The sequence below is a fragment of the Chroicocephalus ridibundus genome, unplaced genomic scaffold (genome assembly GCF_963924245.1).
Source record: "Chroicocephalus ridibundus unplaced genomic scaffold, bChrRid1.1 SCAFFOLD_85, whole genome shotgun sequence".
In the NCBI taxonomy this organism is placed as follows: domain Eukaryota; kingdom Metazoa; phylum Chordata; class Aves; order Charadriiformes; family Laridae; genus Chroicocephalus; species Chroicocephalus ridibundus.
The window spans coordinates 119,202-190,747 of record NW_026961476.1 but is presented as its reverse complement, the minus strand read 5'-3'; positions in this window follow the sequence as shown (position 1 = coordinate 190,747).

Below are 71,546 nucleotides of genomic sequence, written 5' to 3'. Positions count from 1 at the left end.
AAGAGGTCAGTGATAATCAGAGCAATTCTCAGAGACACTGAGGACAAGCTCGACAATTCCCTCCTGGCACTTTCCCTGTAGGAGATACCGCAAGACGTTTCTGTAGATTGGGCACAGCGCTCTGCAGGGTGTTAGCAGAGACTTTCCCGGGACAGTGAAACCCTATGTCAGAGACACTGAGAAGAAGCCCCAATGTTCCCTCCAGGCACTTTCAGTGTGGGTGCCTTCTCCACGTGGTTCCTGGTTTCCCTGCAGCGCTGAAGAGAATGTTAGCAAAGAGGTAACCGGGACAGTGAAAACAGTACTCAAAGACAGGGAGAGCAAGCTCTCTCTTGGCACTTTGGATGTGGGACATACAGCGAGATGTTTGCTGCTTTTGCGTTTGGCTGTTGGGAGATTTACAGCACAAAGATATCTAGTTGATTTGAAGCAGTTCCGAGAAAGTCTAAACATAATCCCCACTTCTCCCTCCTGGCACTTTCCATGTGGGAGATATAGCAGGATGTATATTGGTTTTGAGGACAACTCAATGGACAGTGTAGGGAGAAAAGTTCCTGGCTCCTTGAATGCCGTTCCTGGAGACACTGCGATCAATGAGGGAGATATGTCAAGATGTGTGTTTGTTTTGAGGACGGCTCTCTGGAGAGTCTTAGCAAAGAGGTCACAGGGATAATCAGAGCAATTCTCAGAGACACTGAGGACAAGCTCGACAATTCCCTCCTGGCACTTTCCCTGTAGGAGATACCGCAAGACGTTTCTGTAGATTGGGCACAGCGCTCTGCAGGGTGTTAGCAGAGACTTTCCCGGGACAGTGAAACCCTATGTCAGAGACACTGAGAAGAAGCCCCAATGTTCCCTCCAGGCACTTTCAGTGTGGGTGCCTTCTCCACGTGGTTCCTGGTTTCCCTGCAGCGCTGAAGAGAATGTTAGCAGAGGTAACCGGGACAGTGAAAACAGTACTCAAAGACAGGGAGAGCAAGCTCTCTCTTGGCTCTTTGGATGTGGAACATACAGCGAGATGTTTGCTGCTTTTGCGTTTGGCTGTTGGGAGATTTACAGCACAAAGATATCTAGTTGATTTGAAGCAGTTCCGAGAAAGTCTAAACATAATCGCCACTTCTCCCTCCTGGCACTTTCCATGTGGGAGATATAGCAGGATGTATCTTGGTTTTGAGGACAACTCAATGGACAGTGTAGGGAGAAAAGTTCCTGGCTCCTTGAATGCCGTTCCTGGAGACACTGCGATCAATGAGGGAGATATGTCAAGATGTGTGTTTGTTTTGAGGACGGCTCTCTGGAGAGTCTTAGCAAAGAGGTCACACGGATAATCAGAGCAATTCTCAGAGACACTGAGGACAAGCTCGACAATTCCCTCCTGGCACTTTCCCTGTAGGAGATACCGCAAGACGTTTCTGTAGATTGGGCACAGCGCTCTGCAGGGTGTTAGCAGAGACTTTCCCGGGACAGTGAAACCCTATGTCAGAGACACTGAGAAGAAGCCCCAATGTTCCCTCCAGGCACTTTCAGTGTGGGTGCCTTCTCCACGTGGTTCCTGGTTTCCCTGCAGCGCTGAAGAGAATGTTAGCAAAGAGGTAACCGGGACAGTGAAAACAGTACTCAAAGACAGGGAGAGCAAGCTCTCTCTTGGCACTTTGGATGTGGGACATACAGCGAGATGTTTGCTGCTTTTGCGTTTGGCTGTTGGGAGATTTACAGCACAAAGATATCTAGTTGATTTGAAGCAGTTTCGAGAAAGTCTAAACATAATCGCCACTTCTCCCTCCTGGCACTTTCCATGTGGGAGATATAGCAGGATGTATATCGGTTTTGAGGACAACTCAATGGACAGTGTAGGGAGAAAAGTTCCTGGCTCCTTGAATGCCGTTCCTGGAGACACTGCGATCAATGAGGGAGATATGTCAAGATGTGTGTTTGTTTTGAGGACGGCTCTCTGGAGAGTCTTAGCAAAGAGGTCACAGGGATAATCAGAGCAATTCTCAGAGACACTGAGAACAAGCTCGACAATTCCCTCCTGGCACTTTCCCTGTAGGAGATACCGCAAGACGTTTCTGTAGATTGGGCACAGCGCTCTGCAGGGTGTTAGCAGAGACTTTCCCGGGACAGTGAAACCCTATGTCAGAGACACTGAGAAGAAGCCCCAATGTTCCCTCCAGGCACTTTCAGTGTGGGTGCCTTCTCCACGTGGTTCCTGGTTTCCCTGCAGCGCTGAAGAGAATGTTAGCAAAGAGGTAACCGGGACAGTGAAAACAGTACTCAAAGACAGGGAGAGCAAGCTCTCTCTTGGCACTTTGGATGTGGGACATACAGCGAGATGTTTGCTGCTTTTGCGTTTGGCTGTTGGGAGATTTACAGCACAAAGATACCTAGTTGATTTGAAGCAGTTCTGAGAAAGTCTAAACATAATCGCCACTTCTCCCTCCTGGCACTTTCCATGTGGGAGATATAGCAGGATGTATATCGGTTTTGAGGACAACTCAATGGACAGTGTAGGGAGAAAAGTTCCTGGCTCCTTGAATGCCGTTCCTGGAGACACTGCGATCAATGAGGGAGATATGTCAAGATGTGTGTTTGTTTTGAGGACGGCTCTCTGGAGAGTCTTAGCAAAGAGGTCACAGGGATAATCAGAGCAATTCTCAGAGACACTGAGAACAAGCTCGACAATTCCCTCCTGGCACTTTCCCTGTAGGAGATACCGCAAGATGTTTCTGTAGATTGGGCACAGCTCTCTGCGGGGTGTTAGCAGAGACTTTCCCGGGACAGTGAAACCCTATGTCAGAGACACTGAGAAGAAGCCCCAATGTTCCCTCCAGGCACTTTCAGTGTGGGTGCCTTCTCCACGTGGTTCCTGGTTTCCCTGCAGCGCTGAAGAGAATGTTAGCAGAGGTAACTGGGACAGTGAAAACAGTACTCAAAGAGAGGGAGAGCAAGCTCTCTCTTGGCACTTTGGATGTGGGACATACAGCGAGATGTTTGCTGCTTTTGCGTTTGGCTGATGGGAGATTTACAGCACAAAGATACCTAGTTGATTTGAAGCAGTTCCGAGAAAGTCTAAACATAATCGCCACTTCTCCCTCCTGGCACTTTCCATGTGGGAGATATAGCAGGATGTATATCGGTTTTGAGGACAACTCAATGGACAGTGTAGGGAGAAAAGTTCCTGGCTCCTTGAATGCCGTTCCTGGAGACACTGCGATCAATGTGGGAGATATGTCAAGATGTGTGTTTGTTTTGAGGACGGCTCTCTGGAGAGTCTTAGCAAAGAGGTCACAGGGATAATCAGAGCAATTCTCAGAGACACTGAGAACAAGATGGACAATTCCCTCCTGGCACTTTCCCTGTAGGAGATACCGCAAGACGTTTCTGTAGATTGGGCACAGCGCTCTGCAGGGTGTTAGCAGAGACTTTCCCGGGACAGTGAAACCCTATGTCAGAGACACTGAGAAGAAGCCCCAATGTTCCCTCCAGGCACTTTCAGTGTGGGTGCCTTCTCCACGTGGTTCCTGGTTTCCCTGCAGCGCTGAAGAGAATGTTAGCAAAGAGGTAACCGGGACAGTGAAAACAGTACTCAAAGACAGGGAGAGCAAGCTCTCTCTTGGCACTTTGGATGTGGGACATACAGCGAGATGTTTGCTGCTTTTGCGTTTGGCTGTTGGGAGATTTACAGCACAAAGATATCTAGTTGATTTGAAGCAGTTCCGAGAAAGTCTAAGCATAATCGCCACTTCTCCCTCCTGGCACTTTCCATGTGAGAGATATAGCAGGATGTATCTTGGTTTTGAGGACAACTCAATGGACAGTGTAGGGAGAAAAGTTCCTGGCTCCTTGAATGCCGTTCCTGGAGACACTGCGATCAATGTGGGAGATATGTCAAGATGTGTGTTTGTTTTGAGGACGGCTCTCTGGAGAGTCTTAGCAAAGAGGTCACAGGGATAATCAGAGCAATTCTCAGAGACACTGAGAACAAGCTCGACAATTCCCTCCTGGCACTTTCCCTGTAGGAGATACCGCAAGACGTTTCTGTAGATTGGGCACAGCGCTCTGCAGGGTGTTAGCAGAGACTTTCCCGGGACAGTGAAACCCTATGTCAGAGACACTGAGAAGAAGCCCCAATGTTCCCTGCAGGCACTTTCAGTGTGGGTGCCTTCTCCACGTGGTTCCTGGTTTCCCTGCAGCGCTGAAGAGAATGTTAGCAGAGGTAACCGGGACAGTGAAAACAGTACTCAAAGACAGGGAGAGCAAGCTCTCTCTTGGCTCTTTGGATGTGGGACATACAGCGAGATGTTTGCTGCTTTTGCGTTTGGCTGTTGGGAGATTTACAGCACAAAGATATCTAGTTGATTTGAAGCAGTTCCGAGAAAGTCTAAACATAATCGCCACTTCTCCCTCCTGGCACTTTCCATGTGGGAGATATAGCAGGATGTATCTTGGTTTTGAGGACAACTCAATGGACAGTGTAGGGAGAAAAGTTCCTGGCTCCTTGAATGCCGTTCCTGGAGTCACTGCGATCAATGTGGGAGATATGTCAAGATGTGTGTTTGTTTTGAGGACGGCTCTCTGGAGAGTCTTAGCAAAGAGGTCACAGGGATAATCAGAGCAATTCTCAGAGACACTGAGAACAAGCTCGACAATTCCCTCCTGGCACTTTCCCTGTAGGAGATACCGCAAGACGTTTCTGTAGATTGGGCACAGCGCTCTGCAGGGTGTTAGCAGAGACTTTCCCGGGACAGTGAAACCCTATGTCAGAGACACTGAGAAGAAGCCCCAATGTTCCCTCCAGGCACTTTCAGTGTGGGTGCCTTCTCCACGTGGTTCCTGGTTTCCCTGCAGCGCTGAAGAGAATGTTAGCAAAGAGGTAACCGGGACAGTGAAAACAGTACTCAAAGACAGGGAGAGCAAGCTCTCTCTTGGCACTTTGGATGTGGGACATACAGCGAGATGTTTGCTGCTTTTGCGTTTGGCTGTTGGGAGATTTACAGCACAAAGATATCTAGTTGATTTGAAGCAGTTCCGAGAAAGTCTAAACATAATCGCCACTTCTCCCTCCTGGCACTTTCCATGTGGGAGATATAGCAGGATGTATCTTGGTTTTGAGGACAACTCAATGGACAGTGTAGGGAGAAAAGTTCCTGGCTCCTTGAATGCCGTTCCTGGAGACACTGCGATCAATGAGGGAGATATGTCAAGATGTGTGTTTGTTTTGAGGACGGCTCTCTGGAGAGTCTTAGCAAAGAGGTCACAGGGATAATCAGAGCAATTCTCAGAGACACTGAGAACAAGCTCGACAATTCCCTCCTGGCACTTTCCCTGTAGGAGATACCGCAAGACGTTTCTGTAGATTGGGCACAGCGCTCTGCAGGGTGTTAGCAGAGACTTTCCCGGGACAGTGAAACCCTATGTCAGAGACACTGAGAAGAAGCCCCAATGTTCCCTCCAGGCACTTTCAGTGTGGGTGCCTTCTCCACGTGGTTCCTGGTTTCCCTGCAGCGCTGAAGAGAATGTTAGCAAAGAGGTAACCGGGACAGTGAAAACAGTACTCAAAGACAGGGAGAGCAAGCTCTCTCTTGGCTCTTTGGATGTGGAACATACAGCGAGATGTTTGCTGCTTTTGCGTTTGGCTGTTGGGAGATTTACAGCACAAAGATATCTAGTTGATTTGAAGCAGTTCCGAGAAAGTCTAAACATAATCGCCACTTCTCCCTCCTGGCACTTTCCATGTGGGAGATATAGCAGGATGTATATCGGTTTTGAGGACAACTCAATGGACAGTGTAGGGAGAAAAGTTCCTGGCTCCTTGAATGCCGTTCCTGGAGACACTGCGATCAATGAGGGAGATATGTCAAGATGTGTGTTTGTTTTGAGGACAGCTCTCTGGAGAGTCTTAGCAAAGAGGTCACAGGGATAATCAGAGCAATTCTCAGAGACACTGAGAACAAGCTCGACAATTCCCTCCTGGCACTTTCCCTGTAGGAGATACCGCAAGACGTTTCTGTAGATTGGGCACAGCGCTCTGCAGGGTGTTAGCAGAGACTTTCCCGGGACAGTGAAACCCTATGTCAGAGACACTGAGAAGAAGCCCCAATGTTCCCTCCAGGCACTTTCAGTGTGGGTGCCTTCTCCACGTGGTTCCTGGTTTCCCTGCAGCGCTGAAGAGAATGTTAGCAAAGAGGTAACCGGGACAGTGAAAACAGTACTCAAAGACAGGGAGAGCAAGCTCTCTCTTGGCACTTTGGATGTGGGACATACAGCGAGATGTTTGCTGCTTTTGCGTTTGGCTGTTGGGAGATTTACAGCACAAAGATATCTAGTTGATTTGAAGCAGTTCCGAGAAAGTCTAAACATAATCGCCACTTCTCCCTCCTGGCACTTTCCATGTGGGAGATATAGCAGGATGTATCTTGGTTTTGAGGACAACTCAATGGACAGTGTAGGGAGAAAAGTTCCTGGCTCCTTGAATGCCGTTCCTGGAGTCACTGCGATCAATGTGGGAGATATGTCAAGATGTGTGTTTGTTTTGAGGACGGCTCTCTGGAGAGTCTTAGCAAAGAGGTCACAGGGATAATCAGAGCAATTCTCAGAGACACTGAGGACAAGCTCGACAATTCCCTCCTGGCACTTTCCCTGTAGGAGATACCGCAAGACGTTTCTGTAGATTGGGCACAGCGCTCTGCAGGGTGTTAGCAGAGACTTTCCCGGGACAGTGAAACCCTATGTCAGAGACACTGAGAAGAAGCCCCAATGTTCCCTCCAGGCACTTTCAGTGTGGGTGCCTTCTCCACGTGGTTCCTGGTTTCCCTGCAGCGCTGAAGAGAATGTTAGCAAAGAGGTAACCGGGACAGTGAAAACAGTACTCAAAGACAGGGAGAGCAAGCTCTCTCTTGGCACTTTGGATGTGGGACATACAGCGAGATGTTTGCTGCTTTTGCGTTTGGCTGTTGGGAGATTTACAGCACAAAGATATCTAGTTGATTTGAAGCAGTTCCGAGAAAGTCTAAACATAATCGCCACTTCTCCCTCCTGGCACTTTCCATGTGGGAGATATAGCAGGATGTATTTTGGTTTTGAGGACAACTCAATGGACAGTGTAGGGAGAAAAGTTCCTGGCTCCTTGAATGCCGTTCCTGGAGACACTGCGATCAATGTGGGAGATATGTCAAGATGTGTGTTTGTTTTGAGGACAGCTCTCTGGAGAGTCTTAGCAAAGAGGTCACAGGGATAATCAGAGCAATTCTCAGAGACACTGAGAACAAGCTCGACAATTCCCTCCTGGCACTTTCCCTGTAGGAGATACCGCAAGACGTTTCTGTACATTGGGCACAGCGCTCTGCAGGGTGTTAGCAGAGACTTTCCCGGGACAGTGAAACCCTATGTCAGAGACACTGAGAAGAAGCCCCAATGTTCCCTCCAGGCACTTTCAGTGTGGGTGCCTTCTCCACGTGGTTCCTGGTTTCCCTGCAGCGCTGAAGAGAATGTTAGCAAAGAGGTAACCGGGACAGTGAAAACAGTACTCAAAGAGAGGGAGAGCAAGCTCTCTCTTGGCACTTTGGATGTGGGACATACAGCGAGATGTTTGCTGCTTTTGCGTTTGGCTGTTGGGAGATTTACAGCACAAAGATATCTAGTTGATTTGAAGCAGTTCCGAGAAAGTCTAAACATAATCGCCACTTCTCCCTCCTGGCACTTTCCATGTGGGAGATATAGCAGGATGTATCTTGGTTTTGAGGACAACTCAATGGACAGTGTAGGGAGAAAAGTTCCTGGCTCCTTGAATGCCGTTCCTGGAGTCACTGCGATCAATGTGGGAGATATGTCAAGATGTGTGTTTGTTTTGAGGACGGCTCTCTGGAGAGTCTTAGCAAAGAGGTCACAGGGATAATCAGAGCAATTCTCAGAGACACTGAGGACAAGCTCGACAATTCCCTCCTGGCACTTTCCCTGTAGGAGATACCGCAAGACGTTTCTGTAGATTGGGCACAGCGCTCTGCAGGGTGTTAGCAGAGACTTTCCCGGGACAGTGAAACCCTATGTCAGAGACACTGAGAAGAAGCCCCAATGTTCCCTCCAGGCACTTTCAGTGTGGGTGCCTTCTCCACGTGGTTCCTGGTTTCCCTGCAGCGCTGAAGAGAATGTTAGCAAAGAGGTAACCGGGACAGTGAAAACAGTACTCAAAGACAGGGAGAGCAAGCTCTCTCTTGGCTCTTTGGATGTGGAACATACAGCGAGATGTTTGCTGCTTTTGCGTTTGGCTGTTGGGAGATTTACAGCACAAAGATATCTAGTTGATTTGAAGCAGTTCCGAGAAAGTCTAAACATAATCGCCACTTCTCCCTCCTGGCACTTTCCATGTGGGAGATATAGCAGGATGTATCTTGGTTTTGAGGACAACTCAATGGACAGTGTAGGGAGAAAAGTTCCTGGCTCCTTGAATGCCGTTCCTGGAGACACTGCGATCAATGAGGGAGATATGTCAAGATGTGTGTTTGTTTTGAGGACGGCTCTCTGGAGAGTCTTAGCAAAGAGGTCACACGGATAATCAGAGCAATTCTCAGAGACACTGAGGACAAGCTCGACAATTCCCTCCTGGCACTTTCCCTGTAGGAGATACCGCAAGACGTTTCTGTAGATTGGGCACAGCGCTCTGCAGGGTGTTAGCAGAGACTTTCCCGGGACAGTGAAACCCTATGTCAGAGACACTGAGAAGAAGCCCCAATGTTCCCTCCAGGCACTTTCAGTGTGGGTGCCTTCTCCACGTGGTTCCTGGTTTCCCTGCAGCGCTGAAGAGAATGTTAGCAAAGAGGTAACCGGGACAGTGAAAACAGTACTCAAAGACAGGGAGAGCAAGCTCTCTCTTGGCACTTTGGATGTGGGACATACAGCGAGATGTTTGCTGCTTTTGCGTTTGGCTGTTGGGAGATTTACAGCACAAAGATACCTAGTTGATTTGAAGCAGTTCCGAGAAAGTCTAAACATAATCGCCACTTCTCCCTCCTGGCACTTTCCATGTGGGAGATATAGCAGGATGTATCTTGGTTTTGAGGACAACTCAATGGACAGTGTAGGGAGAAAAGGTCCTGGCTCCTTGAATGCCGTTCCTGGAGACACTGCGATCAATGTGGGAGATATGTCAAGATGTGTGTTTGTTTTGAGGACGGCTCTCTGGAGAGTCTTAGCAAAGAGGTCAGTGATAATCAGAGCAATTCTCAGAGACACTGAGGACAAGCTCGACAATTCCCTCCTGGCACTTTCCCTGTAGGAGATACCGCAAGACGTTTCTGTAGATTGGGCACAGCGCTCTGCAGGGTGTTAGCAGAGACTTTCCCGGGACAGTGAAACCCTATGTCAGAGACACTGAGAAGAAGCCCCAATGTTCCCTCCAGGCACTTTCAGTGTGGGTGCCTTCTCCACGTGGTTCCTGGTTTCCCTGCAGCGCTGAAGAGAATGTTAGCAAAGAGGTAACCGGGACAGTGAAAACAGTACTCAAAGACAGGGAGAGCAAGCTCTCTCTTGGCACTTTGGATGTGGGACATACAGCGAGATGTTTGCTGCTTTTGCGTTTGGCTGTTGGGAGATTTACAGCACAAAGATATCTAGTTGATTTGAAGCAGTTCCGAGAAAGTCTAAACATAATCCCCACTTCTCCCTCCTGGCACTTTCCATGTGGGAGATATAGCAGGATGTATATTGGTTTTGAGGACAACTCAATGGACAGTGTAGGGAGAAAAGTTCCTGGCTCCTTGAATGCCGTTCCTGGAGACACTGCGATCAATGAGGGAGATATGTCAAGATGTGTGTTTGTTTTGAGGACGGCTCTCTGGAGAGTCTTAGCAAAGAGGTCACAGGGATAATCAGAGCAATTCTCAGAGACACTGAGGACAAGCTCGACAATTCCCTCCTGGCACTTTCCCTGTAGGAGATACCGCAAGACGTTTCTGTAGATTGGGCACAGCGCTCTGCAGGGTGTTAGCAGAGACTTTCCCGGGACAGTGAAACCCTATGTCAGAGACACTGAGAAGAAGCCCCAATGTTCCCTCCAGGCACTTTCAGTGTGGGTGCCTTCTCCACGTGGTTCCTGGTTTCCCTGCAGCGCTGAAGAGAATGTTAGCAGAGGTAACCGGGACAGTGAAAACAGTACTCAAAGACAGGGAGAGCAAGCTCTCTCTTGGCTCTTTGGATGTGGAACATACAGCGAGATGTTTGCTGCTTTTGCGTTTGGCTGTTGGGAGATTTACAGCACAAAGATATCTAGTTGATTTGAAGCAGTTCCGAGAAAGTCTAAACATAATCCCCACTTCTCCCTCCTGGCACTTTCCATGTGGGAGATATAGCAGGATGTATATTGGTTTTGAGGACAACTCAATGGACAGTGTAGGGAGAAAAGTTCCTGGCTCCTTGAATGCCGTTCCTGGAGACACTGCGATCAATGAGGGAGATATGTCAAGATGTGTGTTTGTTTTGAGGACGGCTCTCTGGAGAGTCTTAGCAAAGAGGTCACAGGGATAATCAGAGCAATTCTCAGAGACACTGAGGACAAGCTCGACAATTCCCTCCTGGCACTTTCCCTGTAGGAGATACCGCAAGACGTTTCTGTAGATTGGGCACAGCGCTCTGCAGGGTGTTAGCAGAGACTTTCCCGGGACAGTGAAACCCTATGTCAGAGACACTGAGAAGAAGCCCCAATGTTCCCTCCAGGCACTTTCAGTGTGGGTGCCTTCTCCACGTGGTTCCTGGTTTCCCTGCAGCGCTGAAGAGAATGTTAGCAAAGAGGTAACCGGGACAGTGAAAACAGTACTCAAAGACAGGGAGAGCAAGCTCTCTCTTGGCACTTTGGATGTGGGACATACAGCGAGATGTTTGCTGCTTTTGCGTTTGGCTGTTGGGAGATTTACAGCACAAAGATATCTAGTTGATTTGAAGCAGTTCCGAGAAAGTCTAAACATAATCGCCACTTCTCCCTCCTGGCACTTTCCATGTGGGAGATATAGCAGGATGTATCTTGGTTTTGAGGACAACTCAATGGACAGTGTAGGGAGAAAAGTTCCTGGCTCCTTGAATGCCGTTCCTGGAGTCACTGCGATCAATGTGGGAGATATGTCAAGATGTGTGTTTGTTTTGAGGACGGCTCTCTGGAGAGTCTTAGCAAAGAGGTCACAGGGATAATCAGAGCAATTCTCAGAGACACTGAGGACAAGCTCGACAATTCCCTCCTGGCACTTTCCCTGTAGGAGATACCGCAAGATGTTTCTGTAGATTGGGCACAGCGCTCTGCAGGGTGTTAGCAGAGACTTTCCCGGGACAGTGAAACCCTATGTCAGAGACACTGAGAAGAAGCCCCAATGTTCCCTCCAGGCACTTTCAGTGTGGGTGCCTTCTCCACGTGGTTCCTGGTTTCCCTGCAGCGCTGAAGAGAATGTTAGCAAAGAGGTAACCGGGACAGTGAAAACAGTACTCAAAGACAGGGAGAGCAAGCTCTCTCTTGGCACTTTGGATGTGGGACATACAGCGAGATGTTTGCTGCTTTTGCGTTTGGCTGTTGGGAGATTTACAGCACAAAGATATCTAGTTGATTTGAAGCAGTTCCGAGAAAGTCTAAACATAATCGCCACTTCTCCCTCCTGGCACTTTCCATGTGGGAGATATAGCAGGATGTATCTTGGTTTTGAGGACAACTCAATGGACAGTGTAGGGAGAAAAGTTCCTGGCTCCTTGAATGCCGTTCCTGGAGACACTGCGATCAATGTGGGAGATATGTCAAGATGTGTGTTTGTTTTGAGGACGGCTCTCTGGAGAGTCTTAGCAAAGAGGTCACAGGGATAATCAGAGCAATTCTCAGAGACACTGAGAACAAGCTCGACAATTCCCTCCTGGCACTTTCCCTGTAGGAGATACCGCAAGACGTTTCTGTAGATTGGGCACAGCGCTCTGCAGGGTGTTAGCAGAGACTTTCCCGGGACAGTGAAACCCTATGTCAGAGACACTGAGAAGAAGCCCCAATGTTCCCTCCAGGCACTTTCAGTGTGGGTGCCTTCTCCACGTGGTTCCTGGTTTCCCTGCAGCGCTGAAGAGAATGTTAGCAAAGAGGTAACCGGGACAGTGAAAACAGTACTCAAAGACAGGGAGAGCAAGCTCTCTCTTGGCACTTTGGATGTGGGACATACAGCGAGATGTTTGCTGCTTTTGCGTTTGGCTGTTGGGAGATTTACAGCACAAAGATATCTAGTTGATTTGAAGCAGTTCCGAGAAAGTCTAAACATAATCGCCACTTCTCCCTCCTGGCACTTTCCATGTGGGAGATATAGCAGGATGTATCTTGGTTTTGAGGACAACTCAATGGACAGTGTAGGGAGAAAAGTTCCTGGCTCCTTGAATGCCGTTCCTGGAGACACTGCGATCAATGAGGGAGATATGTCAAGATGTGTGTTTGTTTTGAGGACGGCTCTCTGGAGAGTCTTAGCAAAGAGGTCACACGGATAATCAGAGCAATTCTCAGAGACACTGAGGACAAGCTCGACAATTCCCTCCTGGCACTTTCCCTGTAGGAGATACCGCAAGACGTTTCTGTAGATTGGGCACAGCGCTCTGCAGGGTGTTAGCAGAGACTTTCCCGGGACAGTGAAACCCTATGTCAGAGACACTGAGAAGAAGCCCCAATGTTCCCTCCAGGCACTTTCAGTGTGGGTGCCTTCTCCACGTGGTTCCTGGTTTCCCTGCAGCGCTGAAGAGAATGTTAGCAAAGAGGTAACCGGGACAGTGAAAACAGTACTCAAAGACAGGGAGAGCAAGCTCTCTCTTGGCACTTTGGATGTGGGACATACAGCGAGATGTTTGCTGCTTTTGCGTTTGGCTGTTGGGAGATTTACAGCACAAAGATACCTAGTTGATTTGAAGCAGTTCCGAGAAAGTCTAAACATAATCGCCACTTCTCCCTCCTGGCACTTTCCATGTGGGAGATATAGCAGGATGTATCTTGGTTTTGAGGACAACTCAATGGACAGTGTAGGGAGAAAAGGTCCTGGCTCCTTGAATGCCGTTCCTGGAGACACTGCGATCAATGTGGGAGATATGTCAAGATGTGTGTTTGTTTTGAGGACGGCTCTCTGGAGAGTCTTAGCAAAGAGGTCAGTGATAATCAGAGCAATTCTCAGAGACACTGAGGACAAGCTCGACAATTCCCTCCTGGCACTTTCCCTGTAGGAGATACCGCAAGACGTTTCTGTAGATTGGGCACAGCGCTCTGCAGGGTGTTAGCAGAGACTTTCCCGGGACAGTGAAACCCTATGTCAGAGACACTGAGAAGAAGCCCCAATGTTCCCTCCAGGCACTTTCAGTGTGGGTGCCTTCTCCACGTGGTTCCTGGTTTCCCTGCAGCGCTGAAGAGAATGTTAGCAAAGAGGTAACCGGGACAGTGAAAACAGTACTCAAAGACAGGGAGAGCAAGCTCTCTCTTGGCACTTTGGATGTGGGACATACAGCGAGATGTTTGCTGCTTTTGCGTTTGGCTGTTGGGAGATTTACAGCACAAAGATATCTAGTTGATTTGAAGCAGTTCCGAGAAAGTCTAAACATAATCCCCACTTCTCCCTCCTGGCACTTTCCATGTGGGAGATATAGCAGGATGTATATTGGTTTTGAGGACAACTCAATGGACAGTGTAGGGAGAAAAGTTCCTGGCTCCTTGAATGCCGTTCCTGGAGACACTGCGATCAATGAGGGAGATATGTCAAGATGTGTGTTTGTTTTGAGGACGGCTCTCTGGAGAGTCTTAGCAAAGAGGTCACAGGGATAATCAGAGCAATTCTCAGAGACACTGAGGACAAGCTCGACAATTCCCTCCTGGCACTTTCCCTGTAGGAGATACCGCAAGACGTTTCTGTAGATTGGGCACAGCGCTCTGCAGGGTGTTAGCAGAGACTTTCCCGGGACAGTGAAACCCTATGTCAGAGACACTGAGAAGAAGCCCCAATGTTCCCTCCAGGCACTTTCAGTGTGGGTGCCTTCTCCACGTGGTTCCTGGTTTCCCTGCAGCGCTGAAGAGAATGTTAGCAGAGGTAACCGGGACAGTGAAAACAGTACTCAAAGACAGGGAGAGCAAGCTCTCTCTTGGCTCTTTGGATGTGGAACATACAGCGAGATGTTTGCTGCTTTTGCGTTTGGCTGTTGGGAGATTTACAGCACAAAGATATCTAGTTGATTTGAAGCAGTTCCGAGAAAGTCTAAACATAATCCCCACTTCTCCCTCCTGGCACTTTCCATGTGGGAGATATAGCAGGATGTATATTGGTTTTGAGGACAACTCAATGGACAGTGTAGGGAGAAAAGTTCCTGGCTCCTTGAATGCCGTTCCTGGAGACACTGCGATCAATGAGGGAGATATGTCAAGATGTGTGTTTGTTTTGAGGACGGCTCTCTGGAGAGTCTTAGCAAAGAGGTCACAGGGATAATCAGAGCAATTCTCAGAGACACTGAGGACAAGCTCGACAATTCCCTCCTGGCACTTTCCCTGTAGGAGATACCGCAAGACGTTTCTGTAGATTGGGCACAGCGCTCTGCAGGGTGTTAGCAGAGACTTTCCCGGGACAGTGAAACCCTATGTCAGAGACACTGAGAAGAAGCCCCAATGTTCCCTCCAGGCACTTTCAGTGTGGGTGCCTTCTCCACGTGGTTCCTGGTTTCCCTGCAGCGCTGAAGAGAATGTTAGCAGAGGTAACCGGGACAGTGAAAACAGTACTCAAAGACAGGGAGAGCAAGCTCTCTCTTGGCTCTTTGGATGTGGAACATACAGCGAGATGTTTGCTGCTTTTGCGTTTGGCTGTTGGGAGATTTACAGCACAAAGATATCTAGTTGATTTGAAGCAGTTCCGAGAAAGTCTAAACATAATCCCCACTTCTCCCTCCTGGCACTTTCCATGTGGGAGATATAGCAGGATGTATCTTGGTTTTGAGGACAACTCAATGTACAGTGTAGGGAGAAAAGTTCCTGGCTCCTTGAATGCCGTTCCTGGAGACACTGCGATCAATGAGGGAGATATGTCAAGATGTGTGCTTGTTTTGAGGACGGCTCTCTGGAGAGTCTTAGCAAAGAGGTCACAGGGATAATCAGAGCAATTCTCAGAGACACTGAGGACAAGCTCGACAATTCCCTCCTGGCACTTTCCCTGTAGGAGATACCGCAAGACGTTTCTGTAGATTGGGCACAGCGCTCTGCAGGGTGTTAGCAGAGACTTTCCCGGGACAGTGAAACCCTATGTCAGAGACACTGAGAAGAAGCCCCAATGTTCCCTCCAGGCACTTTGAGTGTGGGTGCCTTCTCCACGTGGTTCCTGGTTTCCCTGCAGCGCTGAAGAGAATGTTAGCAGAGGTAACCGGGACAGTGAAAACAGTACTCAAAGAGAGGGAGAGCAAGCTCTCTCTTGGCTCTTTGGATGTGGAACATACAGCGAGATGTTTGCTGCTTTTGCGTTTGGCTGTTGGGAGATTTACAGCACAAAGATATCTAGTTGATTTGAAGCAGTTCCGAGAAAGTCTAAGCATAATCGCCACTTCTCCCTCCTGGCACTTTCCATGTGGGAGATATAGCAGGATGTATCTTGGTTTTGAGGACAACTCAATGGACAGTGTAGGGAGAAAAGTTCCTGGCTCCTTGAATGCCGTTCCTGGAGACACTGCGATCAATGTGGGAGATATGTCAAGATGTGTGTTTGTTTTGAGGACGGCTCTCTGGAGAGTCTTAGCAAAGAGGTCACAGGGATAATCAGAGCAATTCTCAGAGACACTGAGAACAAGCTCGACAATTCCCTCCTGGCACTTTCCCTGTAGGAGATACCGCAAGACGTTTCTGTAGATTGGGCACAGCGCTCTGCAGGGTGTTAGCAGAGACTTTCCCGGGACAGTGAAACCCTATGTCAGAGACACTGAGAAGAAGCCCCAATGTTCCCTCCAGGCACTTTCAGTGTGGGTGCCTTCTCCACGTGGTTCCTGGTTTCCCTGCAGCGCTGAAGAGAATGTCAGCAAAGAGGTAACCGGGACAGTGAAAACAGTACTCAAAGACAGGGAGAGCAAGCTCTCTCTTGGCACTTTGGATGTGGGACATACAGCGAGATGTTTGCTGCTTTTGCGTTTGGCTGTTGGGAGATTTACAGCACAAAGATATCTAGTTGATTTGAAGCAGTTCCGAGAAAGTCTAAACATAATCGCCACTTCTCCCTCCTGGCACTTTCCATGTGGGAGATATAGCAGGATGTATCTTGGTTTTGAGGACAACTCAATGGACAGTGTAGGGAGAAAAGTTCCTGGCTCCTTGAATGCCGTTCCTGGAGACACTGCGATCAATGTGGGAGATATGTCAAGATGTGTGTTGGTTTTGAGGACGGCTCTCTGGAGAGTCTTAGCAAAGAGGTCACAGGGATAATCAGAGCAATTCTCAGAGACACTGAGAACAAGCTCGACAATTCCCTCCTGGCACTTTCCCTGTAGGAGATACCGCAAGACGTTTCTGTAGATTGGGCACAGCGCTCTGCACGGTGTTAGCAGAGACTTTCCCGGGACAGTGAAACCCTATGTCAGAGACACTGAGAAGAAGCCCCAATGTTCCCTCCAGGCACTTTCAGTGTGGGTGCCTTCTCCACGTGGTTCCTGGTTTCCCTGCAGCGCTGAAGAGAATGTTAGCAAAGAGGTAACCGGGACAGTGAAAACAGTACTCAAAGACAGGGAGAGCAAGCTCTCTCTTGGCACTTTGGATGTGGGACATACAGCGAGATGTTTGCTGCTTTTGCGTTTGGCTGTTGGGAGATTTACAGCACAAAGATATCTAGTTGATTTGAAGCAGTTCCGAGAAAGTCTAAACATAATCGCCACTTCTCCCTCCTGGCACTTTCCATGTGGGAGATATAGCAGGATGTATATCGGTTTTGAGGACAACTCAATGGACAGTGTAGGGAGAAAAGTTCCTGGCTCCTTGAATGCCGTTCCTGGAGACACTGCGATCAATGTGGGAGATATGTCAAGATGTGTGTTTGTTTTGAGGACGGCTCTCTGGAGAGTCTTAGCAAAGAGGTCACAGGGATAATCAGAGCAATTCTCAGAGACACTGAGAACAAGCTCGACAATTCCCTCCTGGCACTTTCCCTGTAGGAGATACCGCAAGACGTTTCTGTAGATTGGGCACAGCGCTCTGCAGGGTGTTAGCAGAGACTTTCCCGGGACAGTGAAACCCTATGTCAGAGACACTGAGAAGAAGCCCCAATGTTCCCTCCAGGCACTTTCAGTGTGGGTGCCTTCTCCACGTGGTTCCTGGTTTCCCTGCAGCGCTGAAGAGAATGTTAGCAAAGAGGTAACCGGGACAGTGAAAACAGTACTCAAAGACAGGGAGAGCAAGCTCTCTCTTGGCACTTTGGATGTGGGACATACAGCGAGATGTTTGCTGCTTTTGCATTTGGCTGTTGGGAGATTTACAGCACAAAGATATCTAGTTGATTTGAAGCAGTTCCGAGAAAGTCTAAACATAATCGCCACTTCTCCCTCCTGGCACTTTCCATGTGGGAGATATAGCAGGATGTATATTGGTTTTGAGGACAACTCAATGGACAGTGTAGGGAGAAAAGTTCCTGGCTCCTTGAATGCCGTTCCTGGAGACACTGCGATCAATGAGGGAGATATGTCAAGATGTGTGTTGGTTTTGAGGACGGCTCTCTGGAGAGTCTTAGCAAAGAGGTCACAGGGATAATCAGAGCAATTCTCAGAGACACTGAGGACAAGCTCGACAATTCCCTCCTGGCACTTTCCCTGTAGGAGATACCGCAAGACGTTTCTGTAGATTGGGCACAGCGCTCTGCAGGGTGTTAGCAGAGACTTTCCCGGGACAGTGAAACCCTATGTCAGAGACACTGAGAAGAAGCCCCAATGTTCCCTCCAGGCACTTTCAGTGTGGGTGCCTTCTCCACGTGGTTCCTGGTTTCCCTGCAGCGCTGAAGAGAATGTTAGCAGAGGTAACCGGGACAGTGAAAACAGTACTCAAAGACAGGGAGAGCAAGCTCTCTCTTGGCACTTTGGATGTGGAACATACAGCGAGATGTTTGCTGCTTTTGCGTTTGGCTGTTGGGAGATTTACAGCACAAAGATATCTAGTTGATTTGAAGCAGTTCCGAGAAAGTCTAAACATAATCGCCACTTCTCCCTCCTGGCACTTTCCATGTGGGAGATATAGCAGGATGTATCTTGGTTTTGAGGACAACTCAATGGACAGTGTAGGGAGAAAAGTTCCTGGCTCCTTGAATGCCGTTCCTGGAGACACTGCGATCAATGTGGGAGATATGTCAAGATGTGTGTTTGTTTTGAGGACGGCTCTCTGGAGAGTCTTAGCAAAGAGGTCACAGGGATAATCAGAGCAATTCTCATAGACACTGAGAACAAGCTCGACAATTCCCTCCTGGCACTTTCCCTGTAGGAGATACCGCAAGACGTTTCTGTAGATTGGGCACAGCGCTCTGCAGGGTGTTAGCAGAGACTTTCCCGGGACAGTGAAACCCTATGTCAGAGACACTGAGAAGAAGCCCCAATGTTCCCTCCAGGCACTTTCAGTGTGGGTGCCTTCTCCACGTGGTTCCTGGTTTCCCTGCAGCGCTGAAGAGAATGTTAGCAAAGAGGTAACCGGGACAGTGAAAACAGTACTCAAAGACAGGGAGAGCAAGCTCTCTCTTGGCACTTTGGATGTGGGACATACAGCGAGATGTTTGCTGCTTTTGCGTTTGGCTGTTGGGAGATTTACAGCACAAAGATATCTAGTTGATTTGAAGCAGTTCCGAGAAAGTCTAAACATAATCGCCACTTCTCCCTCCTGGCACTTTCCATGTGGGAGATATAGCAGGATGTATATCGGTTTTGAGGACAACTCAATGGACAGTGTAGGGAGAAAAGTTCCTGGCTCCTTGAATGCCGTTCCTGGAGACACTGCGATCAATGTGGGAGATATGTCAAGATGTGTGTTTGTTTTGAGGACGGCTCTCTGGAGAGTCTTAGCAAAGAGGTCACAGGGATAATCAGAGCAATTCTCAGAGACACTGAGAACAAGCTCGACAATTCCCTCCTGGCACTTTCCCTGTAGGAGATACCGCAAGACGTTTCTGTAGATTGGGCACAGCGCTCTGCAGGGTGTTAGCAGAGACTTTCCCGGGACAGTGAAACCCTATGTCAGAGACACTGAGAAGAAGCCCCAATGTTCCCTCCAGGCACTTTCAGTGTGGGTGCCTTCTCCACGTGGTTCCTGGTTTCCCTGCAGCGCTGAAGAGAATGTTAGCAAAGAGGTAACCGGGACAGTGAAAACAGTACTCAAAGACAGGGAGAGCAAGCTCTCTCTTGGCACTTTGGATGTGGGACATACAGCGAGATGTTTGCTGCTTTTGCATTTGGCTGTTGGGAGATTTACAGCACAAAGATATCTAGTTGATTTGAAGCAGTTCCGAGAAAGTCTAAACATAATCGCCACTTCTCCCTCCTGGCACTTTCCATGTGGGAGATATAGCAGGATGTATCTTGGTTTTGAGGACAACTCAATGGACAGTGTAGGGAGAAAAGTTCCTGGCTCCTTGAATGCCGTTCCTGGAGACACTGCGATCAATGAGGGAGATATGTCAAGATGTGTGTTGGTTTTGAGGACGGCTCTCTGGAGAGTCTTAGCAAAGAGGTCACAGGGATAATCAGAGCAATTCTCATAGACACTGAGAACAAGCTCGACAATTCCCTCCTGGCACTTTCCCTGTAGGAGATACCGCAAGACGTTTCTGTAGATTGGGCACAGCGCTCTGCAGGGTGTTAGCAGAGACTTTCCCGGGACAGTGAAACCCTATGTCAGAGACACTGAGAAGAAGCCCCAATGTTCCCTCCAGGCACTTTCAGTGTGGGTGCCTTCTCCACGTGGTTCCTGGTTTCCCTGCAGCGCTGAAGAGAATGTTAGCAAAGAGGTAACCGGGACAGTGAAAACAGTACTCAAAGACAGGGAGAGCAAGCTCTCTCTTGGCACTTTGGATGTGGGACATACAGCGAGATGTTTGCTGCTTTTGCGTTTGGCTGTTGGGAGATTTACAGCACAAAGATATCTAGTTGATTTGAAGCAGTTCCGAGAAAGTCTAAACATAATCGCCACTTCTCCCTCCTGGCACTTTCCATGTGGGAGATATAGCAGGATGTATATCGGTTTTGAGGACAACTCAATGGACAGTGTAGGGAGAAAAGTTCCTGGCTCCTTGAATGCCGTTCCTGGAGACACTGCGATCAATGTGGGAGATATGTCAAGATGTGTGTTTGTTTTGAGGACGGCTCTCTGGAGAGTCTTAGCAAAGAGGTCACAGGGATAATCAGAGCAATTCTCAGAGACACTGAGAACAAGCTCGACAATTCCCTCCTGGCACTTTCCCTGTAGGAGATACCGCAAGACGTTTCTGTAGATTGGGCACAGCGCTCTGCAGGGTGTTAGCAGAGACTTTCCCGGGACAGTGAAACCCTATGTCAGAGACACTGAGAAGAAGCCCCAATGTTCCCTCCAGGCACTTTCAGTGTGGGTGCCTTCTCCACGTGGTTCCTGGTTTCCCTGCAGCGCTGAAGAGAATGTTAGCAAAGAGGTAACCGGGACAGTGAAAACAGTACTCAAAGACAGGGAGAGCAAGCTCTCTCTTGGCACTTTGGATGTGGGACATACAGCGAGATGTTTGCTGCTTTTGCGTTTGGCTGTTGGGAGATTTACAGCACAAAGATATCTAGTTGATTTGAAGCAGTTCCGAGAAAGTCTAAACATAATCGCCACTTCTCCCTCCTGGCACTTTCCATGTGGGAGATATAGCAGGATGTATCTTGGTTTTGAGGACAACTCAATGGACAGTGTAGGGAGAAAAGTTCCTGGCTCCTTGAATGCCGTTCCTGGAGACACTGCGATCAATGTGGGAGATATGTCAAGATGTGTGTTTGTTTTGAGGACGGCTCTCTGGAGAGTCTTAGCAAAGAGGTCACAGGGATAATCAGAGCAATTCTCAGAGACACTGAGAACAAGCTCGACAATTCCCTCCTGGCACTTTCCCTGTAGGAGATACCGCAAGACGTTTCTGTAGATTGGGCACAGCGCTCTGCAGGGTGTTAGCAGAGACTTTCCCGGGACAGTGAAACCCTATGTCAGAGACACTGAGAAGAAGCCCCAATGTTCCCTCCAGGCACTTTCAGTGTGGGTGCCTTCTCCACGTGGTTCCTGGTTTCCCTGCAGCGCTGAAGAGAATGTTAGCAAAGAGGTAACCGGGACAGTGAAAACAGTACTCAAAGACAGGGAGAGCAAGCTCTCTCTTGGCACTTTGGATGTGGGACATACAGCGAGATGTTTGCTGCTTTTGCGTTTGGCTGTTGGGAGATTTACAGCACAAAGATATCTAGTTGATTTGAAGCAGTTCCGAGAAAGTCTAAACATAATCGCCACTTCTCCCTCCTGGCACTTTCCATGTGGGAGATATAGCAGGATGTATATTGGTTTTGAGGACAACTCAATGGACAGTGTAGGGAGAAAAGTTCCTGGCTCCTTGAATGCCGTTCCTGGAGACACTGCGATCAATGTGGGAGATATGTCAAGATGTGTGTTTGTTTTGAGGACGGCTCTCTGGAGAGTCTTAGCAAAGAGGTCACAGGGATAATCAGAGCAATTCTCATAGACACTGAGAACAAGCTCGACAATTCCCTCCTGGCACTTTCCCTGTAGGAGATACCGCAAGACGTTTCTGTAGATTGGGCACAGCGCTCTGCAGGGTGTTAGCAGAGACTTTCCCGGGACAGTGAAACCCTATGTCAGAGACACTGAGAAGAAGCCCCAATGTTCCCTCCAGGCACTTTCAGTGTGGGTGCCTTCTCCACGTGGTTCCTGGTTTCCCTGCAGCGCTGAAGAGAATGTTAGCAAAGAGGTAACCGGGACAGTGAAAACAGTACTCAAAGAGAGGGAGAGCAAGCTCTCTCTTGGCACTTTGGATGTGGGACATACAGCGAGATGTTTGCTGCTTTTGCGTTTGGCTGTTGGGAGATTTACAGCACAAAGATATCTAGTTGATTTGAAGCAGTTCCGAGAAAGTCTAAACATAATCGCCACTTCTCCCTCCTGGCACTTTCCATGTGGGAGATATAGCAGGATGTATATCGGTTTTGAGGACAACTCAATGGACAGTGTAGGGAGAAAAGTTCCTGGCTCCTTGAATGCCGTTCCTGGAGACACTGCGATCAATGTGGGAGATATGTCAAGATGTGTGTTTGTTTTGAGGACGGCTCTCTGGAGAGTCTTAGCAAAGAGGTCACAGGGATAATCAGAGCAATTCTCAGAGACACTGAGAACAAGCTCGACAATTCCCTCCTGGCACTTTCCCTGTAGGAGATACCGCAAGACGTTTCTGTAGATTGGGCACAGCGCTCTGCAGGGTGTTAGCAGAGACTTTCCCGGGACAGTGAAACCCTATGTCAGAGACACTGAGAAGAAGCCCCAATGTTCCCTCCAGGCACTTTCAGTGTGGGTGCCTTCTCCACGTGGTTCCTGGTTTCCCTGCAGCGCTGAAGAGAATGTTAGCAAAGAGGTAACCGGGACAGTGAAAACAGTACTCAAAGACAGGGAGAGCAAGCTCTCTCTTGGCACTTTGGATGTGGGACATACAGCGAGATGTTTGCTGCTTTTGCGTTTGGCTGTTGGGAGATTTACAGCACAAAGATATCTAGTTGATTTGAAGCAGTTCCGAGAAAGTCTAAACATAATCGCCACTTCTCCCTCCTGGCACTTTCCATGTGGGAGATATAGCAGGATGTATATCGGTTTTGAGGACAACTCAATGGACAGTGTAGGGAGAAAAGTTCCTGGCTCCTTGAATGCCGTTCCTGGAGACACTGCGATCAATGTGGGAGATATGTCAAGATGTGTGTTTGTTTTGAGGACGGCTCTCTGGAGAGTCTTAGCAAAGAGGTCACAGGGATAATCAGAGCAATTCTCAGAGACACTGAGGACAAGCTCGACAATTCCCTCCTGGCACTTTCCCTGTAGGAGATACCGCAAGACGTTTCTGTAGATTGGGCACAGCGCTCTGCAGGGTGTTAGCAGAGACTTTCCCGGGACAGTGAAACCCTATGTCAGAGACACTGAGAAGAAGCCCCAATGTTCCCTCCAGGCACTTTCAGTGTGGGTGCCTTCTCCACGTGGTTCCTGGTTTCCCTGCAGCGCTGAAGAGAATGTTAGCAAAGAGGTAACCGGGACAGTGAAAACAGTACTCAAAGAGAGGGAGAGCAAGCTCTCTCTTGGCACTTTGGATGTGGGACATACAGCGAGATGTTTGCTGCTTTTGCGTTTGGCTGTTGGGAGATTTACAGCACAAAGATATCTAGTTGATTTGAAGCAGTTCCGAGAAAGTCTAAGCATAATCCCCACTTCTCCCTCCTGGCACTTTCCATGTGGGAGATATAGCAGGATGTTTCTTGGTTTTGAGGACAACTCAATGGACAGTGTAGGGAGAAAAGTTCCTGGCTCCTTGAATGCCGTTCCTGGAGACACTGCGATCAATGTGGGAGATATGTCAAGATGTGTGTTTGTTTTGAGGACGGCTCTCTGGAGAGTCTTAGCAAAGAGGTCACAGGGATAATCAGAGCAATTCTCAGAGACACTGAGGACAAGCTCGACAATTCCCTCCTGGCACTTTCCCTGTAGGAGATACCGCAAGACGTTTCTGTAGATTGGGCACAGCGCTCTGCAGGGTGTTAGCAGAGACTTTCCCGGGACAGTGAAACCCTATGTCAGAGACACTGAGAAGAAGCCCCAATGTTCCCTCCAGGCACTTTCAGTGTGGGTGCCTTCTCCACGTGGTTCCTGGTTTCCCTGCAGCGCTGAAGAGAATGTTAGCAAAGAGGTAACCGGGACAGTGAAAACAGTACTCAAAGACAGGGAGAGCAAGCTCTCTCTTGGCACTTTGGATGTGGGACATACAGCGAGATGTTTGCTGCTTTTGCGTTTGGCTGTTGGGAGATTTACAGCACAAAGATATCTAGTTGATTTGAAGCAGTTCCGAGAAAGTCTAAGCATAATCCCCACTTCTCCCTCCTGGCACTTTCCATGTGGGAGATATAGCAGGATGTTTCTTGGTTTTGAGGACAACTCAATGGACAGTGTAGGGAGAAAAGTTCCTGGCTCCTTGAATGCCGTTCCTGGAGACACTGCGATCAATGTGGGAGATATGTCAAGATGTGTGTTTGTTTTGAGGACGGCTCTCTGGAGAGTCTTAGCAAAGAGGTCACAGGGATAATCAGAGCAATTCTCAGAGACACTGAGAACAAGATGGACAATTCCCTCCTGGCACTTTCCCTGTAGGAGATACCGCAAGACGTTTCTGTAGATTGGGCACAGCGCTCTGCAGGGTGTTAGCAGAGACTTTCCCGGGACAGTGAAACCCTATGTCAGAGACACTGAGAAGAAGCCCCAATGTTCCCTCCAGGCACTTTCAGTGTGGGTGCCTTCTCCACGTGGTTCCTGGTTTCCCTGCAGCGCTGAAGAGAATGTTAGCAAAGAGGTAACCGGGACAGTGAAAACAGTACTCAAAGACAGGGAGAGCAAGCTCTCTCTTGGCACTTTGGATGTGGGACATACAGCGAGATGTTTGCTGCTTTTGCGTTTGGCTGTTGGGAGATTTACAGCACAAAGATATCTAGTTGATTTGAAGCAGTTCCGAGAAAGTCTAAGCATAATCGCCACTTCTCCCTCCTGGCACTTTCCATGTGGGAGATATAGCAGGATGTATATTGGTTTTGAGGACAACTCAATGGACAGTGTAGGGAGAAAAGTTCCTGGCTCCTTGAATGCCGTTCCTGGAGACACTGCGATCAATGTGGGAGATATGTCAAGATGTGTGTTTGTTTTGAGGACGTCTCTCTGGAGAGTCTTAGCAAAGAGGTCACAGGGATAATCAGAGCAATTCTCAGAGACACTGAGAACAAGCTCGACAATTCCCTCCTGGCACTTTCCCTGTAGGAGATACCGCAAGACGTTTCTGTAGATTGGGCACAGCGCTCTGCAGGGTGTTAGCAGAGACTTTCCCGGGACAGTGAAACCCTATGTCAGAGACACTGAGAAGAAGCCCCAATGTTCCCTCCAGGCACTTTCAGTGTGGGTGCCTTCTCCACGTGGTTCCTGGTTTCCCTGCAGCGCTGAAGAGAATGTTAGCAAAGAGGTAACCGGGACAGTGAAAACAGTACTCAAAGACAGGGAGAGCAAGCTCTCTCTTGGCACTTTGGATGTGGGACATACAGCGAGATGTTTGCTGCTTTTGCGTTTGGCTGTTGGGAGATTTACAGCACAAAGATACCTAGTTGATTTGAAGCAGTTCCGAGAAAGTCTAAACATAATCGCCACTTCTCCCTCCTGGCACTTTCCATGTGGGAGATATAGCAGGATGTATATCGGTTTTGAGGACAACTCAATGGACAGTGTAGGGAGAAAAGTTCCTGGCTCCTTGTATGCCGTTCCTGGAGACACTGCGATCAATGTGGGAGATATGTCAAGATGTGTGTTTGTTTTGAGGACGGCTCTCTGGAGAGTCTTAGCAAAGAGGTCACAGGGATAATCAGAGCAATTCTCAGAGACACTGAGAACAAGCTCGACAATTCCCTCCTGGCACTTTCCCTGTAGGAGATACCGCAAGACGTTTCTGTAGATTGGGCACAGCGCTCTGCAGGGTGTTAGCAGAGACTTTCCCGGGACAGTGAAACCCTATGTCAGAGACACTGAGAAGAAGCCCCAATGTTCCCTCCAGGCACTTTCAGTGTGGGTGCCTTCTCCACGTGGTTCCTGGTTTCCCTGCAGCGCTGAAGAGAATGTTAGCAAAGAGGTAACCGGGACAGTGAAAACAGTACTCAAAGACAGGGAGAGCAAGCTCTCTCTTGGCACTTTGGATGTGGGACATACAGCGAGATGTTTGCTGCTTTTGCGTTTGGCTGTTGGGAGATTTACAGCACAAAGATATCTAGTTGATTTGAAGCAGTTCCGAGAAAGTCTAAACATAATCGCCACTTCTCCCTCCTGGCACTTTCCATGTGGGAGATATAGCAGGATGTATCTTGGTTTTGAGGACAACTCAATGGACAGTGTAGGGAGAAAAGTTCCTGGCTCCTTGAATGCCGTTCCTGGAGACACTGCGATCAATGTGGGAGATATGTCAAGATGTGTGTTTGTTTTGAGGACGGCTCTCTGGAGAGTCTTAGCAAAGAGGTCACAGGGATAATCAGAGCAATTCTCAGAGACACTGAGAACAAGCTCGACAATTCCCTCCTGGCACTTTCCCTGTAGGAGATACCGCAAGACGTTTCTGTAGATTGGGCACAGCGCTCTGCAGGGTGTTAGCAGAGACTTTCCCGGGACAGTGAAACCCTATGTCAGAGACACTGAGAAGAAGCCCCAATGTTCCCTCCAGGCACTTTCAGTGTGGGTGCCTTCTCCACGTGGTTCCTGGTTTCCCTGCAGCGCTGAAGAGAATGTCAGCAAAGAGGTAACCGGGACAGTGAAAACAGTACTCAAAGACAGGGAGAGCAAGCTCTCTCTTGGCACTTTGGATGTGGGACATACAGCGAGATGTTTGCTGCTTTTGCGTTTGGCTGTTGGGAGATTTACAGCACAAAGATATCTAGTTGATTTGAAGCAGTTCCGAGAAAGTCTAAACATAATCGCCACTTCTCCCTCCTGGCACTTTCCATGTGGGAGATATAGCAGGATGTATATCGGTTTTGAGGACAACTCAATGGACAGTGTAGGGAGAAAAGTTCCTGGCTCCTTGAATGCCGTTCCTGGAGACACTGCGATCAATGTGGGAGATATGTCAAGATGTGTGTTTGTTTTGAGGACGGCTCTCTGGAGAGTCTTAGCAAAGAGGTCACAGGGATAATCAGAGCAATTCTCAGAGACACTGAGAACAAGCTCGACAATTCCCTCCTGGCACTTTCCCTGTAGGAGATACCGCAAGACGTTTCTGTAGATTGGGCACAGCGCTCTGCAGGGTGTTAGCAGAGACTTTCCCGGGACAGTGAAACCCTATGTCAGAGACACTGAGAAGAAGCCCCAATGTTCCCTCCAGGCACTTTCAGTGTGGGTGCCTTCTCCACGTGGTTCCTGGTTTCCCTGCAGCGCTGAAGAGAATGTTAGCAAAGAGGTAACCGGGACAGTGAAAACAGTACTCAAAGACAGGGAGAGCAAGCTCTCTCTTGGCACTTTGGATGTGGGACATACAGCGAGATGTTTGCTGCTTTTGCGTTTGGCTGTTGGGAGATTTACAGCACAAAGATATCTAGTTGATTTGAAGCAGTTCCGAGAAAGTCTAAACATAATCGCCACTTCTCCCTCCTGGCACTTTCCATGTGGGAGATATAGCAGGATGTATATCGGTTTTGAGGACAACTCAATGGACAGTGTAGGGAGAAAAGTTCCTGGCTCCTTGAATGCCGTTCCTGGAGACACTGCGATCAATGTGGGAGATATGTCAAGATGTGTGTTTGTTTTGAGGACGGCTCTCTGGAGAGTCTTAGCAAAGAGGTCACAGGGATAATCAGAGCAATTCTCAGAGACACTGAGGACAAGCTCGACAATTCCCTCCTGGCACTTTCCCTGTAGGAGATACCGCAAGACGTTTCTGTAGATTGGGCACAGCGCTCTGCAGGGTGTTAGCAGAGACTTTCCCGGGACAGTGAAACCCTATGTCAGAGACACTGAGAAGAAGCCCCAATGTTCCCTCCAGGCACTTTCAGTGTGGGTGCCTTCTCCACGTGGTTCCTGGTTTCCCTGCAGCGCTGAAGAGAATGTTAGCAAAGAGGTAACCGGGACAGTGAAAACAGTACTCAAAGAGAGGGAGAGCAAGCTCTCTCTTGGCACTTTGGATGTGGGACATACAGCGAGATGTTTGCTGCTTTTGCGTTTGGCTGTTGGGAGATTTACAGCACAAAGATATCTAGTTGATTTGAAGCAGTTCCGAGAAAGTCTAAGCATAATCCCCACTTCTCCCTCCTGGCACTTTCCATGTGGGAGATATAGCAGGATGTTTCTTGGTTTTGAGGACAACTCAATGGACAGTGTAGGGAGAAAAGTTCCTGGCTCCTTGAATGCCGTTCCTGGAGACACTGCGATCAATGTGGGAGATATGTCAAGATGTGTGTTTGTTTTGAGGACGGCTCTCTGGAGAGTCTTAGCAAAGAGGTCACAGGGATAATCAGAGCAATTCTCAGAGACACTGAGGACAAGCTCGACAATTCCCTCCTGGCACTTTCCCTGTAGGAGATACCGCAAGACGTTTCTGTAGATTGGGCACAGCGCTCTGCAGGGTGTTAGCAGAGACTTTCCCGGGACAGTGAAACCCTATGTCAGAGACACTGAGAAGAAGCCCCAATGTTCCCTCCAGGCACTTTCAGTGTGGGTGCCTTCTCCACGTGGTTCCTGGTTTCCCTGCAGCGCTGAAGAGAATGTTAGCAAAGAGGTAACCGGGACAGTGAAAACAGTACTCAAAGACAGGGAGAGCAAGCTCTCTCTTGGCACTTTGGATGTGGGACATACAGCGAGATGTTTGCTGCTTTTGCGTTTGGCTGTTGGGAGATTTACAGCACAAAGATATCTAGTTGATTTGAAGCAGTTCCGAGAAAGTCTAAGCATAATCCCCACTTCTCCCTCCTGGCACTTTCCATGTGGGAGATATAGCAGGATGTTTCTTGGTTTTGAGGACAACTCAATGGACAGTGTAGGGAGAAAAGTTCCTGGCTCCTTGAATGCCGTTCCTGGAGACACTGCGATCAATGTGGGAGATATGTCAAGATGTGTGTTTGTTTTGAGGACGGCTCTCTGGAGAGTCTTAGCAAAGAGGTCACAGGGATAATCAGAGCAATTCTCAGAGACACTGAGAACAAGATGGACAATTCCCTCCTGGCACTTTCCCTGTAGGAGATACCGCAAGACGTTTCTGTAGATTGGGCACAGCGCTCTGCAGGGTGTTAGCAGAGACTTTCCCGGGACAGTGAAACCCTATGTCAGAGACACTGAGAAGAAGCCCCAATGTTCCCTCCAGGCACTTTCAGTGTGGGTGCCTTCTCCACGTGGTTCCTGGTTTCCCTGCAGCGCTGAAGAGAATGTTAGCAAAGAGGTAACCGGGACAGTGAAAACAGTACTCAAAGACAGGGAGAGCAAGCTCTCTCTTGGCACTTTGGATGTGGGACATACAGCGAGATGTTTGCTGCTTTTGCGTTTGGCTGTTGGGAGATTTACAGCACAAAGATATCTAGTTGATTTGAAGCAGTTCCGAGAAAGTCTAAGCATAATCGCCACTTCTCCCTCCTGGCACTTTCCATGTGGGAGATATAGCAGGATGTATATTGGTTTTGAGGACAACTCAATGGACAGTGTAGGGAGAAAAGTTCCTGGCTCCTTGAATGCCGTTCCTGGAGACACTGCGATCAATGTGGGAGATATGTCAAGATGTGTGTTTGTTTTGAGGACGTCTCTCTGGAGAGTCTTAGCAAAGAGGTCACAGGGATAATCAGAGCAATTCTCAGAGACACTGAGAACAAGCTCGACAATTCCCTCCTGGCACTTTCCCTGTAGGAGATACCGCAAGACGTTTCTGTAGATTGGGCACAGCGCTCTGCAGGGTGTTAGCAGAGACTTTCCCGGGACAGTGAAACCCTATGTCAGAGACACTGAGAAGAAGCCCCAATGTTCCCTCCAGGCACTTTCAGTGTGGGTGCCTTCTCCACGTGGTTCCTGGTTTCCCTGCAGCGCTGAAGAGAATGTTAGCAAAGAGGTAACCGGGACAGTGAAAACAGTACTCAAAGACAGGGAGAGCAAGCTCTCTCTTGGCACTTTGGATGTGGGACATACAGCGAGATGTTTGCTGCTTTTGCGTTTGGCTGTTGGGAGATTTACAGCACAAAGATACCTAGTTGATTTGAAGCAGTTCCGAGAAAGTCTAAACATAATCGCCACTTCTCCCTCCTGGCACTTTCCATGTGGGAGATATAGCAGGATGTATCTTGGTTTTGAGGACAACTCAATGGACAGTGTAGGGAGAAAAGTTCCTGGCTCCTTGTATGCCGTTCCTGGAGACACTGCGATCAATGTGGGAGATATGTCAAGATGTGTGTTTGTTTTGAGGACGGCTCTCTGGAGAGTCTTAGCAAAGAGGTCACAGGGATAATCAGAGCAATTCTCAGAGACACTGAGAACAAGCTCGACAATTCCCTCCTGGCACTTTCCCTGTAGGAGATACCGCAAGACGTTTCTGTAGATTGGGCACAGCGCTCTGCAGGGTGTTAGCAGAGACTTTCCCGGGACAGTGAAACCCTATGTCAGAGACACTGAGAAGAAGCCCCAATGTTCCCTCCAGGCACTTTCAGTGTGGGTGCCTTCTCCACGTGGTTCCTGGTTTCCCTGCAGCGCTGAAGAGAATGTTAGCAAAGAGGTAACCGGGACAGTGAAAACAGTACTCAAAGACAGGGAGAGCAAGCTCTCTCTTGGCACTTTGGATGTGGGACATACAGCGAGATGTTTGCTGCTTTTGCGTTTGGCTGTTGGGAGATTTACAGCACAAAGATATCTAGTTGATTTGAAGCAGTTCCGAGAAAGTCTAAACATAATCGCCACTTCTCCCTCCTGGCACTTTCCATGTGGGAGATATAGCAGGATGTATCTTGGTTTTGAGGACAACTCAATGGACAGTGTAGGGAGAAAAGTTCCTGGCTCCTTGAATGCCGTTCCTGGAGACACTGCGATCAATGTGGGAGATATGTCAAGATGTGTGTTTGTTTTGAGGACGGCTCTCTGGAGAGTCTTAGCAAAGAGGTCACAGGGATAATCAGAGCAATTCTCAGAGACACTGAGAACAAGCTCGACAATTCCCTCCTGGCACTTTCCCTGTAGGAGATACCGCAAGACGTTTCTGTAGATTGGGCACAGCGCTCTGCAGGGTGTTAGCAGAGACTTTCCCGGGACAGTGAAACCCTATGTCAGAGACACTGAGAAGAAGCCCCAATGTTCCCTCCAGGCACTTTCAGTGTGGGTGCCTTCTCCACGTGGTTCCTGGTTTCCCTGCAGCGCTGAAGAGAATGTCAGCAAAGAGGTAACCGGGACAGTGAAAACAGTACTCAAAGACAGGGAGAGCAAGCTCTCTCTTGGCACTTTGGATGTGGGACATACAGCGAGATGTTTGCTGCTTTTGTGTTTGGCTGTTGGGAGATTTACAGCACAAAGATATCTAGTTGATTTGAAGCAGTTCCGAGAAAGTCTAAACATAATCGCCACTTCTCCCTCCTGGCACTTTCCATGTGGGAGATATAGCAGGATGTATATTGGTTTTGAGGACAACTCAATGGACAGTGTAGGGAGAAAAGTTCCTGGCTCCTTGAATGCCGTTCCTGGAGACACTGCGATCAATGTGGGAGATATGTCAAGATGTGTGTTGGTTTTGAGGACGGCTCTCTGGAGAGTCTTAGCAAAGAGGTCACAGGGATAATCAGAGCAATTCTCAGAGACACTGAGAACAAGCTCGACAATTCCCTCCTGGCACTTTCCCTGTAGGAGATACCGCAAGACGTTTCTGTAGATTGGGCACAGCGCTCTGCAGGGTGTTAGCAGAGACTTTCCCGGGACAGTGAAACCCTATGTCAGAGACACTGAGAAGAAGCCCCAATGTTCCCTCCAGGCACTTTCAGTGTGGGTGCCTTCTCCACGTGGTTCCTGGTTTCCCTGCAGCGCTGAAGAGAATGTTAGCAAAGAGGTAACCGGGACAGTGAAAACAGTACTCAAAGACAGGGAGAGCAAGCTCTCTCTTGGCACTTTGGATGTGGGACATACAGCGAGATGTTTGCTGCTTTTGCGTTTGGCTGTTGGGAGATTTACAGCACAAAGATATCTAGTTGATTTGAAGCAGTTCCGAGAAAGTCTAAACATAATCGCCACTTCTCCCTCCTGGCACTTTCCATGTGGGAGATATAGCAGGATGTATATCGGTTTTGAGGACAACTCAATGGACAGTGTAGGGAGAAAAGTTCCTGGCTCCTTGAATGCCGTTCCTGGAGACACTGCGATCAATGTGGGAGATATGTCAAGATGTGTGTTTGTTTTGAGGACGGCTCTCTGGAGAGTCTTAGCAAAGAGGTCACAGGGATAATCAGAGCAATTCTCAGAGACACTGAGAACAAGCTCGACAATTCCCTCCTGGCACTTTCCCTGTAGGAGATACCGCAAGACGTTTCTGTAGATTGGGCACAGCGCTCTGCAGGGTGTTAGCAGAGACTTTCCCGGGACAGTGAAACCCTATGTCAGAGACACTGAGAAGAAGCCCCAATGTTCCCTCCAGGCACTTTCAGTGTGGGTGCCTTCTCCACGTGGTTCCTGGTTTCCCTGCAGCGCTGAAGAGAATGTTAGCAAAGAGGTAACCGGGACAGTGAAAACAGTACTCAAAGACAGGGAGAGCAAGCTCTCTCTTGGCACTTTGGATGTGGGACATACAGCGAGATGTTTGCTGCTTTTGCGTTTGGCTGTTGGGAGATTTACAGCACAAAGATATCTAGTTGATTTGAAGCAGTTCCGAGAAAGTCTAAACATAATCGCCACTTCTCCCTCCTGGCACTTTCCATGTGGGAGATATAGCAGGATGTATATTGGTTTTGAGGACAACTCAATGGACAGTGTAGGGAGAAAAGGTCCTGGCTCCTTGAATGCCGTTCCTGGAGACACTGCGATCAATGAGGGAGATATGTCAAGATGTGTGTTTGTTTTGAGGACGGCTCTCTGGAGAGTCTTAGCAAAGAGGTCACAGGGATAATCAGAGCAATTCTCAGAGACACTGAGAACAAGCTCGACAATTCCCTCCTGGCACTTTCCCTGTAGGAGATACCGCAAGACGTTTCTGTAGATTGGGCACAGCGCTCTGCAGGGTGTTAGCAGAGACTTTCCCGGGACAGTGAAACCCTATGTCAGAGACACTGAGAAGAAGCCCCAATGTTCCCTCCAGGCACTTTCAGTGTGGGTGCCTTCTCCACGTGGTTCCTGGTTTCCCTGCAGCGCTGAAGAGAATGTTAGCAGAGGTAACCGGGACAGTGAAAACAGTACTCAAAGACAGGGAGAGCAAGCTCTCTCTTGGCACTTTGGATGTGGAACATACAGCGAGATGTTTGCTGCTTTTGCGTTTGGCTGTTGGGAGATTTACAGCACAAAGATATCTAGTTGATTTGAAGCAGTTCCGAGAAAGTCTAAACATAATCGCCACTTCTCCCTCCTGGCACTTTCCATGTGGGAGATATAGCAGGATGTATCTTGGTTTTGAGGACAACTCAATGGACAGTGTAGGGAGAAAAGTTCCTGGCTCCTTGAATGCCGTTCCTGGAGACACTGCGATCAATGTGGGAGATATGTCAAGATGTGTGTTTGTTTTGAGGACGGCTCTCTGGAGAGTCTTAGCAAAGAGGTCACAGGGATAATCAGAGCAATTCTCATAGACACTGAGAACAAGCTCGACAATTCCCTCCTGGCACTTTCCCTGTAGGAGATACCGCAAGACGTTTCTGTAGATTGGGCACAGCGCTCTGCAGGGTGTTAGCAGAGACTTTCCCGCGACAGTGAAACCCTATGTCAGAGACACTGAGAAGAAGCCCCAATGTTCCCTCCAGGCACTTTCAGTGTGGGTGCCTTCTCCACGTGGTTCCTGGTTTCCCTGCAGCGCTGAAGAGAATGTTAGCAAAGAGGTAACCGGGACAGTGAAAACAGTACTCAAAGACAGGGAGAGCAAGCTCTCTCTTGGCACTTTGGATGTGGGACATACAGCGAGATGTTTGCTGCTTTTGCGTTTGGCTGTTGGGAGATTTACAGCACAAAGATATCTAGTTGATTTGAAGCAGTTCCGAGAAAGTCTAAACATAATCGCCACTTCTCCCTCCTGGCACTTTCCATGTGGGAGATATAGCAGGATGTATCTTGGTTTTGAGGACAACTCAATGGACAGTGTAGGGAGAAAAGTTCCTGGCTCCTTGAATGCCGTTCCTGGAGACACTGCGATCAATGTGGGAGATATGTCAAGATGTGTGTTTGTTTTGAGGACGGCTCTCTGGAGAGTCTTAGCAAAGAGGTCACAGGGATAATCAGAGCAATTCTCAGAGACACTGAGAACAAGCTCGACAATTCCCTCCTGGCACTTTCCCTGTAGGAGATACCGCAAGACGTTTCTGTAGATTGGGCACAGCGCTCTGCAGGGTGTTAGCAGAGACTTTCCCGGGACAGTGAAACCCTATGTCAGAGACACTGAGAAGAAGCCCCAATGTTCCCTCCAGGCACTTTCAGTGTGGGTGCCTTCTCCACGTGGTTCCTGGTTTCCCTGCAGCGCTGAAGAGAATGTTAGCAAAGAGGTAACCGGGACAGTGAAAACAGTACTCAAAGACAGGGAGAGCAAGCTCTCTCTTGGCACTTTGGATGTGGGACATACAGCGAGATGTTTGCTGCTTTTGCGTTTGGCTGTTGGGAGATTTACAGCACAAAGATATCTAGTTGATTTGAAGCAGTTCCGAGAAAGTCTAAACATAATCGCCACTTCTCCCTCCTGGCACTTTCCATGTGGGAGATATAGCAGGATGTATATTGGTTTTGAGGACAACTCAATGGACAGTGTAGGGAGAAAAGGTCCTGGCTCCTTGAATGCCGTTCCTGGAGACACTGCGATCAATGTGGTAGATATGTCAAGATGTGTGTTTGTTTTGAGGACGGCTCTCTGGAGAGTCTTAGCAAAGAGGTCACAGGGATAATCAGAGCAATTCTCAGAGACACTGAGAACAAGCTCGACAATTCCCTCCTGGCACTTTCCCTGTAGGAGATACCGCAAGACGTTTCTGTAGATTGGGCACAGCGCTCTGCAGGGTGTTAGCAGAGACTTTCCCGGGACAGTGAAACCCTATGTCAGAGACACTGAGAAGAAGCCCCAATGTTCCCTCCAGGCACTTTCAGTGTGGGTGCCTTCTCCACGTGGTTCCTGGTTTCCCTGCAGCGCTGAAGAGAATGTTAGCAAAGAGGTAACCGGGACAGTGAAAACAGTACTCAAAGACAGGGAGAGCAAGCTCTCTCTTGGCACTTTGGATGTGGGACATACAGCGAGATGTTTGCTGCTTTTGCGTTTGGCTGTTGGGAGATTTACAGCACAAAGATATCTAGTTGATTTGAAGCAGTTCCGAGAAAGTCTAAACATAATCGCCACTTCTCCCTCCTGGCACTTTCCATGTGGGAGATATAGCAGGATGTATATTGGTTTTGAGGACAACTCAATGGACAGTGTAGGGAGAAAAGTTCCTGGCTCCTTGAATGCCGTTCCTGGAGACACTGCGATCAATGAGGGAGATATGTCAAGATGTGTGTTTGTTTTGAGGACGGCTCTCTGGAGAGTCTTAGCAAAGAGGTCACAGGGATAATCAGAGCAATTCTCAGAGACACTGAGAACAAGCTCGACAATTCCCTCCTGGCACTTTCCCTGTAGGAGATACCGCAAGACGTTTCTGTAGATTGGGCACAGCGCTCTGCAGGGTGTTAGCAGAGACTTTCCCGGGACAGTGAAACCCTATGTCAGAGACACTGAGAAGAAGCCCCAATGTTCCCTCCAGGCACTTTCAGTGTGGGTGCCTTCTCCACGTGGTTCCTGGTTTCCCTGCAGCGCTGAAGAGAATGTTAGCAAAGAGGTAACCGGGACAGTGAAAACAGTACTCAAAGACAGGGAGAGCAAGCTCTCTCTTGGCACTTTGGATGTGGGACATACAGCGAGATGTTTGCTGCTTTTGCGTTTGGCTGTTGGGAGATTTACAGCACAAAGATATCTAGTTGATTTGAAGCAGTTCCGAGAAAGTCTAAACATAATCGCCACTTCTCCCTCCTGGCACTTTCCATGTGGGAGATATAGCAGGATGTATATCGGTTTTGAGGACAACTCAATGGACAGTGTAGGGAGAAAAGTTCCTGGCTCCTTGAATGCCGTTCCTGGAGACACTGCGATCAATGTGGGAGATATGTCAAGATGTGTGTTTGTTTTGAGGACGGCTCTCTGGAGAGTCTTAGCAAAGAGGTCACAGGGATAATCAGAGCAATTCTCAGAGACACTGAGAACAAGCTCGACAATTCCCTCCTGGCACTTTCCCTGTAGGAGATACCGCAAGACGTTTCTGTAGATTGGGCACAGCGCTCTGCAGGGTGTTAGCAGAGACTTTCCCGGGACAGTGAAACCCTATGTCAGAGACACTGAGAAGAAGCCCCAATGTTCCCTCCAGGCACTTTCAGTGTGGGTGCCTTCTCCACGTGGTTCCTGGTTTCCCTGCAGCGCTGAAGAGAATGTTAGCAAAGAGGTAACCGGGACAGTGAAAACAGTACTCAAAGACAGGGAGAGCAAGCTCTCTCTTGGCACTTTGGATGTGGGACATACAGCGAGATGTTTGCTGCTTTTGCGTTTGGCTGTTGGGAGATTTACAGCACAAAGATATCTAGTTGATTTGAAGCAGTTCCGAGAAAGTCTAAACATAATCGCCACTTCTCCCTCCTGGCACTTTCCATGTGGGAGATATAGCAGGATGTATATTGGTTTTGAGGACAACTCAATGGACAGTGTAGGGAGAAAAGTTCCTGGCTCCTTGAATGCCGTTCCTGGAGACACTGCGATCAATGTGGGAGATATGTCAAGATGTGTGTTTGTTTTGAGGACGGCTCTCTGGAGAGTCTTAGCAAAGAGGTCACAGGGATAATCAGAGCAATTCTCAGAGACACTGAGGACAAGCTCGACAATTCCCTCCTGGCACTTTCCCTGTAGGAGATACCGCAAGACGTTTCTGTAGATTGGGCACAGCGCTCTGCAGGGTGTTAGCAGAGACTTTCCCGGGACAGTGAAACCCTATGTCAGAGACACTGAGAAGAAGCCCCAATGTTCCCTCCAGGCACTTTCAGTGTGGGTGCCTTCTCCACGTGGTTCCTGGTTTCCCTGCAGCGCTGAAGAGAATGTTAGCAAAGAGGTAACCGGGACAGTGAAAACAGTACTCAAAGACAGGGAGAGCAAGCTCTCTCTTGGCACTTTGGATGTGGGACATACAGCGAGATGTTTGCTGCTTTTGCGTTTGGCTGTTGGGAGATTTACAGCACAAAGATATCTAGTTGATTTGAAGCAGTTCCGAGAAAGTCTAAACATAATCGCCACTTCTCCCTCCTGGCACTTTCCATGTGGGAGATATAGCAGGATGTATCTTGGTTTTGAGGACAACTCAATGGACAGTGTAGGGAGAAAAGTTCCTGGCTCCTTGAATGCCGTTCCTGGAGACACTGCGATCAATGTGGGAGATATGTCAAGATGTGTGTTTGTTTTGAGGACGGCTCTCTGGAGAGTCTTAGCAAAGAGGTCACAGGGATAATCAGAGCAATTCTCAGAGACACTGAGAACAAGCTCGACAATTCCCTCCTGGCACTTTCCCTGTAGGAGATACCGCAAGACGTTTCTGTAGATTGGGCACAGCGCTCTGCAGGGTGTTAGCAGAGACTTTCCCGGGACAGTGAAAGCCTATGTCAGAGACACTGAGAAGAAGCCCCAATGTTCCCTGCAGGCACTTTCAGTGTGGGTGCCTTCTCCACGTGGTTCCTGGTTTCCCTGCAGCGCTGAAGAGAATGTTAGCAAAGAGGTAACCGGGACAGTGAAAACAGTACTCAAAGAGAGGGAGAGCAAGCTCTCTCTTGGCACTTTGGATGTGGGACATACAGCGAGATGTTTGCTGCTTTTGCGTTTGGCTGTTGGGAGATTTACAGCACAAAGATATCTAGTTGATTTGAAGCAGTTCTGAGAAAGTCTAAGCATAATCGCCACTTCTCCCTCCTGGCACTTTCCATGTGGGAGATATAGCAGGATGTATATTGGTTTTGAGGACAACTCAATGGACAGTGTAGGGAGAAAAGTTCCTGGCTCCTTGAATGCCGTTCCTGGAGACACTGCGATCAATGTGGGAGATATGTCAAGATGTGTGTTTGTTTTGAGGACGGCTCTCTGGAGAGTCTTAGCAAAGAGGTCACAGGGATAATCAGAGCAATTCTCAGAGACACTGAGAACAAGCTCGACAATTCCCTCCTGGCACTTTCCCTGTAGGAGATACCGCAAGACGTTTCTGTAGATTGGGCACAGCGCTCTGCAGGGTGTTAGCAGAGACTTTCCCGGGACAGTGAAACCCTATGTCAGAGACACTGAGAAGAAGCCCCAATGTTCCCTCCAGGCACTTTCAGTGTGGGTGCCTTCTCCACGTGGTTCCTGGTTTCCCTGCAGCGCTGAAGAGAATGTTAGCAAAGAGGTAACCGGGACAGTGAAAACAGTACTCAAAGACAGGGAGAGCAAGCTCTCTCTTGGCACTTTGGATGTGGGACATACAGCGAGATGTTTGCTGCTTTTGCGTTTGGCTGTTGGGAGATTTACAGCACAAAGATACCTAGTTGATTTGAAGCAGTTCCGAGAAAGTCTAAACATAATCGCCACTTCTCCCTCCTGGCACTTTCCATGTGGGAGATATAGCAGGATGTATATTGGTTTTGAGGACAACTCAATGGACAGTGTAGGGAGAAAAGTTCCTGGCTCCTTGTATGCCGTTCCTGGAGACACTGCGATCAATGTGGGAGATATGTCAAGATGTGTGTTTGTTTTGAGGACGGCTCTCTGGAGAGTCTTAGCAAAGAGGTCACAGGGATAATCAGAGCAATTCTCAGAGACACTGAGAACAAGCTCGACAATTCCCTCCTGGCACTTTCCCTGTAGGAGATACCGCAAGACGTTTCTGTAGATTGGGCACAGCGCTCTGCAGGGTGTTAGCAGAGACTTTCCCGGGACAGTGAAACCCTATGTCAGAGACACTGAGAAGAAGCCCCAATGTTCCCTCCAGGCACTTTCAGTGTGGGTGCCTTCTCCACGTGGTTCCTGGTTTCCCTGCAGCGCTGAAGAGAATGTTAGCAAAGAGGTAACCGGGACAGTGAAAACAGTACTCAAAGACAGGGAGAGCAAGCTCTCTCTTGGCACTTTGGATGTGGGACATACAGCGAGATGTTTGCTGCTTTTGCGTTTGGCTGTTGGGAGATTTACAGCACAAAGATATCTAGTTGATTTGAAGCAGTTCCGAGAAAGTCTAAACATAATCGCCACTTCTCCCTCCTGGCACTTTCCATGTGGGAGATATAGCAGGATGTATCTTGGTTTTGAGGACAACTCAATGGACAGTGTAGGGAGAAAAGTTCCTGGCTCCTTGAATGCCGTTCCTGGAGACACTGCGATCAATGTGGGAGATATGTCAAGATGTGTGTTTGTTTTGAGGACGGCTCTCTGGAGAGTCTTAGCAAAGAGGTCACAGGGATAATCAGAGCAATTCTCATAGACACTGAGAACAAGCTCGACAATTCCCTCCTGGCACTTTCCCTGTAGGAGATACCGCAAGACGTTTCTGTAGATTGGGCACAGCGCTCTGCAGGGTGTTAGCAGAGACTTTCCCGGGACAGTGAAACCCTATGTCAGAGACACTGAGAAGAAGCCCCAATGTTCCCTCCAGGCACTTTCAGTGTGGGTGCCTTCTCCACGTGGTTCCTGGTTTCCCTGCAGCGCTGAAGAGAATGTTAGCAAAGAGGTAACCGGGACAGTGAAAACAGTACTCAAAGACAGGGAGAGCAAGCTCTCTCTTGGCACTTTGGATGTGGGACATACAGCGAGATGTTTGCTGCTTTTGCGTTTGGCTGTTGGGAGATTTACAGCACAAAGATATCTAGTTGATTTGAAGCAGTTCCGAGAAAGTCTAAACATAATCGCCACTTCTCCCTTCTGGCACTTTCCATGTGGGAGATATAGCAGGATGTATCTTGGTTTTGAGGACAACTCAATGGACAGTGTAGGGAGAAAAGTTCCTGGCTCCTTGAATGCCGCTCCTGGAGACACTGCGATCAATGTGGGAGATATGTCAAGATGTGTGTTTGTTTTGAGGACGGCTCTCTGGAGAGTCTTAGCAAAGAGGTCACAGGGATAATCAGAGCAATTCTCAGAGACACTGAGAACAAGCTCGACAATTCCCTCCTGGCACTTTCCCTGTAGGAGATACCGCAAGACGTTTCTGTAGATTGGGCACAGCGCTCTGCAGGGTGTTAGCAGAGACTTTCCCGGGACAGTGAAACCCTATGTCAGAGACACTGAGAAGAAGCCCCAATGTTCCCTCCAGGCACTTTCAGTGTGGGTGCCTTCTCCACGTGGTTCCTGGTTTCCCTGCAGCGCTGAAGAGAATGTTAGCAAAGAGGTAACCGGGACAGTGAAAACAGTACTCAAAGACAGGGAGAGCAAGCTCTCTCTTGGCACTTTGGATGTGGGACATACAGCGAGATGTTTGCTGCTTTTGCGTTTGGCTGTTGGGAGATTTACAGCACAAAGATATCTAGTTGATTTGAAGCAGTTCCGAGAAAGTCTAAACATAATCGCCACTTCTCCCTCCTGGCACTTTCCATGTGGGAGATATAGCAGGATGTATCTTGGTTTTGAGGACAACTCAATGGACAGTGTAGGGAGAAAAGTTCCTGGCTCCTTGAATGCCGTTCCTGGAGACACTGCGATCAATGTGGGAGATATGTCAAGATGTGTGTTTGTTTTGAGGACGGCTCTCTGGAGAGTCTTAGCAAAGAGGTCACAGGGATAATCAGAGCAATTCTCAGAGACAGTGAGGACAAGCTCGACAATTCCCTCCTGGCACTTTCCCTGTAGGAGATACCGCAAGACGTTTCTGTAGATTGGGCACAGCGCTCTGCAGGGTGTTAGCAGAGACTTTCCCGGGACAGTGAAACCCTATGTCAGAGACACTGAGAAGAAGCCCCAATGTTCCCTCCAGGCACTTTCAGTGTGGGTGCCTTCTCCACGTGGTTCCTGGTTTCCCTGCAGCGCTGAAGAGAATGTTAGCAAAGAGGTAACCGGGACAGTGAAAACAGTACTCAAAGACAGGGAGAGCAAGCTCTCTCTTGGCACTTTGGATGTGGGACATACAGCGAGATGTTTGCTGCTTTTGCGTTTGGCTGTTGGGAGATTTACAGCACAAAGATATCTAGTTGATTTGAAGCAGTTCCGAGAAAGTCTAAGCATAATCCCCACTTCTCCCTCCTGGCACTTTCCATGTGGGAGATATAGCAGGATGTATCTTGGTTTTGAGGACAACTCAATGGACAGTGTAGGGAGAAAAGTTCCTGGCTCCTTGAATGCCGTTCCTGGAGACACTGCGATCAATGTGGGAGATATGTCAAGATGTGTGTTTGTTTTGAGGACGGCTCTCTGGAGAGTCTTAGCAAAGAGGTCACAGGGATAATCAGAGCAATTCTCAGAGACACTGAGAACAAGCTCGACAATTCCCTCCTGGCACTTTCCCTGTAGGAGATACCGCAACACGTTTCTGTAGATTGGGCACAGCGCTCTGCAGGGTGTTAGCAGAGACTTTCCCGGGACAGTGATACCCTATGTCAGAGACACTGAGAAGAAGCCCCAATGTTCCTTCCAGGCACTTTCAGTGTGGGTGCCTTCTCCACGTGGTTCCTGGTTTCCCTGCAGCGCTGAAGAGAATGTTAGCAAAGAGGTAACCGGGACAGTGAAAACAGTACTCAAAGACAGGGAGAGCAAGCTCTCTCTTGGCACTTTGGATGTGGGACATACAGCGAGATGTTTGCTGCTTTTGCGTTTGGCTGTTGGGAGATTTACAGCACAAAGATATCTAGTTGATTTGAAGCAGTTCCGAGAAAGTCTAAACATAATCGCCACTTCTCCCTCCTGGCACTTTCCATGTGGGAGATATAGCAGGATGTATATTGGTTTTGAGGACAACTCAATGGACAGTGTAGGGAGAAAAGTTCCTGGCTCCTTGAATGCCGTTCCTGGAGACACTGCGATCAATGTGGGAGATATGTCAAGATGTGTGTTTGTTTTGAGGACGGCTCTCTGGAGAGTCTTAGCAAAGAGGTCACAGGGATAATCAGAGCAATTCTCAGAGACACTGAGAACAAGCTCGACAATTCCCTCCTGGCACTTTCCCTGTAGGAGATACCGCAAGACGTTTCTGTAGATTGGGCACAGCGCTCTGCAGGGTGTTAGCAGAGACTTTCCCGGGACAGTGAAACCCTATGTCAGAGACACTGAGAAGAAGCCCCAATGTTCCCTCCAGGCACTTTCAGTGTGGGTGCCTTCTCCACGTGGTTCCTGGTTTCCCTGCAGCGCTGAAGAGAATGTTAGCAAAGAGGTAACCGGGACAGTGAAAACAGTACTCAAAGACAGGGAGAGCAAGCTCTCTCTTGGCTCTTTGGATGTGGGACATACAGCGAGATGTTTGCTGCTTTTGCGTTTGGCTGTTGGGAGATTTACAGCACAAAGATATCTAGTTGATTTGAAGCAGTTCCGAGAAAGTCTAAACATAATCGCCACTTCTCCCTCCTGGCACTTTCCATGTGGGAGATATAGCAGGATGTATCTTGGTTTTGAGGACAACTCAATGGACAGTGTAGGGAGAAAAGTTCCTGGCTCCTTGAATGCCGTTCCTGGAGACACTGCGATCAATGTGGGAGATATGTCAAGATGTGTGTTTGTTTTGAGGACGGCTCTCTGGAGAGTCTTAGCAAAGAGGTCACAGGGATAATCAGAGCAATTCTCAGAGACACTGAGAACAAGCTCGACAATTCCCTCCTGGCACTTTCCCTGTAGGAGATACCGCAAGACGTTTCTGTAGATTGGGCACAGCGCTCTGCAGGGTGTTAGCAGAGACTTTCCCGGGACAGTGAAACCCTATGTCAGAGACACTGAGAAGAAGCCCCAATGTTCCCTCCAGGCACTTTCAGTGTGGGTGCCTTCTCCACGTGGTTCCTGGTTTCCCTGCAGCGCTGAAGAGAATGTTAGCAAAGAGGTAACCGGGACAGTGAAAACAGTACTCAAAGAGAGGGAGAGCAAGCTCTCTCTTGGCACTTTGGATGTGGGACATACAGCGAGATGTTTGCTGCTTTTGCGTTTGGCTGTTGGGAGATTTACAGCACAAAGATATCTAGTTGATTTGAAGCAGTTCCGAGAAAGTCTAAACATAATTGCCACTTCTCCCTCCTGGCACTTTCCATGTGGGAGATATAGCAGGATGTATCTTGGTTTTGAGGACAACTCAATGGACATTGTAGGGAGAAAAGTTCCTGGCTCCTTGAATGCCGTTCCTGGAGACACTGCGATCAATGTGGGAGATATGTCAAGATGTGTGTTTGTTTTGAGGACGGCTCTCTGGAGAGTCTTAGCAAAGAGGTCACAGGGATAATCAGAGCAATTCTCAGAGACACTGAGAACAAGCTCGACAATTCCCTCCTGGCACTTTCCCTGTAGGAGATACCGCAAGACGTTTCTGTAGATTGGGCACAGCGCTCTGCAGGGTGTTAGCAGAGACTTTCCCGGGACAGTGAAACCCTATGTCAGAGACACTGAGAAGAAGCCCCAATGTTCCCTCCAGGCACTTTCAGTGTGGGTGCCTTCTCCACGTGGTTCCTGGTTTCCCTGCAGCGCTGAAGAGAATGTTAGCAAAGAGGTAACCGGGACAGTGAAAACAGTACTCAAAGAGAGGGAGAGCAAGCTCTCTCTTGGCACTTTGGATGTGGGACATACAGCGAGATGTTTGCTGCTTTTGCGTTTGGCTGTTGGGAGATTTACAGCACAAAGATATCTAGTTGATTTGAAGCAGTTCCGAGAAAGTCTAAACATAATCCCCACTTCTCCCTCCTGGCACTTTCCATGTGGGAGATATAGCAGGATGTATCTTGGTTTTGAGGACAACTCAATGGACAGTGTAGGGAGAAAAGGTCCTGGCTCCTTGAATGCCGTTCCTGGAGACACTGCGATCAATGTGGGAGATATGTCAAGATGTGTGTTTGTTTTGAGGACGGCTCTCTGGAGAGTCTTAGCAAAGAGGTCACAGGGATAATCAGAGCAATTCTCAGAGACACTGAGAACAAGCTCGACAATTCCCTCCTGGCACTTTCCCTGTAGGAGATACCGCAAGACGTTTCTGTAGATTGGGCACAGCGCTCTGCAGGGTGTTAGCAGAGACTTTCCCGGGACAGTGAAACCCTATGTCAGAGACACTGAGAAGAAGCCCCAATGTTCCCTCCAGGCACTTTCAGTGTGGGTGCCTTCTCCACGTGGTTCCTGGTTTCCCTGCAGCGCTGAAGAGAATGTTAGCAAAGAGGTAACCGGGACAGTGAAAACAGTACTCAAAGAGAGGGAGAGCAAGCTCTCTCTTGGCACTTTGGATGTGGGACATACAGCGAGATGTTTGCTGCTTTTGCGTTTGGCTGTTGGGAGATTTACAGCACAAAGATATCTAGTTGATTTGAAGCAGTTCCGAGAAAGTCTAAACATAATTGCCACTTCTCCCTCCTGGCACTTTCCATGTGGGAGATATAGCAGGATGTATCTTGGTTTTGAGGACAACTCAATGGACATTGTAGGGAGAAAAGGTCCTGGCTCCTTGAATGCCGTTCCTGGAGACACTGCGATCAATGTGGGAGATATGTCAAGATGTGTGTTTGTTTTGAGGACGGCTCTCTGGAGAGTCTTAGCAAAGAGGTCACAGGGATAATCAGAGCAATTCTCAGAGACACTGAGAACAAGCTCGACAATTCCCTCCTGGCACTTTCCCTGTAGGAGATACCGCAAGACGTTTCTGTAGATTGGGCACAGCGCTCTGCAGGGTGTTAGCAGAGACTTTCCCGGGACAGTGAAACCCTATGTCAGAGACACTGAGAAGAAGCCCCAATGTTCCCTCCAGGCACTTTCAGTGTGGGTGCCTTCTCCACGTGGTTCCTGGTTTCCCTGCAGCGCTGAAGAGAATGTTAGCAAAGAGGTAACCGGGACAGTGAAAACAGTACTCAAAGAGAGGGAGAGCAAGCTCTCTCTTGGCACTTTGGATGTGGGACATACAGCGAGATGTTTGCTGCTTTTGCGTTTGGCTGTTGGGAGATTTACAGCACAAAGATATCTAGTTGATTTGAAGCAGTTCCGAGAAAGTCTAAACATAATTGCCACTTCTCCCTCCTGGCACTTTCCATGTGGGAGATATAGCAGGATGTATCTTGGTTTTGAGGACAACTCAATGGACAGTGTAGGGAGAAAAGGTCCTGGCTCCTTGAATGCCGTTCCTGGAGACACTGCGATCAATGTGGGAGATATGTCAAGATGTGTGTTTGTTTTGAGGACGGCTCTCTGGAGAGTCTTAGCAAAGAGGTCACAGGGATAATCAGAGCAATTCTCAGAGACACTGAGAACAAGCTCGACAATTCCCTCCTGGCACTTTCCCTGTAGGAGATACGGCAAGACGTTTCTGTACATTGGGCACAGCGCTCTGCAGGGTGTTAGCAGAGACTTTCCCGGGACAGTGAAACCCTATGTCAGAGACACTGAGAAGAAGCCCCAATGTTCCCTCCAGGCACTTTCAGTGTGGGTGCCTTCTCCACGTGGTTCCTGGTTTCCCTGCAGCGCTGAAGAGAATGTTAGCAAAGAGGTAACCGGGACAGTGAAAACAGTACTCAAAGAGAGGGAGAGCAAGCTCTCTCTTGGCACTTTGGATGTGGGACATACAGCGAGATGTTTGCTGCTTTTGCGTTTGGCTGTTGGGAGATTTACAGCACAAAGATATCTAGTTGATTTGAAGCAGTTCCGAGAAAGTCTAAACATAATTGCCACTTCTCCCTCCTGGCACTTTCCATGTGGGAGATATAGCAGGATGTATATTGGTTTTGAGGACAACTCAATGGACAGTGTAGGGAGAAAAGGTCCTGGCTCCTTGAATGCCGTTCCTGGAGACACTGCGATCAATGTGGGAGATATGTCAAGATGTGTGTTTGTTTTGAGGACGGCTCTCTGGAGAGTCTTAGCAAAGAGGTCACAGGGATAATCAGAGCAATTCTCAGAGACACTGAGAACAAGCTCGACAATTCCCTCCTGGCACTTTCCCTGTAGGAGATACCGCAAGACGTTTCTGTAGATTGGGCACAGCGCTCTGCAGGGTGTTAGCAGAGACTTTCCCGGGACAGTGAAACCCTATGTCAGAGACACTGAGAAGAAGCACCAATGTTCCCTCCAGGCACTTTCAGTGTGGGTGCCTTCTCCACGTGGTTCCTGGTTTCCCTGCAGCGCTGAAGAGAATGTTAGCAAAGAGGTAACCGGGACAGTGAAAACAGTACTCAAAGACAGGGAGAGCAAGCTCTCTCTTGGCACTTTGGATGTGGAACATACAGCGAGATGTTTGCTGCTTTTGCGTTTGGCTGTTGGGAGATTTACAGCACAAAGATATCTAGTTGATTTGAAGCAGTTCCGAGAAAGTCTAAACATAATCGCCACTTCTCCCTCCTGGCACTTTCCATGTGGGAGATATAGCAGGATGTATATTGGTTTTGAGGACAACTCAATGGACAGTGTAGGGAGAAAAGTTCCTGGCTCCTTGAATGCCGTTCCTGGAGACACTGCGATCAATGTGGGAGATATGTCAAGATGTGTGTTTGTTTTGAGGACGGCTCTCTGGAGAGTCTTAGCAAAGAGGTCACAGGGATAATCAGAGCAATTCTCAGAGACACTGAGAACAAGCTCGACAATTCCCTCCTGGCACTTTCCCTGTAGGAGATACCGCAAGACGTTTCTGTAGATTGGGCACAGCGCTCTGCAGGGTGTTAGCAGAGACTTTCCCGGGACAGTGAAAGCCTATGTCAGAGACACTGAGAAGAAGCCCCAATGTTCCCTGCAGGCACTTTCAGTGTGGGTGCCTTCTCCACGTGGTTCCTGGTTTCCCTGCAGCGCTGAAGAGAATGTTAGCAAAGAGGTAACCGGGACAGTGAAAACAGTACTCAAAGACAGGGAGAGCAAGCTCTCTCTTGGCACTTTGGATGTGGGACATACAGCGAGATGTTTGCTGCTTTTGCGTTTGGCTGTTGGGAGATTTACAGCACAAAGATATCTAGTTGATTTGAAGCAGTTCCGAGAAAGTCTAAACATAATCGCCACTTCTCCCTCCTGGCACTTTCCATGTGGGAGATATAGCAGGATGTATATCGGTTTTGAGGACAACTCAATGGACAGTGTAGGGAGAAAAGTTCCTGGCTCCTTGAATGCCGTTTCTGGAGACACTGCGATCAATGTGGGAGATATGTCAAGATGTGTGTTTGTTTTGAGGACGGCTCTCTGGAGAGTCTTAGCAAAGAGGTCACAGGGATAATCAGAGCAATTCTCAGAGACACTGAGAACAAGCTCGACAATTCCCTCCTGGCACTTTCCCTGTAGGAGATACCGCAAGACGTTTCTGTAGATTGGGCACAGCGCTCTGCAGGGTGTTAGCAGAGACTTTCCCGGGACAGTGAAACCCTATGTCAGAGACACTGAGAAGAAGCCCCAATGTTCCCTCCAGGCACTTTCAGTGTGGGTGCCTTCTCCACGTGGTTCCTGGTTTCCCTGCAGCGCTGAAGAGAATGTTAGCAAAGAGGTAACCGGGACAGTGAAAACAGTACTCAAAGACAGGGAGAGCAAGCTCTCTCTTGGCACTTTGGATGTGGGACATACAGCGAGATGTTTGCTGCTTTTGCGTTTGGCTGTTGGGAGATTTACAGCACAAAGATATCTAGTTGATTTGAAGCAGTTCCGAGAAAGTCTAAACATAATCGCCACTTCTCCCTCCTGGCACTTTCCATGTGGGAGATATAGCAGGATGTATCTTGGTTTTGAGGACAACTCAATGGACAGTGTAGGGAGAAAAGTTCCTGGCTCCTTGAATGCCATTCCTGGAGACACTGCGATCAATGTGGGAGATATGTCAAGATGTGTGTTTGTTTTGAGGACGGCTCTCTGGAGAGTCTTAGCAAAGAGGTCACAGGGATAATCAGAGCAATTCTCAGAGACACTGAGGACAAGCTCGACAATTCCCTCCTGGCACTTTCCCTGTAGGAGATACCGCAAGACGTTTCTGTAGATTGGGCACAGCGCTCTGCAGGGTGTTAGCAGAGACTTTCCCGGGACAGTGAAACCCTATGTCAGAGACACTGAGAAGAAGCCCCAATGTTCCCTCCAGGCACTTTCAGTGTGGGTGCCTTCTCCACGTGGTTCCTGGTTTCCCTGCAGCGCTGAAGAGAATGTTAGCAAAGAGGTAACCGGGACAGTGAAAACAGTACTCAAAGACAGGGAGAGCAAGCTCTCTCTTGGCACTTTGGATGTGGGACATACAGCGAGATGTTTGCTGCTTTTGCGTTTGGCTGTTGGGAGATTTACAGCACAAAGATATCTAGTTGATTTGAAGCAGTTCCGAGAAAGTCTAAGCATAATCCCCACTTCTCCCTCCTGGCACTTTCCATGTGGGAGATATAGCAGGATGTTTCTTGGTTTTGAGGACAACTCAATGGACAGTGTAGGGAGAAAAGTTCCTGGCTCCTTGAATGCCGTTCCTGGAGACACTGCGATCAATGTGGGAGATATGTCAAGATGTGTGTTTGTTTTGAGGACGGCTCTCTGGAGAGTCTTAGCAAAGAGGTCACAGGGATAATCAGAGCAATTCTCAGAGACACTGAGAACAAGATGGACAATTCCCTCCTGGCACTTTCCCTGTAGGAGATACCGCAAGACGTTTCTGTAGATTGGGCACAGCGCTCTGCAGGGTGTTAGCAGAGACTTTCCCGGGACAGTGAAACCCTATGTCAGAGACACTGAGAAGAAGCCCCAATGTTCCCTCCAGGCACTTTCAGTGTGGGTGCCTTCTCCACGTGGTTCCTGGTTTCCCTGCAGCGCTGAAGAGAATGTTAGCAAAGAGGTAACCGGGACAGTGAAAACAGTACTCAAAGAGAGGGAGAGCAAGCTCTCTCTTGGCACTTTGGATGTGGGACATACAGCGAGATGTTTGCTGCTTTTGCGTTTGGCTGTTGGGAGATTTACAGCACAAAGATATCTAGTTGATTTGAAGCAGTTCCGAGAAAGTCTAAACATAATCGCCACTTCTCCCTCCTGGCACTTTCCATGTGGGAGATATAGCAGGATGTATATCGGTTTTGAGGACAACTCAATGGACAGTGTAGGGAGAAAAGTTCCTGGCTCCTTGAATGCCGTTCCTGGAGACACTGCGATCAATGTGGGAGATATGTCAAGATGTGTGTTTGTTTTGAGGACGGCTCTCTGGAGAGTCTTAGCAAAGAGGTCACAGGGATAATCAGAGCAATTCTCAGAGACACTGAGAACAAGCTCGACAATTCCCTCCTGGCACTTTCCCTGTAGGAGATACCGCAAGACGTTTCTGTAGATTGGGCACAGCGCTCTGCAGGGTGTTAGCAGAGACTTTCCCGGGACAGTGAAACCCTATGTCAGAGACACTGAGAAGAAGCCCCAATGTTCCCTCCAGGCACTTTCAGTGTGGGTGCCTTCTCCACGTGGTTCCTGGTTTCCCTGCAGCGCTGAAGAGAATGTTAGCAAAGAGGTAACCGGGACAGTGAAAACAGTACTCAAAGACAGGGAGAGCAAGCTCTCTCTTGGCACTTTGGATGTGGGACATACAGCGAGATGTTTGCTGCTTTTGCGTTTGGCTGTTGGGAGATTTACAGCACAAAGATATCTAGTTGATTTGAAGCAGTTCCGAGAAAGTCTAAACATAATCGCCACTTCTCCCTCCTGGCACTTTCCATGTGGGAGATATAGCAGGATGTATCTTGGTTTTGAGGACAACTCAATGGACAGTGTAGGGAGAAAAGTTCCTGGCTCCTTGAATGCCGTTCCTGGAGACACTGCGATCAATGTGGGAGATATGTCAAGATGTGTGTTTGTTTTGAGGACGGCTCTCTGGAGAGTCTTAGCAAAGAGGTCACAGGGATAATCAGAGCAATTCTCAGAGACACTGAGGACAAGCTCGACAATTCCCTCCTGGCACTTTCCCTGTAGGAGATACCGCAAGACGTTTCTGTAGATTGGGCACAGCGCTCTGCAGGGTGTTAGCAGAGACTTTCCCGGGACAGTGAAACCCTATGTCAGAGACACTGAGAAGAAGCCCCAATGTTCCCTCCAGGCACTTTCAGTGTGGGTGCCTTCTCCACGTGGTTCCTGGTTTCCCTGCAGCGCTGAAGAGAATGTTAGCAAAGAGGTAACCGGGACAGTGAAAACAGTACTCAAAGACAGGGAGAGCAAGCTCTCTCTTGGCACTTTGGATGTGGGACATACAGCGAGATGTTTGCTGCTTTTGCGTTTGGCTGTTGGGAGATTTACAGCACAAAGATATCTAGTTGATTTGAAGCAGTTCCGAGAAAGTCTAAGCATAATCGCCACTTCTCCCTCCTGGCACTTTCCATGTGGGAGATATAGCAGGATGTATCTTGGTTTTGAGGACAACTCAATGGACAGTGTAGGGAGAAAAGTTCCTGGCTCCTTGAATGCCGTTCCTGGAGACACTGCGATCAATGTGGGAGATATGTCAAGATGTGTGTTTGTTTTGAGGACGGCTCTCTGGAGAGTCTTAGCAAAGAGGTCACAGGGATAATCAGAGCAATTCTCAGAGACACTGAGAACAAGATGGACAATTCCCTCCTGGCACTTTCCCTGTAGGAGATACCGCAAGACGTTTCTGTACATTGGGCACAGCGCTCTGCAGGGTGTTAGCAGAGACTTTCCCGGGACAGTGAAACCCTATGTCAGAGACACTGAGAAGAAGCCCCAATGTTCCCTCCAGGCACTTTCAGTGTGGGTGCCTTCTCCACGTGGTTCCTGGTTTCCCTGCAGCGCTGAAGAGAATGTTAGCAAAGAGGTAACCGGGACAGTGAAAACAGTACTCAAAGACAGGGAGAGCAAGCTCTCTCTTGGCACTTTGGATGTGGGACATACAGCGAGATGTTTGCTGCTTTTGCGTTTGGCTGTTGGGAGATTTACAGCACAAAGATATCTAGTTGATTTGAAGCAGTTCCGAGAAAGTCTAAACATAATCGCCACTTCTCCCTCCTGGCACTTTCCATGTGGGAGATATAGCAGGATGTATCTTGGTTTTGAGGACAACTCAATGGACAGTGTAGGGAGAAAAGTTCCTGGCTCCTTGAATGCCGTTCCTGGAGACACTGCGATCAATGTGGGAGATATGTCAAGATGTGTGTTTGTTTTGAGGACGGCTCTCTGGAGAGTCTTAGCAAAGAGGTCACAGGGATAATCAGAGCAATTCTCAGAGACACTGAGAACAAGCTCGACAATTCCCTCCTGGCACTTTCCCTGTAGGAGATACCGCAAGACGTTTCTGTAGATTGGGCACAGCGCTCTGCAGGGTGTTAGCAGAGACTTTCCCGGGACAGTGAAACCCTATGTCAGAGACACTGAGAAGAAGCCCCAATGTTCCCTCCAGGCACTTTCAGTGTGGGTGCCTTCTCCACGTGGTTCCTGGTTTCCCTGCAGCGCTGAAGAGAATGTTAGCAAAGAGGTAACCGGGACAGTGAAAACAGTACTCAAAGAGAGGGAGAGCAAGCTCTCTCTTGGCACTTTGGATGTGGGACATACAGCGAGATGTTTGCTGCTTTTGCGTTTGGCTGTTGGGAGATTTACAGCACAAAGATATCTAGTTGATTTGAAGCAGTTCCGAGAAAGTCTAAACATAATTGCCACTTCTCCCTCCTGGCACTTTCCATGTGGGAGATATAGCAGGATGTATCTTGGTTTTGAGGACAACTCAATGGACATTGTAGGGAGAAAAGTTCCTGGCTCCTTGAATGCCGTTCCTGGAGACACTGCGATCAATGTGGGAGATATGTCAAGATGTGTGTTTGTTTTGAGGACGGCTCTCTGGAGAGTCTTAGCAAAGAGGTCACAGGGATAATCAGAGCAATTCTCAGAGACACTGAGAACAAGCTCGACAATTCCCTCCTGGCACTTTCCCTGTAGGAGATACCGCAAGACGTTTCTGTAGATTGGGCACAGCGCTCTGCAGGGTGTTAGCAGAGACTTTCCCGGGACAGTGAAACCCTATGTCAGAGACACTGAGAAGAAGCCCCAATGTTCCCTCCAGGCACTTTCAGTGTGGGTGCCTTCTCCACGTGGTTCCTGGTTTCCCTGCAGCGCTGAAGAGAATGTTAGCAAAGAGGTAACCGGGACAGTGAAAACAGTACTCAAAGAGAGGGAGAGCAAGCTCTCTCTTGGCACTTTGGATGTGGGACATACAGCGAGATGTTTGCTGCTTTTGCGTTTGGCTGTTGGGAGATTTACAGCACAAAGATATCTAGTTGATTTGAAGCAGTTCCGAGAAAGTCTAAACATAATCCCCACTTCTCCCTCCTGGCACTTTCCATGTGGGAGATATAGCAGGATGTATCTTGGTTTTGAGGACAACTCAATGGACAGTGTAGGGAGAAAAGGTCCTGGCTCCTTGAATGCCGTTCCTGGAGACACTGCGATCAATGTGGGAGATATGTCAAGATGTGTGTTTGTTTTGAGGACGGCTCTCTGGAGAGTCTTAGCAAAGAGGTCACAGGGATAATCAGAGCAATTCTCAGAGACACTGAGAACAAGCTCGACAATTCCCTCCTGGCACTTTCCCTGTAGGAGATACCGCAAGACGTTTCTGTAGATTGGGCACAGCGCTCTGCAGGGTGTTAGCAGAGACTTTCCCGGGACAGTGAAACCCTATGTCAGAGACACTGAGAAGAAGCCCCAATGTTCCCTCCAGGCACTTTCAGTGTGGGTGCCTTCTCCACGTGGTTCCTGGTTTCCCTGCAGCGCTGAAGAGAATGTTAGCAAAGAGGTAACCGGGACAGTGAAAACAGTACTCAAAGAGAGGGAGAGCAAGCTCTCTCTTGGCACTTTGGATGTGGGACATACAGCGAGATGTTTGCTGCTTTTGCGTTTGGCTGTTGGGAGATTTACAGCACAAAGATATCTAGTTGATTTGAAGCAGTTCCGAGAAAGTCTAAACATAATTGCCACTTCTCCCTCCTGGCACTTTCCATGTGGGAGATATAGCAGGATGTATCTTGGTTTTGAGGACAACTCAATGGACATTGTAGGGAGAAAAGGTCCTGGCTCCTTGAATGCCGTTCCTGGAGACACTGCGATCAATGTGGGAGATATGTCAAGATGTGTGTTTGTTTTGAGGACGGCTCTCTGGAGAGTCTTAGCAAAGAGGTCACAGGGATAATCAGAGCAATTCTCAGAGACACTGAGAACAAGCTCGACAATTCCCTCCTGGCACTTTCCCTGTAGGAGATACCGCAAGACGTTTCTGTAGATTGGGCACAGCGCTCTGCAGGGTGTTAGCAGAGACTTTCCCGGGACAGTGAAACCCTATGTCAGAGACACTGAGAAGAAGCCCCAATGTTCCCTCCAGGCACTTTCAGTGTGGGTGCCTTCTCCACGTGGTTCCTGGTTTCCCTGCAGCGCTGAAGAGAATGTTAGCAAAGAGGTAACCGGGACAGTGAAAACAGTACTCAAAGAGAGGGAGAGCAAGCTCTCTCTTGGCACTTTGGATGTGGGACATACAGCGAGATGTTTGCTGCTTTTGCGTTTGGCTGTTGGGAGATTTACAGCACAAAGATATCTAGTTGATTTGAAGCAGTTCCGAGAAAGTCTAAACATAATTGCCACTTCTCCCTCCTGGCACTTTCCATGTGGGAGATATAGCAGGATGTATCTTGGTTTTGAGGACAACTCAATGGACAGTGTAGGGAGAAAAGGTCCTGGCTCCTTGAATGCCGTTCCTGGAGACACTGCGATCAATGTGGGAGATATGTCAAGATGTGTGTTTGTTTTGAGGACGGCTCTCTGGAGAGTCTTAGCAAAGAGGTCACAGGGATAATCAGAGCAATTCTCAGAGACACTGAGAACAAGCTCGACAATTCCCTCCTGGCACTTTCCCTGTAGGAGATACGGCAAGACGTTTCTGTACATTGGGCACAGCGCTCTGCAGGGTGTTAGCAGAGACTTTCCCGGGACAGTGAAACCCTATGTCAGAGACACTGAGAAGAAGCCCCAATGTTCCCTCCAGGCACTTTCAGTGTGGGTGCCTTCTCCACGTGGTTCCTGGTTTCCCTGCAGCGCTGAAGAGAATGTTAGCAAAGAGGTAACCGGGACAGTGAAAACAGTACTCAAAGAGAGGGAGAGCAAGCTCTCTCTTGGCACTTTGGATGTGGGACATACAGCGAGATGTTTGCTGCTTTTGCGTTTGGCTGTTGGGAGATTTACAGCACAAAGATATCTAGTTGATTTGAAGCAGTTCCGAGAAAGTCTAAACATAATTGCCACTTCTCCCTCCTGGCACTTTCCATGTGGGAGATATAGCAGGATGTATATTGGTTTTGAGGACAACTCAATGGACAGTGTAGGGAGAAAAGGTCCTGGCTCCTTGAATGCCGTTCCTGGAGACACTGCGATCAATGTGGGAGATATGTCAAGATGTGTGTTTGTTTTGAGGACGGCTCTCTGGAGAGTCTTAGCAAAGAGGTCACAGGGATAATCAGAGCAATTCTCAGAGACACTGAGAACAAGCTCGACAATTCCCTCCTGGCACTTTCCCTGTAGGAGATACCGCAAGACGTTTCTGTAGATTGGGCACAGCGCTCTGCAGGGTGTTAGCAGAGACTTTCCCGGGACAGTGAAACCCTATGTCAGAGACACTGAGAAGAAGCACCAATGTTCCCTCCAGGCACTTTCAGTGTGGGTGCCTTCTCCACGTGGTTCCTGGTTTCCCTGCAGCGCTGAAGAGAATGTTAGCAAAGAGGTAACCGGGACAGTGAAAACAGTACTCAAAGACAGGGAGAGCAAGCTCTCTCTTGGCACTTTGGATGTGGAACATACAGCGAGATGTTTGCTGCTTTTGCGTTTGGCTGTTGGGAGATTTACAGCACAAAGATATCTAGTTGATTTGAAGCAGTTCCGAGAAAGTCTAAACATAATCGCCACTTCTCCCTCCTGGCACTTTCCATGTGGGAGATATAGCAGGATGTATATTGGTTTTGAGGACAACTCAATGGACAGTGTAGGGAGAAAAGTTCCTGGCTCCTTGAATGCCGTTCCTGGAGACACTGCGATCAATGTGGGAGATATGTCAAGATGTGTGTTTGTTTTGAGGACGGCTCTCTGGAGAGTCTTAGCAAAGAGGTCACAGGGATAATCAGAGCAATTCTCAGAGACACTGAGAACAAGCTCGACAATTCCCTCCTGGCACTTTCCCTGTAGGAGATACCGCAAGACGTTTCTGTAGATTGGGCACAGCGCTCTGCAGGGTGTTAGCAGAGACTTTCCCGGGACAGTGAAAGCCTATGTCAGAGACACTGAGAAGAAGCCCCAATGTTCCCTGCAGGCACTTTCAGTGTGGGTGCCTTCTCCACGTGGTTCCTGGTTTCCCTGCAGCGCTGAAGAGAATGTTAGCAAAGAGGTAACCGGGACAGTGAAAACAGTACTCAAAGACAGGGAGAGCAAGCTCTCTCTTGGCACTTTGGATGTGGGACATACAGCGAGATGTTTGCTGCTTTTGCGTTTGGCTGTTGGGAGATTTACAGCACAAAGATATCTAGTTGATTTGAAGCAGTTCCGAGAAAGTCTAAACATAATCGCCACTTCTCCCTCCTGGCACTTTCCATGTGGGAGATATAGCAGGATGTATATCGGTTTTGAGGACAACTCAATGGACAGTGTAGGGAGAAAAGTTCCTGGCTCCTTGAATGCCGTTTCTGGAGACACTGCGATCAATGTGGGAGATATGTCAAGATGTGTGTTTGTTTTGAGGACGGCTCTCTGGAGAGTCTTAGCAAAGAGGTCACAGGGATAATCAGAGCAATTCTCAGAGACACTGAGAACAAGCTCGACAATTCCCTCCTGGCACTTTCCCTGTAGGAGATACCGCAAGACGTTTCTGTAGATTGGGCACAGCGCTCTGCAGGGTGTTAGCAGAGACTTTCCCGGGACAGTGAAACCCTATGTCAGAGACACTGAGAAGAAGCCCCAATGTTCCCTCCAGGCACTTTCAGTGTGGGTGCCTTCTCCACGTGGTTCCTGGTTTCCCTGCAGCGCTGAAGAGAATGTTAGCAAAGAGGTAACCGGGACAGTGAAAACAGTACTCAAAGACAGGGAGAGCAAGCTCTCTCTTGGCACTTTGGATGTGGGACATACAGCGAGATGTTTGCTGCTTTTGCGTTTGGCTGTTGGGAGATTTACAGCACAAAGATATCTAGTTGATTTGAAGCAGTTCCGAGAAAGTCTAAACATAATCGCCACTTCTCCCTCCTGGCACTTTCCATGTGGGAGATATAGCAGGATGTATCTTGGTTTTGAGGACAACTCAATGGACAGTGTAGGGAGAAAAGTTCCTGGCTCCTTGAATGCCATTCCTGGAGACACTGCGATCAATGTGGGAGATATGTCAAGATGTGTGTTTGTTTTGAGGACGGCTCTCTGGAGAGTCTTAGCAAAGAGGTCACAGGGATAATCAGAGCAATTCTCAGAGACACTGAGGACAAGCTCGACAATTCCCTCCTGGCACTTTCCCTGTAGGAGATACCGCAAGACGTTTCTGTAGATTGGGCACAGCGCTCTGCAGGGTGTTAGCAGAGACTTTCCCGGGACAGTGAAACCCTATGTCAGAGACACTGAGAAGAAGCCCCAATGTTCCCTCCAGGCACTTTCAGTGTGGGTGCCTTCTCCACGTGGTTCCTGGTTTCCCTGCAGCGCTGAAGAGAATGTTAGCAAAGAGGTAACCGGGACAGTGAAAACAGTACTCAAAGACAGGGAGAGCAAGCTCTCTCTTGGCACTTTGGATGTGGGACATACAGCGAGATGTTTGCTGCTTTTGCGTTTGGCTGTTGGGAGATTTACAGCACAAAGATATCTAGTTGATTTGAAGCAGTTCCGAGAAAGTCTAAGCATAATCCCCACTTCTCCCTCCTGGCACTTTCCATGTGGGAGATATAGCAGGATGTTTCTTGGTTTTGAGGACAACTCAATGGACAGTGTAGGGAGAAAAGTTCCTGGCTCCTTGAATGCCGTTCCTGGAGACACTGCGATCAATGTGGGAGATATGTCAAGATGTGTGTTTGTTTTGAGGACGGCTCTCTGGAGAGTCTTAGCAAAGAGGTCACAGGGATAATCAGAGCAATTCTCAGAGACACTGAGAACAAGATGGACAATTCCCTCCTGGCACTTTCCCTGTAGGAGATACCGCAAGACGTTTCTGTAGATTGGGCACAGCGCTCTGCAGGGTGTTAGCAGAGACTTTCCCGGGACAGTGAAACCCTATGTCAGAGACACTGAGAAGAAGCCCCAATGTTCCCTCCAGGCACTTTCAGTGTGGGTGCCTTCTCCACGTGGTTCCTGGTTTCCCTGCAGCGCTGAAGAGAATGTTAGCAAAGAGGTAACCGGGACAGTGAAAACAGTACTCAAAGAGAGGGAGAGCAAGCTCTCTCTTGGCACTTTGGATGTGGGACATACAGCGAGATGTTTGCTGCTTTTGCGTTTGGCTGTTGGGAGATTTACAGCACAAAGATATCTAGTTGATTTGAAGCAGTTCCGAGAAAGTCTAAACATAATCGCCACTTCTCCCTCCTGGCACTTTCCATGTGGGAGATATAGCAGGATGTATATCGGTTTTGAGGACAACTCAATGGACAGTGTAGGGAGAAAAGTTCCTGGCTCCTTGAATGCCGTTCCTGGAGACACTGCGATCAATGTGGGAGATATGTCAAGATGTGTGTTTGTTTTGAGGACGGCTCTCTGGAGAGTCTTAGCAAAGAGGTCACAGGGATAATCAGAGCAATTCTCAGAGACACTGAGAACAAGCTCGACAATTCCCTCCTGGCACTTTCCCTGTAGGAGATACCGCAAGACGTTTCTGTAGATTGGGCACAGCGCTCTGCAGGGTGTTAGCAGAGACTTTCCCGGGACAGTGAAACCCTATGTCAGAGACACTGAGAAGAAGCCCCAATGTTCCCTCCAGGCACTTTCAGTGTGGGTGCCTTCTCCACGTGGTTCCTGGTTTCCCTGCAGCGCTGAAGAGAATGTTAGCAAAGAGGTAACCGGGACAGTGAAAACAGTACTCAAAGACAGGGAGAGCAAGCTCTCTCTTGGCACTTTGGATGTGGGACATACAGCGAGATGTTTGCTGCTTTTGCGTTTGGCTGTTGGGAGATTTACAGCACAAAGATATCTAGTTGATTTGAAGCAGTTCCGAGAAAGTCTAAACATAATCGCCACTTCTCCCTCCTGGCACTTTCCATGTGGGAGATATAGCAGGATGTATCTTGGTTTTGAGGACAACTCAATGGACAGTGTAGGGAGAAAAGTTCCTGGCTCCTTGAATGCCGTTCCTGGAGACACTGCGATCAATGTGGGAGATATGTCAAGATGTGTGTTTGTTTTGAGGACGGCTCTCTGGAGAGTCTTAGCAAAGAGGTCACAGGGATAATCAGAGCAATTCTCAGAGACACTGAGGACAAGCTCGACAATTCCCTCCTGGCACTTTCCCTGTAGGAGATACCGCAAGACGTTTCTGTAGATTGGGCACAGCGCTCTGCAGGGTGTTAGCAGAGACTTTCCCGGGACAGTGAAACCCTATGTCAGAGACACTGAGAAGAAGCCCCAATGTTCCCTCCAGGCACTTTCAGTGTGGGTGCCTTCTCCACGTGGTTCCTGGTTTCCCTGCAGCGCTGAAGAGAATGTTAGCAAAGAGGTAACCGGGACAGTGAAAACAGTACTCAAAGACAGGGAGAGCAAGCTCTCTCTTGGCACTTTGGATGTGGGACATACAGCGAGATGTTTGCTGCTTTTGCGTTTGGCTGTTGGGAGATTTACAGCACAAAGATATCTAGTTGATTTGAAGCAGTTCCGAGAAAGTCTAAGCATAATCGCCACTTCTCCCTCCTGGCACTTTCCATGTGGGAGATATAGCAGGATGTATCTTGGTTTTGAGGACAACTCAATGGACAGTGTAGGGAGAAAAGTTCCTGGCTCCTTGAATGCCGTTCCTGGAGACACTGCGATCAATGTGGGAGATATGTCAAGATGTGTGTTTGTTTTGAGGACGGCTCTCTGGAGAGTCTTAGCAAAGAGGTCACAGGGATAATCAGAGCAATTCTCAGAGACACTGAGAACAAGCTCGACAATTCCCTCCTGGCACTTTCCCTGTAGGAGATACCGCAAGACGTTTCTGTACATTGGGCACAGCGCTCTGCAGGGTGTTAGCAGAGACTTTCCCGGGACAGTGAAACCCTATGTCAGAGACACTGAGAAGAAGCCCCAATGTTCCCTCCAGGCACTTTCAGTGTGGGTGCCTTCTCCACGTGGTTCCTGGTTTCCCTGCAGCGCTGAAGAGAATGTTAGCAAAGAGGTAACCGGGACAGTGAAAACAGTACTCAAAGACAGGGAGAGCAAGCTCTCTCTTGGCACTTTGGATGTGGGACATACAGCGAGATGTTTGCTGCTTTTGCGTTTGGCTGTTGGGAGATTTACAGCACAAAGATATCTAGTTGATTTGAAGCAGTTCCGAGAAAGTCTAAGCATAATCGCCACTTCTCCCTCCTGGCACTTTCCATGTGGGAGATATAGCAGGATGTATCTTGGTTTTGAGGACAACTCAATGGACAGTGTAGGGAGAAAAGTTCCTGGCTCCTTGAATGCCGTTCCTGGAGACACTGCGATCAATGTGGGAGATATGTCAAGATGTGTGTTTGTTTTGAGGACGGCTCTCTGGAGAGTCTTAGCAAAGAGGTCACACAGATAACCAGAGCAATTCTCAGAGACACTGAGAACAAGCTCGACAATTCCCTCCTGGCACTTTCCCTGTAGGAGATACCGCAAGACGTTTCTGTAGATTGGGCACAGCGCTCTGCAGGGTGTTAGCAGAGACTTTCCCGGGACAGTGAAAGCCTATGTCAGAGACACTGAGAAGAAGCCCCAATGTTCCCTCCAGGCACTTTCAGTGTGGGTGCCTTCTCCACGTGGTTCCTGGTTTCCCTGCAGCGCTGAAGAGAATGTTAGCAAAGAGGTAACCGGGACAGTGAAAACAGTACTCAAAGACAGGGAGAGCAAGCTCTCTCTTGGCACTTTGGATGTGGGACATACAGCGAGATGTTTGCTGCTTTTGCGTTTGGCTGTTGGGAGATTTACAGCACAAAGATATCTAGTTGATTTGAAGCAGTTCCGAGAAAGTCTAAACATAATCGCCACTTCTCCCTCCTGGCACTTTCCATGTGGGAGATATAGCAGGATGTATATCGGTTTTGAGGACAACTCAATGGACAGTGTAGGGAGAAAAGTTCCTGGCTCCTTGAATGCCGTTTCTGGAGACACTGCGATCAATGTGGGAGATATGTCAAGATGTGTGTTTGTTTTGAGGACGGCTCTCTGGAGAGTCTTAGCAAAGAGGTCACAGGGATAATCAGAGCAATTCTCAGAGACACTGAGAACAAGATGGACAATTCCCTCCTGGCACTTTCCCTGTAGGAGATACCGCAAGACGTTTCTGTAGATTGGGCACAGCGCTCTGCAGGGTGTTAGCAGAGACTTTCCCGGGACAGTGAAACCCTATGTCAGAGACACTGAGAAGAAGCCCCAATGTTCCCTCCAGGCACTTTCAGTGTGGGTGCCTTCTCCACGTGGTTCCTGGTTTCCCTGCAGCGCTGAAGAGAATGTTAGCAAAGAGGTAACCGGGACAGTGAAAACAGTACTCAAAGACAGGGAGAGCAAGCTCTCTCTTGGCACTTTGGATGTGGGACATACAGCGAGATGTTTGCTGCTTTTGCGTTTGGCTGTTGGGAGATTTACAGCACAAAGATATCTAGTTGATTTGAAGCAGTTCCGAGAAAGTCTAAACATAATCGCCACTTCTCCCTCCTGGCACTTTCCATGTGGGAGATATAGCAGGATGTATCTTGGTTTTGAGGACAACTCAATGGACAGTGTAGGGAGAAAAGTTCCTGGCTCCTTGAATGCCGTTCCTGGAGACACTGCGATCAATGTGGGAGATATGTCAAGATGTGTGTTTGTTTTGAGGACGGCTCTCTGGAGAGTCTTAGCAAAGAGGTCACAGGGATAATCAGAGCAATTCTCAGAGACACTGAGGACAAGCTCGACAATTCCCTCCTGGCACTTTCCCTGTAGTAGATACCGCAAGACGTTTCTGTAGATTGGGCACAGCGCTCTGCAGGGTGTTAGCAGAGACTTTCCCGGGACAGTGAAACCCTATGTCAGAGACACTGAGAAGAAGCCCCAATGTTCCCTCCAGGCACTTTCAGTGTGGGTGCCTTCTCCACGTGGTTCCTGGTTTCCCTGCAGCGCTGAAGAGAATGTTAGCAAAGAGGTAACCGGGACAGTGAAAACAGTACTCAAAGACAGGGAGAGCAAGCTCTCTCTTGGCACTTTGGATGTGGGACATACAGCGAGATGTTTGCTGCTTTTGCGTTTGGCTGTTGGGAGATTTACAGCACAAAGATATCTAGTTGATTTGAAGCAGTTCCGAGAAAGTCTAAGCATAATCCCCACTTCTCCCTCCTGGCACTTTCCATGTGGGAGATATAGCAGGATGTTTCTTGGTTTTGAGGACAACTCAATGGACAGTGTAGGGAGAAAAGTTCCTGGCTCCTTGAATGCCGTTCCTGGAGACACTGCGATCAATGTGGGAGATATGTCAAGATGTGTGTTTGTTTTGAGGACGGCTCTCTGGAGAGTCTTAGCAAAGAGGTCACAGGGATAATCAGAGCAATTCTCAGAGACACTGAGAACAAGATGGACAATTCCCTCCTGGCACTTTCCCTGTAGGAGATACCGCAAGACGTTTCTGTAGATTGGGCACAGCGCTCTGCAGGGTGTTAGCAGAGACTTTCCCGGGACAGTGAAACCCTATGTCAGAGACACTGAGAAGAAGCCCCAATGTTCCCTCCAGGCACTTTCAGTGTGGGTGCCTTCTCCACGTGGTTCCTGGTTTCCCTGCAGCGCTGAAGAGAATGTTAGCAAAGAGGTAACCGGGACAGTGAAAACAGTACTCAAAGAGAGGGAGAGCAAGCTCTCTCTTGGCACTTTGGATGTGGGACATACAGCGAGATGTTTGCTGCTTTTGCGTTTGGCTGTTGGGAGATTTACAGCACAAAGATATCTAGTTGATTTGAAGCAGTTCCGAGAAAGTCTAAACATAATCGCCACTTCTCCCTCCTGGCACTTTCCATGTGGGAGATATAGCAGGATGTATATCGGTTTTGAGGACAACTCAATGGACAGTGTAGGGAGAAAAGTTCCTGGCTCCTTGAATGCCGTTCCTGGAGACACTGCGATCAATGTGGGAGATATGTCAAGATGTGTGTTTGTTTTGAGGACGGCTCTCTGGAGAGTCTTAGCAAAGAGGTCACAGGGATAATCAGAGCAATTCTCAGAGACACTGAGAACAAGATGGACAATTCCCTCCTGGCACTTTCCCTGTAGGAGATACCGCAAGACGTTTCTGTAGATTGGGCACAGCGCTCTGCAGGGTGTTAGCAGAGACTTTCCCGGGACAGTGAAACCCTATGTCAGAGACACTGAGAAGAAGCCCCAATGTTCCCTCCAGGCACTTTCAGTGTGGGTGCCTTCTCCACGTGGTTCCTGGTTTCCCTGCAGCGCTGAAGAGAATGTTAGCAAAGAGGTAACCGGGACAGTGAAAACAGTACTCAAAGACAGGGAGAGCAAGCTCTCTCTTGGCACTTTGGATGTGGGACATACAGCGAGATGTTTGCTGCTTTTGCGTTTGGCTGTTGGGAGATTTACAGCACAAAGATATCTAGTTGATTTGAAGCAGTTCCGAGAAAGTCTAAACATAATCGCCACTTCTCCCTCCTGGCACTTTCCATGTGGGAGATATAGCAGGATGTATCTTGGTTTTGAGGACAACTCAATGGACAGTGTAGGGAGAAAAGTTCCTGGCTCCTTGAATGCCGTTCCTGGAGACACTGCGATCAATGTGGGAGATATGTCAAGATGTGTGTTTGTTTTGAGGACGGCTCTCTGGAGAGTCTTAGCAAAGAGGTCACAGGGATAATCAGAGCAATTCTCAGAGACACTGAGGACAAGCTCGACAATTCCCTCCTGGCACTTTCCCTGTAGGAGATACCGCAAGACGTTTCTGTAGATTGGGCACAGCGCTCTGCAGGGTGTTAGCAGAGACTTTCCCGGGACAGTGAAACCCTATGTCAGAGACACTGAGAAGAAGCCCCAATGTTCCCTCCAGGCACTTTCAGTGTGGGTGCCTTCTCCACGTGGTTCCTGGTTTCCCTGCAGCGCTGAAGAGAATGTTAGCAAAGAGGTAACCGGGACAGTGAAAACAGTACTCAAAGACAGGGAGAGCAAGCTCTCTCTTGGCACTTTGGATGTGGGACATACAGCGAGATGTTTGCTGCTTTTGCGTTTGGCTGTTGGGAGATTTACAGCACAAAGATATCTAGTTGATTTGAAGCAGTTCCGAGAAAGTCTAAGCATAATCGCCACTTCTCCCTCCTGGCACTTTCCATGTGGGAGATATAGCAGGATGTATCTTGGTTTTGAGGACAACTCAATGGACAGTGTAGGGAGAAAAGTTCCTGGCTCCTTGAATGCCGTTCCTGGAGACACTGCGATCAATGTGGGAGATATGTCAAGATGTGTGTTTGTTTTGAGGACGGCTCTCTGGAGAGTCTTAGCAAAGAGGTCACAGGGATAATCAGAGCAATTCTCAGAGACACTGAGAACAAGATGGACAATTCCCTCCTGGCACTTTCCCTGTAGGAGATACCGCAAGACGTTTCTGTACATTGGGCACAGCGCTCTGCAGGGTGTTAGCAGAGACTTTCCCGGGACAGTGAAACCCTATGTCAGAGACACTGAGAAGAAGCCCCAATGTTCCCTCCAGGCACTTTCAGTGTGGGTGCCTTCTCCACGTGGTTCCTGGTTTCCCTGCAGCGCTGAAGAGAATGTTAGCAAAGAGGTAACCGGGACAGTGAAAACAGTACTCAAAGACAGGGAGAGCAAGCTCTCTCTTGGCACTTTGGATGTGGGACATACAGCGAGATGTTTGCTGCTTTTGCGTTTGGCTGTTGGGAGATTTACAGCACAAAGATATCTAGTTGATTTGAAGCAGTTCCGAGAAAGTCTAAGCATAATCGCCACTTCTCCCTCCTGGCACTTTCCATGTGGGAGATATAGCAGGATGTATCTTGGTTTTGAGGACAACTCAATGGACAGTGTAGGGAGAAAAGTTCCTGGCTCCTTGAATGCCGTTCCTGGAGACACTGCGATCAATGTGGGAGATATGTCAAGATGTGTGTTTGTTTTGAGGACGGCTCTCTGGAGAGTCTTAGCAAAGAGGTCACACAGATAACCAGAGCAATTCTCAGAGACACTGAGAACAAGCTCGACAATTCCCTCCTGGCACTTTCCCTGTAGGAGATACCGCAAGACGTTTCTGTAGATTGGGCACAGCGCTCTGCAGGGTGTTAGCAGAGACTTTCCCGGGACAGTGAAACCCTATGTCAGAGACACTGAGAAGAAGCCCCAATGTTCCCTCCAGGCACTTTCAGTGTGGGTGCCTTCTCCACGTGGTTCCTGGTTTCCCTGCAGCGCTGAAGAGAATGTTAGCAAAGAGGTAACCGGGACAGTGAAAACAGTACTCAAAGACAGGGAGAGCAAGCTCTCTCTTGGCACTTTGGATGTGGGACATACAGCGAGATGTTTGCTGCTTTTGCGTTTGGCTGTTGGGAGATTTACAGCACAAAGATATCTAGTTGATTTGAAGCAGTTCCGAGAAAGTCTAAACATAATCGCCACTTCTCCCTCCTGGCACTTTCCATGTGGGAGATATAGCAGGATGTATATCGGTTTTGAGGACAACTCAATGGACAGTGTAGGGAGAAAAGTTCCTGGCTCCTTGAATGCCGTTTCTGGAGACACTGCGATCAATGTGGGAGATATGTCAAGATGTGTGTTTGTTTTGAGGACGGCTCTCTGGAGAGTCTTAGCAAAGAGGTCACAGGGATAATCAGAGCAATTCTCAGAGACACTGAGAACAAGATGGACAATTCCCTCCTGGCACTTTCCCTGTAGGAGATACCGCAAGACGTTTCTGTAGATTGGGCACAGCGCTCTGCAGGGTGTTAGCAGAGACTTTCCCGGGACAGTGAAACCCTATGTCAGAGACACTGAGAAGAAGCCCCAATGTTCCCTCCAGGCACTTTCAGTGTGGGTGCCTTCTCCACGTGGTTCCTGGTTTCCCTGCAGCGCTGAAGAGAATGTTAGCAAAGAGGTAACCGGGACAGTGAAAACAGTACTCAAAGACAGGGAGAGCAAGCTCTCTCTTGGCACTTTGGATGTGGGACATACAGCGAGATGTTTGCTGCTTTTGCGTTTGGCTGTTGGGAGATTTACAGCACAAAGATATCTAGTTGATTTGAAGCAGTTCCGAGAAAGTCTAAGCATAATCCCCACTTCTCCCTCCTGGCACTTTCCATGTGGGAGATATAGCAGGATGTTTCTTGGTTTTGAGGACAACTCAATGGACAGTGTAGGGAGAAAAGTTCCTGGCTCCTTGAATGCCGTTCCTGGAGACACTGCGATCAATGTGGGAGATATGTCAAGATGTGTGTTTGTTTTGAGGACGGCTCTCTGGAGAGTCTTAGCAAAGAGGTCACAGGGATAATCAGAGCAATTCTCAGAGACACTGAGAACAAGATGGACAATTCCCTCCTGGCACTTTCCCTGTAGGAGATACCGCAAGACGTTTCTGTAGATTGGGCACAGCGCTCTGCAGGGTGTTAGCAGAGACTTTCCCGGGACAGTGAAACCCTATGTCAGAGACACTGAGAAGAAGCCCCAATGTTCCCTCCAGGCACTTTCAGTGTGGGTGCCTTCTCCACGTGGTTCCTGGTTTCCCTGCAGCGCTGAAGAGAATGTTAGCAAAGAGGTAACCGGGACAGTGAAAACAGTACTCAAAGAGAGGGAGAGCAAGCTCTCTCTTGGCACTTTGGATGTGGGACATACAGCGAGATGTTTGCTGCTTTTGCGTTTGGCTGTTGGGAGATTTACAGCACAAAGATATCTAGTTGATTTGAAGCAGTTCCGAGAAAGTCTAAACATAATCGCCACTTCTCCCTCCTGGCACTTTCCATGTGGGAGATATAGCAGGATGTATCTTGGTTTTGAGGACAACTCAATGGACAGTGTAGGGAGAAAAGTTCCTGGCTCCTTGAATGCCGTTCCTGGAGACACTGCGATCAATGTGGGAGATATGTCAAGATGTGTGTTTGTTTTGAGGACGGCTCTCTGGAGAGTCTTAGCAAAGAGGTCACAGGGATAATCAGAGCAATTCTCAGAGACACTGAGGACAAGCTCGACAATTCCCTCCTGGCACTTTCCCTGTAGGAGATACCGCAAGACGTTTCTGTAGATTGGGCACAGCGCTCTGCAGGGTGTTAGCAGAGACTTTCCCGGGACAGTGAAACCCTATGTCAGAGACACTGAGAAGAAGCCCCAATGTTCCCTCCAGGCACTTTCAGTGTGGGTGCCTTCTCCACGTGGTTCCTGGTTTCCCTGCAGCGCTGAAGAGAATGTTAGCAAAGAGGTAACCGGGACAGTGAAAACAGTACTCAAAGACAGGGAGAGCAAGCTCTCTCTTGGCACTTTGGATGTGGGACATACAGCGAGATGTTTGCTGCTTTTGCGTTTGGCTGTTGGGAGATTTACAGCACAAAGATATCTAGTTGATTTGAAGCAGTTCCGAGAAAGTCTAAGCATAATCCCCACTTCTCCCTCCTGGCACTTTCCATGTGGGAGATATAGCAGGATGTTTCTTGGTTTTGAGGACAACTCAATGGACAGTGTAGGGAGAAAAGTTCCTGGCTCCTTGAATGCCGTTCCTGGAGACACTGCGATCAATGTGGGAGATATGTCAAGATGTGTGTTTGTTTTGAGGACGGCTCTCTGGAGAGTCTTAGCAAAGAGGTCACAGGGATAATCAGAGCAATTCTCAGAGACACTGAGAACAAGATGGACAATTCCCTCCTGGCACTTTCCCTGTAGGAGATACCGCAAGACGTTTCTGTAGATTGTGCACAGCGCTCTGCAGGGTGTTAGCAGAGACTTTCCCGGGACAGTGAAACCCTATGTCAGAGACACTGAGAAGAAGCCCCAATGTTCCCTCCAGGCACTTTCAGTGTGGGTGCCTTCTCCACGTGGTTCCTGGTTTCCCTGCAGCGCTGAAGAGAATGTTAGCAAAGAGGTAACCGGGACAGTGAAAACAGTACTCAAAGACAGGGAGAGCAAGCTCTCTCTTGGCACTTTGGATGTGGGACATACAGCGAGATGTTTGCTGCTTTTGCGTTTGGCTGTTGGGAGATTTACAGCACAAAGATATCTAGTTGATTTGAAGCAGTTCCGAGAAAGTCTAAGCATAATCGCCACTTCTCCCTCCTGGCACTTTCCATGTGGGAGATATAGCAGGATGTATCTTGGTTTTGAGGACAACTCAATGGACAGTGTAGGGAGAAAAGTTCCTGGCTCCTTGAATGCCGTTCCTGGAGACACTGCGATCAATGAGGGAGATATGTCAAGATGTGTGTTTGTTTTGAGGACGGCTCTCTGGAGAGTCTTAGCAAAGAGGTCACACAGATAACCAGAGCAATTCTCAGAGACACTGAGAACAAGCTCGACAATTCCCTCCTGGCACTTTCCCTGTAGGAGATACCGCAAGACGTTTCTGTAGATTGGGCACAGCGCTCTGCAGGGTGTTAGCAGAGACTTTCCCGGGACAGTGAAACCCTATGTCAGAGACACTGAGAAGAAGCCCCAATGTTCCCTCCAGGCACTTTCAGTGTGGGTGCCTTCTCCACGTGGTTCCTGGTTTCCCTGCAGCGCTGAAGAGAATGTTAGCAAAGAGGTAACCGGGACAGTGAAAACAGTACTCAAAGACAGGGAGAGCAAGCTCTCTCTTGGCACTTTGGATGTGGGACATACAGCGAGATGTTTGCTGCTTTTGCGTTTGGCTGTTGGGAGATTTACAGCACAAAGATACCTAGTTGATTTGAAGCAGTTCCGAGAAAGTCTAAACATAATCGCCACTTCTCCCTCCTGGCACTTTCCATGTGGGAGATATAGCAGGATGTATCTTGGTTTTGAGGACAACTCAATGGACAGTGTAGGGAGAAAAGTTCCTGGCTCCTTGAATGCCGTTCCTGGAGACACTGCGATCAATGTGGGAGATATGTCAAGATGTGTGTTTGTTTTGAGGACGGCTCTCTGGAGAGTCTTAGCAAAGAGGTCACAGGGATAATCAGAGCAATTCTCAGAGACACTGAGAACAAGCTCGACAATTCCCTCCTGGCACTTTCCCTGTAGGAGATACCGCAAGACGTTTCTGTAGATTGGGCACAGCGCTCTGCAGGGTGTTAGCAGAGACTTTCCCGGGACAGTGAAACCCTATGTCAGAGACACTGAGAAGAAGCCCCAATGTTCCCTCCAGGCACTTTCAGTGTGGGTGCCTTCTCCACGTGGTTCCTGGTTTCCCTGCAGCGCTGAAGAGAATGTTAGCAAAGAGGTAACCGGGACAGTGAAAACAGTACTCAAAGAGAGGGAGAGCAAGCTCTCTCTTGGCACTTTGGATGTGGGACATACAGCGAGATGTTTGCTGCTTTTGCGTTTGGCTGTTGGGAGATTTACAGCACAAAGATATCTAGTTGATTTGAAGCAGTTCCGAGAAAGTCTAAACATAATCGCCACTTCTCCCTCCTGGCACTTTCCATGTGGGAGATATAGCAGGATGTATCTTGGTTTTGAGGACAACTCAATGGACAGTGTAGGGAGAAAAGTTCCTGGCTCCTTGAATGCCGTTCCTGGAGACACTGCGATCAATGTGGGAGATATGTCAAGATGTGTGTTTGTTTTGAGGACGGCTCTCTGGAGAGTCTTAGCAAAGAGGTCACAGGGATAATCAGAGCAATTCTCAGAGACACTGAGAACAAGCTCGACAATTCCCTCCTGGCACTTTCCCTGTAGGAGATACCGCAAGACGTTTCTGTAGATTGGGCACAGCGCTCTGCAGGGTGTTAGCAGAGACTTTCCCGGGACAGTGAAACCCTATGTCAGAGACACTGAGAAGAAGCCCCAATGTTCCCTCCAGGCACTTTCAGTGTGGGTGCCTTCTCCACGTGGTTCCTGGTTTCCCTGCAGCGCTGAAGAGAATGTTAGCAAAGAGGTAACCGGGACAGTGAAAACAGTACTCAAAGACAGGGAGAGCAAGCTCTCTCTTGGCACTTTGGATGTGGGACATACAGCGAGATGTTTGCTGCTTTTGCGTTTGGCTGTTGGGAGATTTACAGCACAAAGATACCTAGTTGATTTGAAGCAGTTCCGAGAAAGTCTAAACATAATCGCCACTTCTCCCTCCTGGCACTTTCCATGTGGGAGATATAGCAGGATGTATCTTGGTTTTGAGGACAACTCAATGGACAGTGTAGGGAGAAAAGTTCCTGGCTCCTTGAATGCCGTTCCTGGAGACACTGCGATCAATGTGGGAGATATGTCAAGATGTGTGTTTGTTTTGAGGACGGCTCTCTGGAGAGTCTTAGCAAAGAGGTCACAGGGATAATCAGAGCAATTCTCAGAGACACTGAGAACAAGCTCGACAATTCCCTCCTGGCACTTTCCCTGTAGGAGATACCGCAAGACGTTTCTGTAGATTGGGCACAGCGCTCTGCAGGGTGTTAGCAGAGACTTTCCCGGGACAGTGATACCCTATGTCAGAGACACTGAGAAGAAGCCCCAATGTTCCTTCCAGGCACTTTCAGTGTGGGTGCCTTCTCCACGTGGTTCCTGGTTTCCCTGCAGCGCTGAAGAGAATGTTAGCAAAGAGGTAACCGGGACAGTGAAAACAGTACTCAAAGACAGGGAGAGCAAGCTCTCTCTTGGCACTTTGGATGTGGGACATACAGCGAGATGTTTGCTGCTTTTGCGTTTGGCTGTTGGGAGATTTACAGCACAAAGATATCTAGTTGATTTGAAGCAGTTCCGAGAAAGTCTAAACATAATCGCCACTTCTCCCTCCTGGCACTTTCCATGTGGGAGATATAGCAGGATGTATCTTGGTTTTGAGGACAACTCAATGGACAGTGTAGGGAGAAAAGTTCCTGGCTCCTTGAATGCCGTTCCTGGAGACACTGCGATCAATGTGGGAGATATGTCAAGATGTGTGTTTGTTTTGAGGACGGCTCTCTGGAGAGTCTTAGCAAAGAGGTCACAGGGATAATCAGAGCAATTCTCAGAGACACTGAGAACAAGATGGACAATTCCCTCCTGGCACTTTCCCTGTAGGAGATACCGCAAGACGTTTCTGTAGATTGGGCACAGCGCTCTGCAGGGTGTTAGCAGAGACTTTCCCGGGACAGTGAAACCCTATGTCAGAGACACTGAGAAGAAGCCCCAATGTTCCCTCCAGGCACTTTCAGTGTGGGTGCCTTCTCCACGTGGTTCCTGGTTTCCCTGCAGCGCTGAAGAGAATGTTAGCAAAGAGGTAACCGGGACAGTGAAAACAGTACTCAAAGACAGGGAGAGCAAGCTCTCTCTTGGCTCTTTGGATGTGGGACATACAGCGAGATGTTTGCTGCTTTTGCGTTTGGCTGTTGGGAGATTTACAGCACAAAGATATCTAGTTGATTTGAAGCAGTTCCGAGAAAGTCTAAACATAATCGCCACTTCTCCCTCCTGGCACTTTCTATGTGGGAGATATAGCAGGATGTATCTTGGTTTTGAGGACAACTCAATGGACAGTGTAGGGAGAAAAGTTCCTGGCTCCTTGAATGCCGTTCCTGGAGACACTGCGATCAATGTGGGAGATATGTCAAGATGTGTGTTTGTTTTGAGGACGGCTCTCTGGAGAGTCTTAGCAAAGAGGTCACAGGGATAATCAGAGCAATTCTCAGAGACACTGAGAACAAGCTCGACAATTCCCTCCTGGCACTTTCCCTGTAGGAGATACCGCAAGACATTTCTGTAGATTGGGCACAGCGCTCTGCAGGGTGTTAGCAGAGACTTTCCCGGGACAGTGAAACCCTATGTCAGAGACACTGAGAAGAAGCCCCAATGTTCCCTCCAGGCACTTTCAGTGTGGGTGCCTTCTCCACGTGGTTCCTGGTTTCCCCGCAGCGCTGAAGAGAATGTTAGCAAAGAGGTAACCGGGACAGTGAAAACAGTACTCAAAGACAGGGAGAGCAAGCTCTATCTTGGCACTTTGGATGTGGGACATACAGCGAGATGTTTGCTGCTTTTGCGTTTGGCTGTTGGGAGATTTACAGCACAAAGATATCTAGTTGATTTGAAGCAGTTCCGAGAAAGTCTAAACATAATCGCCACTTCTCCCTCCTGGCACTTTCCATGTGGGAGATATAGCAGGATGTATCTTGGTTTTGAGGACAACTCAATGGACAGTGTAGGGAGAAAAGATCCTGGCTCCTTGAATGCCGTTCCTGGAGACACTGCGATCAATGTGGGAGATATGTCAAG